At 36.5% G+C, this 72,089-nt stretch overlaps 2 protein-coding genes and 1 long non-coding RNA gene across 4 annotated transcripts; 2 read left to right on the plus strand and 1 right to left on the minus strand.

Moving 5' to 3' along the window:
* Window positions 1–30,471: 30,471 nt before the first annotated feature.
* NIK3 (NSP-interacting kinase 3) lies at window positions 30,472–35,190 on the plus strand. 2 transcript variants are annotated; one of them, XM_039028908.2, is made up of 11 exons: window positions 30,472–31,435; window positions 31,616–31,748; window positions 31,856–31,927; window positions 32,036–32,179; window positions 32,266–32,337; window positions 32,441–32,500; window positions 32,593–32,681; window positions 32,781–32,924; window positions 33,080–33,421; window positions 33,752–34,143; window positions 34,411–35,190. In XM_039028908.2, the coding sequence occupies exons 1-11, from the start codon at window positions 31,336–31,338 to the stop codon at window positions 34,726–34,728; spliced, it is 1,866 nt and encodes a 621-aa protein (XP_038884836.1). In that variant the 5' UTR covers window positions 30,472–31,335; the 3' UTR covers window positions 34,729–35,190. The 2 variants fall into 2 exon arrangements, with proteins under 2 accessions (XP_038884836.1, XP_038884837.1); XM_039028909.2 differs by having other exon boundaries at window positions 30,906–31,435; window positions 31,544–31,748.
* Window positions 35,191–36,705: 1,515 nt separating this feature from the next.
* On the plus strand, window positions 36,706–39,656 carry TBL2 (trichome birefringence-like protein (DUF828)). The gene is made up of 5 exons (XM_039028910.2): window positions 36,706–37,667; window positions 37,882–38,074; window positions 38,187–38,377; window positions 38,571–38,729; window positions 38,991–39,656. The coding sequence occupies exons 1-5, from the start codon at window positions 36,868–36,870 to the stop codon at window positions 39,331–39,333; spliced, it is 1,686 nt and encodes a 561-aa protein (XP_038884838.1). The 5' UTR covers window positions 36,706–36,867; the 3' UTR covers window positions 39,334–39,656.
* Window positions 39,657–60,147: 20,491 nt separating this feature from the next.
* LOC150036522 (uncharacterized) lies at window positions 60,148–60,935 on the minus strand. The gene is made up of 3 exons (XR_016528867.1): window positions 60,612–60,935; window positions 60,439–60,526; window positions 60,148–60,334 (listed from the first exon to the last, which is right to left on the minus strand). It is a non-coding gene; the product is annotated as an uncharacterized LOC150036522 (long non-coding RNA).
* Window positions 60,936–72,089: the final 11,154 nt, after the last annotated feature.

Below are 72,089 nucleotides of genomic sequence, written 5' to 3' on the forward strand. Positions count from 1 at the left end.
AGAGAGCGAGATTTGGACAGAAGCGTGGATTATGCATTGATTTGGCCACGATCTTATAGATTATACATAGAAAAACCCTAAAATTGAATACAAACAAAGAATGATGACGTAAGGGCAAACGTTAGCCAAGATTAGGTGTCTTATTGAGAGGAATCCTTAAACCCTAAGTAATTTTAAAGAAGCCACCTGTAGGATGATTTGTCACACTGAGAAGAGCTGAAAACTACTATAAATAGGACCCTTTGCCAATGATTTAACCCATTCTCAAACAAATCTCAGTAACAAAGAATCGTGTGAAAGAGTAAGGTGAGTGAGGAAGTTCTATAAGGCTAAAAGAGAAAAGCTTGGGTAAGGTGCTGCCCAAATTTCCTTCTAGTTTAAAAAGGGAAAGCTCTACTGATCAAATCATAAAGAATAATAAGGAATAACTAGATCACAGTAAGTAGTTTATCTCACCCTCTCTTTAAATGTTTTATGGTAGTGTATCTTTATTATGTTGCATGATTATGTTAATTGTTATATTGCATTACATGTTTGGAACACGTTTCTCTACAAGGGACCTCATGCATTATGTTTGTTCATGATTATGTTAAAATCAAGTTTTAATTAGGTGTAAGTTATGTTTCCAGTCTAATCTTACGTTTATGTTAATGGTTGATGTTAGATGCGACTCTAGCCCTACTGACTACATGACCCACTAATCATCAGATGGGTTAGTTTTCGCTTAAGTCCTCATCTTCCTATCAGGGTGGAGAAATTTATGCTTCCAGGGCTGGCAGGGCATGTATGGTTGCACCCCTCCAGGCCTAATCTTACGTTAGGGACTAGCAGGGTATGTATGGTTGCACCCCTCTAGTCTAATATTACGTTTATACTAATGGTTGATGTTGGATGCGACTCTGGCCCTACTGACTGCATGACCCGCTAATCATCAGATGGGTTAGTTTTCACTTAGGTCCTCATCTTCCTATCAAGGCGGAGAGATTTATGTTGGAAGCATAACCGACCACCACATGTTGTTATACGTTTTCGGCCCCAACCATATGTTTTCATGACATGTTGCTTGTGGTTGTGCATTTGGTCACTACCCTACGTGAGAACTACTTACTGGGTATATTATATATTCATCCTATATTTTTACAGACTTTGTAGGTAAGGACACAACGTAGATGGCAGAACTGGACGTCGCTCAAATGGCCAACCATCAAACTCACTATTATAGGCACATGCATTTTGTACCACCATGCTAATGTTTTATGGATCCTGGTGTTTTGATAAATAACTTTTTATATAGTTTTTCTATTTAATTAATAAAATTTAGATATGTTCTTTGAAATTTTCACCAGAACTCATCTCATGATAGAAAAGTCTAAGTATGCATGTCGTAGCGTCGGATCATAATGTGTAAGGATCTGGTCGTTCAGTTTGGTATCAGAGCGTTTGGGCCAAATAGGCTCTATTGCATTAGAAGAGTCGTGGTATTTGATGGTTCGGCCTGTTAAGTGATGCCCATAGCTATGCCAAAGACGCTGGTAAGTGGAATTTTCGAACAAGTAATTTAGTAAATAATTTAGTAAACATCAGTATGAGTTAAAAAAAAATGATTTGAGAATACAGGACATTCCATCCTTCAATATTTGACGAATCATCCGTGCATCCAACTATAACATTGAATTGGATAGAAATAGAACTAGTTTCCACAACATGAACATCCCAGAAGAACAGAAAGTAAATTGTGCCACCTTCATGTTAAGAGGCGATGCAAAGTTCTGATAGGAATCCACACAAAGAACAATCAAAGGTACAGTCTCATGGCAGCAATTCAATCAGGCTTTTTACAACAAGTATTTCCCTTTAACAGTGAGATATCAAAAGAAAGTGGAATTTCTTAATCTTCATCAAGAGAATATGTCAGTGGCAGAGTATGAACGGAAATTTGATCGCTTGTCTCACTTTGTTCCTCGGCTAGTGGACACAGAAGAGAAGAAGGTGGAAAGGTTTATTTGGGGATTAAGAGAAGGCATTCGAGGCATTGTTACTGCTTTTCGACACAAAGAGTATGCCCTTACCCTCGAGTCGACCTTACTCATGGAAGTAGATCTTGCTGCCAAAACCTCAAATTCTGAACAAGGATGCATGCCAAATGAAAAGAGGAAATTCACCCAACAAGGCTTCCAACGCTCACAACGGCAAGCAGAAATTTTCCAAAGCATCAGGGCGTACAATCACCACAAAAGAGTCAAACATTTACATATCCTAAGTGCGAAAATTGTGGAAAACACCATTAGGGGCAATGTCTTTGGAACTTAGGGGTGTGTTTCAACTGCGGCCAGACTGGTCACTATACAAAGGCTTGCCCAAAGCTCATCAACCAAGTATCAACGACCCAGACCACCCAGCCTACTAGTAACAAGGTTACCCAACAATAGAAAGGACGGGTGTTTGTTGTTACACGTCAAGAGGCAGAGGATCAAGATGCAATTGTTAAGAGGCGCTTGGGGAGTGGGGTAGGTCGAGTTTGATCGAACCACTATAAAAATTACGGTGTCTTCTTCTCTAACTCTTTTCTTTTTACTTTTGTAATTAATTTAAGCAATTTATTGTATGTTTTAGTTTGTTCTTATTTATTTGCTAAAATTTGATAGAATTAAATTATCACATTTTTGTCATCTTATTTGTTGCATAAATTGAATTTTTCTTATTATTTATAAAAAGTGTATTAATTAGTTTAATTAGGTTAATTTAAAAAAAAAGTTTAATTAAACCCTATTCACCCCCCTCTAGGGTTGCCATATCGATCCAACAAGGCTCCGCTTAAGTGTGAGACTCCCTCTCAATGAAACTTAGACTCCCCTTAAATGTGAGATCCCCTGAACTTCAACGTACTTAGGCTCCCCCTAAGTATAAGAATATTAGTGAATGATCACTTAGGCTCCCCTTAACTATAAAACTCCTTCTCTGCGAGTATCTTCCCACCTTGTTGTGAAGGTCTCTTCACGTTATAAACTTAGGCTCCCCCTAAGTTAGAGAATCTCTTCTCAAGAGATGTCAACTTCGACTCTCCCTAAGACCAACCAATCTTCTCACGAAGCATGCTTCAACAACGAACAATGACACAACTTCAAGATCAACAATAATTCTGAATCAAAGTTCAACCACCACAAAAACAGAACTCATTTTGAACGAATCAACAAGATCTAGAGACATTCAAGATCAACAATGGCGAAAGCTTCACAATCTAGATTGACTTATTTGTATTTTTCAGCACAAACACAAGACGGTGGCTTGAATATTTTTCAAAATGACTAACCCTAAAATTGAATAACTCATCATATATATTTGGTAGGGTTGAGAATATATTCAACGGAAGAATAAATCCATTTTGCAAGGAAAAATATAATAGACCATGAAATTTGGAAAATCCTGCTGACAGATAAAGAAAAAAATATTCTCCAGATTTTTCTGTCGGTTAAGTAACAATGTCATAGCATGTTGTATGACATGTCATTGAGGACAAAAAAGCACACCAACAATTTTGCATTACACATATCAACATCTAAGGAACCAATCTCAAGGAAGAATTAGCATGACATGGAACATGTTACATAAACATGTTGTTCAAGTTTTGCCTTTAAAAAATAAGCCAATCATACTCAAATAACAAACATCCTAACAATCTCCCCCTTTGACTCTTTTTTAAGGCAAAACAACCTATACAACAAAGCACAACAGCAGAAACCAAACAAGACCAAATCAACTACAATCAAACCAGATCATATAAGGAACTGTTATATTAGCAAGGTTAACCAAATGCATTCTCCCCCTTTTGTTTGACTTATAAAAAAGCCAAGGTTAACAACAGATTCTCCCCCTTGGTTAAGCAAGGAAGAAACCAACAATTGATCTAAATAATCAGGATGCCCGGATTCCTCCGTCCCTTCAATAAGAGTATAAATTGAGCCATTAGAGTATGTATCAACTGATAAAAACCCAGAGCCTTCAGCATTTGACCCTGACATAGATAATTCATTTGCATAATTAATAAACACCCTTAATAAATCAGTATTGTGCCGAATGAGAACACCCAAGGCTCGTGATTAAGAGATAAGAACATACAAGACGAATGCTACAACATGAGGATAAAAATGAGAAGCTCCATCCCAGGTAGTAATATCATCAGAAAGAAAGATACTCATACCTACAAGCGGTAGAATGTTGTGGATAATGTTAAACACGTGAAACTGCTGAAACAATTTAACATTTGACATATTTAACACCACGATCGATCACAGCTAGTCGTCCATTCTTGAGCCAAAGTTTATGATGGTCCAAAACAAATATGGAATCTTCACTCTCCAATAACTGATTTATAACAAACAGAAGGAAGCCAAAACAACGATTCCTTACATGAACTCTTCTGAAATTAGGACTGGTTGTGTTATCAAAATTTCTTGGGGGATTTACAATGAACTCACAAACCAGTTGAGGATTTTAGGGGTCAATATTTAATAAAGTTCTAATCAGGTTAGCTTTAACAATTAATTCAACAATCTTGAGACAATTTTAAGTTTATCCAAAAGACCATTTCTTACCAAAAATTCGCCTCTTTATCACATATTACCACAAATTACTCTTCTCAGAGATAACAGAGATATCAACTACGGACACGACAGGAACAGTAGGAGTATATTTAGAAACATCACAAGTAGACCCAGGGACAAATACAAGAAAATTCCAGGAACCACAACAGACAAATTAGGTAAACCTCTGACATGTTACAGTCAACATCTTTTTCAGATGACTCTAACTTAGTAGGATTATTTGCATTATTAATACCATTAGAAACTAAGACTGAGGCAACATTTTCAATAATATTCCAAAACATTAGTAGTGTTATAGGAAGTAACAATAGGAACATGCTCAATCTCTACATAGTCATAAACCACATTCACAAAAACAACAAGAATAATATTATCAAAAACTCTAGTGTCTTCTTCGTTAATAGTAGCTTTTTCTATAATATCATGTAGGCCATTTTTATTCAATTCTATCAACATTTTCAACAATGGTATTTTTTCTTGCATCCTGACAATTAGTACTCACAACCATTTGATCAACCGTACCACTGTCAAAAATCATTTGCTCATGCATATTTAAATCAATAGAATTGATGAAAATAATAACAGAGAAAAAACACAAAATTTACATGGAAACCCTAGACCAGGGAGAAAAACCATGGTATAGATCTTTTCTTTTATTATTATAAACTAAATACACTGAATACATGAGAACAAGGTGAATAAATAGACTTGTAGAGAACCCTAGGGTAGAGGAAATTACAAAAATACCCCTAGAGTAAAAACCCTATTTTCAACACTCCCTCTCAAGTTGGTGCATAAATGTCGATAAGACCCAACTTGCTGAGATAATAGTCAAAATTTGGTCTAAGCAGCCTCTTGGTGAGAACATCTGCCACTTGTTGATTAGACAGAATATAGGGAATACAAATGCTCCCGTTATTCAGTCTTTCTTTAATGAAGTGTCGGTCGGTCTTTACATGTTTGGTTTTGTCATGCTGAACTGGGTTGTTCACAATGTTTATTGTAGCTTTATTATCACAAAACAACTTCATTGGAAGCTTCCTATCTTGGTAAAGATCAGTCAACACCTTATTTAACCAGATTTCTTCACATATTCCCAAACTCATTGCCTTGTACTCAGCTTTAGCACTACTCCTCGCCACTACTCCCTGTTTCTTACTTCGCCAAGTGACAAGGTTACCCTAGACAAAGGTACAATATCCAGAAGTTGACTTTCTATCAATAATAGAGTCTGCCCAATCAGAATCTGTATAGGCTTCAATCGTTCTTTTCCCAGATTTTTTAAACATCAAGCCCTTTAAATATGTTCCTCATACGGAACTTGCATTCATATGTTCCTCATACGGAACTTGCATAAACTGCATTCATATCGAAGGATACGCTCAACTGCATTCATATGTTCCTCATACGGAACTTGCATAAACTGGCTCACAACGCTTACTGCATATGAAATGTCTGGTCTGATATGGGATAGGTAGATCAACTTTCCAACCAACCTCTAGTACCTTTTCTTGCTCACAGGAACCCTTTTGTTTGTAACACCATTATACTCCACAGGTGTGTCAACAGGTTTACAACCAGTCATGCCTGTCTCTTTGAGTAAATCAAGTGTATATTTTCTTTTCGATACTAAAATACCTTTTCTTGATCGAGCTACCTCCATTCCCAGGAAGTATCTCAGCTTACCAAGGTCTTTAATTTCAAACTCTTTGGCCATTCTCATTTTAAGCCTCATAATTTCACTCTCATCATCACCGGACAAAACAATATCATCAACATACACTATGAGAATAGCAACCTTCCCGGAATCATATCGTTTTGTAAATAGTGTATGATCTGAGTGCCCTTGGTTGTAACCTTGTGCTTTAACAAACGTAGTAAACCTATCGAACCAAGCCCTTGGGGATTGTTTCAGTCCATATAAGGATTTCTTTAGTCTGCAAACCTTGTGCTTGAACTGACTTTCAAATCCAGGAGGCGGGTTCATATAGACCTCTTCTTCAAGTTCACCATTAAGGAACGCATTTTTAACGTCCAATTGATACAGTGACCAATCTTTGTTAACAGCAATTGACAACAACACACGAATAGTATTGAGTTTAGCTACAGGAGAGAATGTTTCAAAATAATCAACTCCGTAAGTCTTGGTAAAACCTTTAGCAACAAGTCTGGCCTTATACAGATCAATTGTCCCATCTGATTTGTATTTTACAGTGAAAACCCATTTGCAACAACCTGTCTTGTGTCCTTCTGGTAAAGGCACCTATTCCCATGTGCCATTTTTCTCAAGCGCCCTCATTTCTTCCATAACAGCCGATTTCCATTCAGAGTTCTCCATGGCTTCATGGATATTGCTTGGAATTATTATGGTGTCCAAGCTAGTGGTAAATGCTTTAAACTCGAAAGACAAGTTATTATACGTCAAGTAGCTGTGCATAAAGTACTTTGCACATGAGCGAGTACCTTTTCTTAGTGCTATCGGAAGGTCGAGAGAGGCATCATGATTTTCCACTTCTCTCAGTTTCTCAGCATGACTAGTCACCTGTAACTCGAGATTTTTAGTAATATCTTCCACATCTTTGTCAACAACAGGACTTTTATCTTCCATTTCTTTGTCAACAACATGGCTTTTCCCTTTATTATTCTCTCTTTCAGCTGTTTCATCATCTGTCACATATTCGGTATGGCCATTTCGAACTCCTTCATCTTTTTCATCCCTGCACTTGTCAGTCTCCATACATAAACCAACTTCATTAGTTTCAAGAATACACGTACCTGAACCAGATGCCGGTTCTGATTCCTGGACTGAAGCCGACGGATTAACAGGTGACAATTCTTCCTTTCGACAATCTTTCCTATAGTAGGTTATCCAAGGAAGCTGGTTGGTAGAGAGAACAGGGCAGGCTCTTTCAGAACTAGTGGAAGGGATCAGAGTGGAATCCCCTAAGGGAATAGCATAGGTGGACCAGTTAGGCTTTTCACTTTGACTCTCCCTCTGAAGATGACTAACGGGAAAGAAAGATTGGTCTTCAACAAAGGTAATATCCATGGAGACAAAATATTTTCTAGAGGACGGATGATAGCATTTATATCCACGTTGATGAAGGGGATACCCAACAAAGACACATTTTTTAGCACGAGGGTGAAATTTTGTACGATTTGGGCCATGAGAGTGGACAAAAGCGACACAGCCGAAGACACTGAGGGGTACATCGGAAATTAGACGAGTAGTCAGAAAGGATTCTTTGAAAAGGTCTAAGGGATTATGAAAGTCAAGGACACGAGACGACATACGGTTGATGAGGTGAGCTACTGTAAGAATGGCATCTCCCCATAGGTAGGACGGAAGCGTAGCAGACAACATTAAAAACCAGGCAACTTCCACCAGATGGCGATTTTTACGCTCGGCTACTCCATTTTGTTGAGGAGTATAAGCATACGAGCTCTGATGAACAATTCCCTTAGACACAAGAAAGTCATGAACAGAGGTATCAAAGAACTCTCGTCCATTATCACTCCTTAAAATCCCAATTTTGGCATGGGATTGGGTTTCAATCATAGTATAAAATTGTTTAAAGGTAGACGACACCTCTGACTTATCGGCTATTAAGAACACCCAAGTAAAACGTGTATGGTCGTCTATGAAGGTGACGAACCAACGTTTACCAGTAGAGGTAATGGTTGGTGATGGTCCCCAGACATCACTATGAATAAGGGAGAAGGGATTAAACGGCTTATATGGTTCAGAACGAAACGAAATACGACTTTGTTTGGCACAAATGCAGACATCACAAGTTAAAGATGCTATATCAATATTGCGAAACAAGTGTGGAAATAAATATTTCATATACTGAAAGTTCGGATGGCCTAAACGATAATGCCGTAACATAAAGTCATTTTCAGAAGTAAAAAATTTTAAAGACATAAAACCAGCGGTGTAATCCTCCCTAGAAGAAGTCTCGTCAGAAAGAAAGTAGAGCCCCCTATCATGCCGGGCAGTGCCAATCGTCATCCCCGACTTCTGATCCTGAAACACAACAGAGTCTGGTGAGAAAATAGCTTTACAGTTCAGATCTCTTGTAATTTTACTGACCGATAAAAGATTATATGATATTTGTGGCACATGAAGAGTATCACGTAAAATAAAACCATCAAGAGGAAAAGTATTCCCTTTTCCTGCAACTGGTGCAAAAGACCCATCTACAATTCTGATACGTTCATTCCTCGCACTCAGACAGTAAGTAACAAATAATTCTGAAGAACTAATGAGATGATCTGTGGCCCCTGAATCCACGATCCAAGGTTTCTTGCCATTAATGTTAACAAGACCAAGAGATGAGAATGTACCTGATTGAGCAATGGCACTTACTCCGACGGATTCACATTGGTCTTACCATGGGCTAATGACTGATGCTGTGAATTTTCATTAACTGGATCACTTACAGAAGTATGTCTGGAGTTTGATCTGTCATAGAACTGTCGTTTCTTACTGTTTGGGGGCCTGCCTTGCAGCTTCCAACATTGGTCCTTCAAATGCCACGGCTTCTTACAGTGCTCACAGATAGGTATGGGCTTTTTGTCACTGTCGGAATTAGATGCCTTTGAGACAAAGGCTGATGCATCAACAGAGGCTATCACCGAACTGTTCATAGCCTGTGATCAGTCTTCTTCTAGATGAATCTCGAAACACACCTCTCAGAGAGACGGAATAGGTCATTGTCCCAATAAGCGACTTCGAACACTATCATATTTTGGGTTTAATCCGGCCAAAAACACAAACCCGATCTGCCTCTTCAAGCTTCAAATACCGTGCCCTATCCTGTGCCGCAGTTCCAGATAATCTCCCGGCACAAATCCATTTCTTGCCAAAAAACTAAAAACTTATTGAAGTAGGACGTAACAGTCATGTTTCCTTGCTTGCATTCATGGACTTGTTTATGTAAAGTGTACAACCGGGATGTGTTTTGTCATTGTGAGTACAAGTCCCTGGTTGCCTCCCAGATATCTCTTGCAGTTGCTGCATATAAAAGAGGCCGGCCAATCTGGGGCTCCATACTGTTGATAAGAGCAGACCGTAGCAAAGAGTCCTCCCATTTCCAAATTCTTTCTTGAGGATCACCTGGGATGGGTTGCAGAATTTCTCCTGTCAGATATCCGAATTTGTGCCTACCTTCTAGAGCCATTCGAATTGAATGGGACCATGAGAAGTAATTCTCCCCATTCAGTTTTTCTCCAACCAGAACTTCTGCAGAATTGCCCATTGAACCAGTTAAGTAATTTGTATTGGGCAAAATAGATGACGAGTTTACCGGATTCTCTGGACTAATAGAAAGTTGGGAAGTTGTGCCAAGCATTGTATTTGAAATCTGCTGATGCAAAGAGGCTAACCGATGTCTCACATCATCGGAGTAATGAATCGAACTACAACCGGCTGGAAACTGAGTTGCCATGGTCGCCGGTGGGACACTGGTAGCCGGCTGAGAGATCGTCGGTAGATGAGAAGGCCTCGGTCGGCTGCGCTGCTCAAGATGGTTGCCGGAAAATCTCTCATCCCTCTGGTCAAACGAACCGAGAATAGAATCGGAGAGATTCTGCTCTCCTTGCCAGACAGAATAACTCATCAGGCCTGTCGTGACTTCTTCGGTGTACACCGGTGGCGCGATCGTGTTTCTGATGGAGGTAGAAGATGAAACCCTAGGTGGCGCTGCTTCATCGATCTGAAAGAGTTCGCCGATCTAAGATTTTCGAGGGTTAGAAACCCCATAATTGGCGATCGAAAACTCAAATAGTCGAGGAGAAGCGATTGAAATTTCGTCGATCGCCTGCACGTCGGAAACGCCTCTGTCTGTCAACGTTCTTGGGTTATTCCTGATCGGCGACCGTGATCTTGTTGCAACCGGATGGTTTCCTAAAGAATTGGTTGCCTGTAATCGGATGGCGGAGATTAAGTCTGGTAGGGCAGCCTGAAAACACTCCTTAACCCTAATAGCGGTTTGCATATCAAAACTTGAAGATCCACCAGCGGAAGGTGATTGTGGATGGTTTTCTTCCATAATGGCTAGGATTTCATCCCTTTGCTCTGATACAATGATGAAAATAATAACAGAGAAAAAACACAAAATTTACGTGGAAACCCTAGACCAGGGAGAAAAACCACAGTACAGATCTTTTCTTTTATTATTATAAACTAAATACACTGAATACATGAGAACAGGGTGAATAAATAGACTTGTAGAGAACCCTAGGGCCAGAGGCAATTACAAAAATATCCCTAGAGTAAAAACCCTATTTTCAACAAGAACGATTCGTAGTAGAAACACTAGCAGAGTTCTCAATAGAAGCATTGGAATCCTCTTACATATAATCATAAACATCATCAAACTGACTAGCAGAAGCAACAGTAACATCTTTATTTACTTCATAAACACAACTGATACCACCATGAATATTATCAATATCCTTAGTGACAACAGGATCAACAATTTCCTTGGAATTAATGTCAAAGCAACAGAAGTAGTGGTTTCAATTTCCTTAACAGACAGAGACTTTACATTCTCTATATTTTTAGACATGACATTAAGAATAGGTCTCACATTACCAACACTTTCTGTTGAAACAACATATTCAACAATAGTATTAGAAGATGCAATGTCTTTACCCAAAGCTTCACCAAGAGTAGTATTATCAACAACAATGTCACACAACATATAATGCTCAACAAGAATCTCAACAGGCATAATATATTAAAGCACGATTTCAGTAGACGTAGCAACAGACTTAGAGGGCACATTAAAATGAAAAGTAATAACAGACCCAACAGTTGTTGTAGAAGTAAATGCCCAATAACATAAGACACAATTAGTTCAACACTATCCATAGTAGTTTTAGTAGACACCATATTTGGAATACCAGACAACTTAACATGATCAACAACACAGTTAACAGAGTTTACAGACTCCATCATAGTAATATCAACATTATAGGTAATTTGTCAGCATTCCCAACTCTAAATTCTTCAAAACTCACATGCAAGTCAAGAGAAGTCACATTTCTAGACTTCTTTAAAAACCTTCAAATTCTTTAGGAGAGGAAATGAGCTGATTTGAAGTATCTCTAGAAACATACCTGGTGGACTGAGTGACATGTCCGGTAAGGATTTCTATTGTTAACATACCCTTTTAACATGACGCATTTCCATCCAAATTTTCTTTAATTACTATAAGTCAATTCCGCAAAGATCCATAGTTGTCTTGGGAAATATAATTTTAACTACTTCTACAACATTCATATGGTTATTCTAAAATCCCAAAAAATAAGTAAGTTATCTGACCAACCTCATTTCAAACGCAGTCTGCATGTGTCGGACAAAAGGTTTCACCATCTTCTAGGATATCTCTCTAAAAACAGGGCCATCATCATAAATTTGAAAAATGCTTAGTTTTTCTTCTAACTTCTTGATAAACAGTGCATGCTTCAATTTGAGCATATGATGCGCTCGACTGTTGACAAAATATCTTAGATAAATATTGTAATCATTTCTTTGATGCGCTTGACTGTTGACAAAATATCTCAGACAAATACTATAATCACTTCTTTGAAACCTTTTTTTGTCTCAATACACAACCAGATAAAATATAACATGTGCTAAAAAAATATGGAATTATTTGACATTATTAGAATTTTTCTCCCTCCATATTCCATAATTTTGACACACATACCATGGTCTAAAAGCAAGACAATTGAAAAAATGACAACCAACAATAATAACTTTAACCTAAGAGAGATATGATCAAAGTTTAGTACGTTGGAACAAATCAAGAGCTATCTCCTAAAGAAAATTGTGTTTTCTCTCGATTATTCCATCTTGTTGAGAAAACAATTCATGTTGAATTTCTTTAGGTGCACATAATTCTCCAATACTTTCAAATAGAATAGGACCCATTAAATCCATATGAAGAGTTTTGAGAGCACAATCAGTGGGAAGTTAAGAAAGTTTCTTGGAAGTAACTACGATTTGTTTTCTAGCTTGACCAAGACTTTTAGGCAAGAACATAGCTTCATTGTGATTAGAGATGCTACAAACATGACCAACTACATTAGGAATCCACAAGTAGCAATTATCAGAAAAATGCATACCTGACATTATAAGAGATTTTTCATTGTCCATCAGCAAACATTTATCTTTCGAAAAACTAACATTTAGGCCTTGATAATATAATTGAGTACTACTTATAAGATTTTTTGCCAGACCTTCCACAAGCATGACATCTTGAAGAGAGGGAATACCAGGATATTGGACTTACCCCTTAACAAGAATCTTTTTTTTATCCCATCTCCAAACACGACATGAGTAGATTCACAAGACTAGATATTTGTTATTATGGACTTTTCATTTGTCATATATCTCGAGCATCCACTGTCAAAATAACAATCATCTTGAAGAAGATTGACAAAATGTAAGTACCATATTGCATCAAACACCTATTTTTACACGCCATTCCTATTTCAGTTGAGAAGATACAGGCTTTTGAACATCAACTTTTCTAACCTGTGCAAATGATGACCAAGATAAATTGTTATAAAACCTATGCAGTTTAAAACAAGAAGGTCTGATGTGACCCTTTTATCACTTGATGAAAATTCCACACCCTCTTAGCTTGTTTTACAAACGTTTGAGAGGATATCTATGCAAATGTTGAAGACACATGTGGTGACATCTGCTTCTAATTAATAGAAGGTTTAGATGACTTTGGTACATTTCTAGGAGCATGTTTCTGTTCCCTGACAAGCTTAATTTTTTGTTTCCCTTTCGATGAATAAGAACTAGCACATTTGCATTTAGATCCAGTGGAGCCAAGACCAGATAGCTCACCAAAAGCCTTTCCATTTTTTAGAATCTTCTCCAAAGCACCAGTTCCCGAATTCAACATTCTCACAGATTTGCACATAAAGTCTTTTTCAGCCATGATATGCTTTAAATCACTCTTAAGTTTAAAGTCATAAGATCAATAGACTTTAAGAAAGTTTTCTCCAAAGCCAAGACCAGAAGTGCTCCCAACATTCGTAGCTACGATCTGAGGAGTCCATCCAGTTACCACTACTTTCCAAGTTTTAAGATCAATAGACTTTAAGAAAGTTGTCATTCTAGTCTTCCAATATGAGTAGTTATAAATAAATGCATAAAAAATAGGTTATCTAACACACGACCACACTTTTCATATAGGATTTTATAGCATTTCTAGAGACATTATAAATAAATGCAAAAAACTAAAACCAGAACAAAACACAGAGTTTAGTAACCCATTTCGATGTAATACCACCTATGTTTGGAGGACAGTGTATCTGTGGAAAGATATATTCACTAATATAAAGTTAAGCAATTAAAATGATGTAGTTATATGTAAATAAACGACAATTACAATGATATTCAAATAGCCCAACTTAGAGAATGATCACTTAGGCTCTTCCTAAGTGTGAGATCCCTTTAACTTCAAGTACTTAGGCTCCCCCTTAGTATGAGAATATTAATGAATGATCACTTAGGCTCCCCCTACGTTAGATAATCTCTTCTCAAGAGATGATATCTTAGGCTCTCTCTACAACCAATCGATCATCTCATGAAGCATGCTTCAACAACAAACAATGGCACAATTCCAAGATCAACAAAGATTCCAAATCAAAGTTCAACCACCACAAAAATAGAACTCGTTTTGAATGAATCAATAAAATCTAGAGACATTCAAGATCAACAATGGCAAAAGCTTCACAATCTCATAGATTGATGTAATTGTGCTTTTCGGCACAAACACAAGACAATGGCTTGAATTTTTTTTCAAAATATCAAACCCTAAAATTAAATAAACTCATCACATATATTTGGTAGGGTTGAGAATATATTCAAGGAAAGAATAAATCCACTCTACAAAGAAAAATACAGCAGACCATGAAATCTGGAAAATCCTGTTAACAGATAAGGAAAAAATATTCTCCAGATTTTTATGTCTGTCACGTAACTGTTGGGGTTAATGCCCTAAATCTTGTGGGTCCTGTAGTTTTTAATTGTTATGTACAAACATTTTATTTATTTAATAAAATATGAGATGTTTTATTAGACATTTAGAAGCATTAACCCACAAACCAATAAACTAACATCCAAAGTTATCATTTGTAGCTTAAACATGTATGTAGAATCATACAGGTGGATCATGTTTAAGTTATAGCCTAAATGGTCTGTAGTAGATGGATAAGGCTGGGTGCATTATCCTGGTGACATTACGAACATGGCTCGTTTTGTAGATGTTACAATTATTGTAAAGTACTATAAATGATCTAATCTTAATCAATCATGTAGACACATGTGAGCGGGGGTGTTTATACAAAGGAGTTTGTATAAGAGCGAACCACAAAATGACTAGTTTCATTATATAATACAATTCATAATAGATACTTATATTTCACCAGTATGACCATAAGTGACATGACCTAAATCCTGAGTGAGTTGTGAACTCCTGCCTATAAAGAAGGTCATTTGATTTGTGTGGGTGAAAGTGGTCAGATCTCCGACTCAATAAGCCTATCATTTTGGAGATTTGTATGATTGAGGAGTTGGAAACACAGCTACACAAGATGGAATTCACTCCTTCCCTAATGTCGGGGTAAGTAAATAAATTGCTCCCTTCCAATATGAGTAGAGTAGACAAATTGCTCCCTTCCAATATGAGTAGTGGTCACTCTAGCCTTCAATATGAGTAGTTTGTTCCATACAACAATGGAAAATGTGTGGTAGATCCACCTTCTTTGATTCCTTCCATTTGAAGAAATTCAGATCGAAACACCAGAAGTAATGGTGACCCGCTCTGATACCAATTGAAAAAAATAGGTTATCTAACACACGACCAAACTTGTCAAATAGGATGTTATAGCATTTCCAGAGACATAAATAAATGCAAAAAACTAAAACCAGAAAAAAAAACACAGAGTTTGGTAACCCAGTTCGGTATAATACCACCTACGTGCAGAAAGATATATTCACTAATATAAAGTTAAACAATTACAACGATGAAGTTATATGTAAATAAACGACAATTACAGTGATACTCAAATAGCCCAACTTAGAGAATGATCACTTAAGCTCCCCCTAAATGTGAGATCCCCTCAATTTCAACGTATTTAGGATCCCCCTAAGTATAAAAATGTCAATGAATGATCACTTAAGCTCCCCCTAAGTATGAGATTCTTTCTTTACTAGTATCTTCCTACTTTCTTGTGAATGTCTCTTCACATTATAAACTTAGGCTCCCCCTAAGTTAGAGAATCTCTTTTCAAGAGATGATATCTTAGGCTCCCTCTACGACCAACCAATCTTCTCACGAAGCACGCTTCAATAACGAACAATGAAACAACTTCAATATCAACAAAGATTCTGAATCAAAGTTCAACCACCACAAAAATAGAACTTATTTTGTACGAATCAATAAGGTCTAGAGACATTCAAGATCAACAATGGCGAAAGCTTCACAATCTCATAGATTGATATAATTGTGTTTTTCGGCACAAACACAAGACTATGGCTTAAATATTTTTTCAAAACAACAAATCCTAAAATTGAACAAACTCATCATATATATTTGGTAGGGTTGAGAATATATTCAAGGAAATAATAAATCCACTCTACAAAGAAAAATACAACAGACTACAAATTCTGGAAAATCCCATTGATAGATAAGGAAATAGTATTCTCTAGATTTTTCTGTTTGTCACGTAACTATTGGAGTTGATGCCCTAAATTTTATGGATCCTGTACTTTATAATTGTAATGTACAAAAATTTATTTATTTAATAAAATATGATGTGTTTTATTCAATATTTAGTAGAATTAACCTACAAACCAATAAACTAACAGCCAAGGTTATCATCTATAGCTTAAACATGTATGTAGAGTCATACAGGTGGATAATGTTTAAGTGATAGCCTAAATGGTTTCTAGTAGATGAATAAGGTTGGGTGTCTTATCCTAGTGACACTATAAACACAGCCCACTTTGTAGATATTACAATTGTTGTAAAGTGCTATAAATGATCTGATCCTGATCATTCATGTAGAGACATGTGAGTGTGGGTGTTCTATACAAAGGAGTTTGTATAAGACCGGACCACGAAATGACTAATCTCATTATATAACACCTTTCATAATAAAGACTTACATTTCACCAGGATGACCATAGGTGACATGACCTAAATTCTGAGTGAGTTGTGAACTCCTGCCTATGAAGGCGGTCCTTTGATTTGGATGGGTGAGAATGGCTAGATCGTCGACTCAATAAGCCTGCCATTTTGAAGATTCATCTGATTGAGGAGTTGGGAACATAGCTACACAAGACGAAATTCACTTCTTCCCTGATATCTGGGTAAGTAGATAAATTACTCCTTCAAGGGCTGATTCCAAGGTTTGAACAATGTGACATCATACCTTCTCTTGGCCTAAGCAGGCTTTGGTCATAGTTGGACTATGGCTTATTGTTCATTAGAGGGATCAGTGGTACTTAAGGAGTTAGATGTAACTATAGAGGCAAAACAATAATTTTGACCTAGCTATACTTACGAGCAATTTGTGAAGGATCATTGTATTGTTGACTAGTTATATCCAGTGGACACAGAAATATATTTGTAGTGCAAATAGTGTAGCTGTCAATCTTTAGTGGAGTGACCAACAGTAAATGGATGTTGAATAATTTAATTAAAGGAGTTTAATTAATTATTCAAGTACCATTGAAGCTTCAATCTACAGGTTCATAAGGTCCTCTCTGTTGCTCAACAGGAATTATTGAGAATCAATTTTGGATTAATTTGAATCGTTCAAATTAATTGAGGGAATATAATTAATTCAACTTAACTGTATATGATATAATTAATATAATGTATTTGATACATTATAGTATAAAGTTTATTTGAAAGGAAATAAATATTTGAATATGATTCAAATGTTAATTATATAAATTGGATTCATATAATCAAATTTAGTATAAATGAGATTTATATAAATGTCATGCATTAATGAGAGAATTAAAACTCTAGGTTATATTGTATTTGATACAATATAAAACTATAGGTTATGTGTTATATGTGATATAACATATAGATATATATGTATAGTTATATATATATATATATATATATATATATATATATTTATTTATTTATTTTCAATTTAAATTTAAAGGGAGTGATATAACTTTCCTCCCCTTAATTCTCTCTTGGTTGATCATGAAAAGTGGGGATTTTTTTTGGGAGATATTCTTCTTCATAGAAGAATTGTGAGAGAGACTTACAGTTCAATATTTTTACAATCTCTCTGCAATTTTCCAATAAGTCACTCTCTTCTCGTCTCAATCTCCCCCTCTTCCAAAAATCACAGAGGCCATACCTTTTGTGATTCTCTTCTCACCAAAGAATACGAAGGAAGATTTTGTGGTGGTGGCCATCTTGGATCGTGATTGTTCGTCGAAGAGGATGGAATTCATGAATAACGGTTCTTCAAGGATAAGTTTCCTATTTTCCTAACCCTTATTTCTTTTTTTCTTCTCTTTTTGCATGCTGTAATTTTCTTTGATAATGCATAAAGGTCCTGTAAATTTTGTATTCTGTAAAAAATAATTTTGGGATTGATCTTCGCTTCCGCTGTGGACCTTAGGGTTCCTTTAGTAACAATGTCACAGCATGTTGTATGACTGTTATATCTTTAAAGGATGTATATTTTCTATGTTAACTCCCCTGAAATTATATTGATTATTTGTTCTAAATGCTAATTCTGTAGGTAAAACAGTCCTCGAGGCATTTAGGAATCATTACAAGAAAATTGGGCCAAAAAAATTAAAAAAATGACCAAGAAAATCAACAAATTGAAGAGAATCGAGTAAATACCCGAATGCCATTGAGTAAGGCTGTTGAGTAATCGAGCATCGAGTATTTAGCCGAATACTATCAAATACCATCGAGTAAATAAAGGCTATCGAGCATCTAGTATTCTATATTTCATACCATCGAGTAATGCATCGAGTAAATACCAGTGAATATCATCAAGTAATCAACTATCGAGTCATCGAGTACTATCGAGTTTCTTCTTATTCATTCTATTTATCGAGTAAAAGATATCAAGTAAAGGCCATCCAATGTAGAGCATCGAGTAAAGCTTCATCGTGCATCGATGATCAAGTATAAGACAGAAAACTCGCTTTTTAAACTCCAAAAACTTGATGCGTTCATTCTTTTTTTCGGATTTTGACACGATTCATCCTCACGCCACACGATGATTTGCTGCTGGTATAAATTTTGGTTCAATTCTTCAGCAAAATATATAGAGATTCATATATCATTTCTAGAGAGATACCCATTTTTAGAGAGAGAAACTTCGAAATAGAAGAAAAGCCCATTTTTTTAGAGATTTCGAATTTATAGAGCGATTCTTGTAATTTTTTTGTGAGATTCATTCGATTTGTATTCAGACTTTGTATCAATATGCAACTATCAATGGATTGCTTGAAAAATTTCATCATCCATGAGTAAGTAATCCTTTTTCTTGGGAAATAATGTAAATTAACATTTTCTTGAGACTTTCTTGAATTTTCTTTCATGTAATTACTTTCTTTTGAATCTTCCTGCTGAGATTTAGAATAAAATTGATTAAGATTGAATTGGCGACTCAAGGTTAATCAATTTTTTTGTGCAAAAATTACATGGTTCTATAACAAAATTGTAATTATGGTTGCAAGAATTACTAGTCTTGATAGAAAATGTGGACTTCTTTTCCTCATTTCTTTAAAGAATCTATTAATTCAGAACATTCATGCAATCAATCTTGAATTTTTAGTGTTTTGATTTCAAGATTGGAATAGTTAAGAAATTCATGAGTTTAATGCAATTTAGGGATTAATTATGAAATGTCTTTAGGAAGCAATTAAGATCTAGATTGGGGTTAATTGTGAAATTAGCTAATTAGAACATTAGGAATTTATTCTTAATGAACTATTGAATAATCTAATTGCATGATTCTTTGTTAAGTCAATGATAGAATTGCCTAGTTTACATAAAATCCCCAAGATTTCATTTCAATTGAATCTTATCTCATAATCTCTCTTATTTCTCTCATCAATAAATTTCCTATATCAATTCTTTTCTTTTTACTTAGTTAGTTTCTAGTACTTAAAACAACAACCCCCCATTTAATCTTTTGTATTTTGGAACTCAAGTAGTCTATTTTAGGTCAATTAATAGCGGTTCTCTTGGAATCGACCTCGTACTCCACTATTACTACGTTTAGTTCTAGTTGTAGTTAGAGTAATATAAATTTCATTTGTTTTGGGTAAGATAGAATTAACGACACCTATTCACTCCCAAAACAAATTGACGCCATTATCGGGGAATCGAGCAATTGGTCTTTTAGAATTTTTGAATTCCTTTGAATAAAAAGAAAAAATAAAAAAATAATAATAAAACCAAAAAAATAGTAGGTTTTAAGCTTTCCTTTTGTGTATGGCCCGCTCCTCTCGAAGTTTACTTTGTGATTTTCTTTTAGATATCGACCATGAGGAGAGAAGATTACGAAAGGAAAGGACAAGAAGAGAGCAAGAAAATGTTGAAGAGTTGGATCAAGAAAAAGAACAACCACAACCAAATATCATGGGTGAAGTAAGAGAGCAAACTTTGCGTGAGTTAGTGAAACTGGATTATAATCAACAATCTCTTTGCATCGTGTACCCGGAGACAACTGTCCCATTTGAACTCAAACCTAGGCTAGTACATCTACTTCCTACTTTCAGAGGGAAAATCAGCGAAGACCCTCACAAGCACATAAAGGAGTTCCACCTTGTTTGTGATGGAATGCATCCACATGGAGTGACACAAAAGCAGCTCAACCATAAAATCTTCCCCTTCTCCTTGAAAGATGTGGCTAAGGATTGACTATACTATCTACCGGTGGGTTCTATTACTATGTGGAGTGGGTCAAAAAAGAAATTTTTAGAGAAAATTCTCTCCGGCATCTAAAGCTCATAATATAAGAAAAGAAATTTACGGAACTAAAAAAGTGTAGGAGAGTCTTTGTATGAATATTGGGAAAGATACAAATAGTTATGTGCATGTTTTCCATACCATCAAATTTCTAAGCAATATCTAATATAATATTTCTCTTCTGGTTTACACCCGTCCGAGAGAAGCAATATAGATGCGGCCATCAGTGGAGCTCTGGCAGACAAAACACCGACCGAAGCAAGCCAACTAATTTCAACCATGGCGGAGAACTCTCAGAATTTTGGGACAAGGACTATTGATAATTTTGTAGTTAAATCTAGTGAAGTAAGTCAACTTAGAACACAAGTATCTAATCTAGTTTCTCTTTTCACTCAGGTAGCCCAATGAGGTCTTCCTCAAGTCAAACCGTGCAAGGCGTGTGGATTAGTCGGGCACATTTCCGAGGCTTGCTCACAAGCCCAAGTCAATGCCATTGGTGGGTTTCAGAGAAAATACGACCCCCGTGGGCGAACTTATAACCAAAGATGGAGAGATCATCCCAATTTCAAGTGGGGATCTCAAGGGCAATTTAAGAACCGGAACCCACCATCTTCTTCAAGCTCTTTAGGTATGTCTCTAGAGGACGTAGTGAAATCCCTTGCTGATCATTCGTAAAAATTTCAACAGAAACTACACAATTTGCAAAAGGACAACATTCAACTTCATCAAGAAACCAAACAACTTCAACAAGACAAAATCTTTTCAACAAGAGACTAGACAAGGCTTCTCAAACTTGGGCACACAAATAACAAAACTTGCAACTGTGATAAGCAAGCTTGAGAGTAAATCATCCGGAAAGCTCCCCGCTCAACCGGAGCATACAAATGTAAGCGCAATCACTTTAAGAAGTGGTAAGGAAATCCCCTCTTCCTCTCAAGATGCAAACCCAGTTGAATATCCTTCTAAGAAGCAAGAAAAGGTAATGAAAGAACAAGAGAGCAAGGTAAGTGAGCCAAAAGAGACTCCTATTTTTCTCGAGGTATGTGATTATTCTCCTCCTAAAGTAGAGTCGCATGTACCCAAGGCACCATTCCCTAGTAGACTAGGAAAACCTAAGGTAGAAGATACCGACCTAGAACAAGTTGAGATGTTCAAAAAGGTACAAATTAATATCCATTTGCTTAATGCTATTCAACAAATACTTAGGTATGCTAAATTTTTAAAGGATTTATGTACTAAGAAAAGAAAAGGAAAGGAAGAGGAGAGAATAACTGTTAGTAAAAATGTCTCTGCTTTACTGAAAAAAGATATGCCCAAAAAATATAAAGATCGGGGAATGTTTACCTTACCATGCAAAATAGGAGATAGAATTATCACTCATGCCATGCTAGACCTAGGTGCATCAATAAATGTCATGCCTTTTCATGTCTATGAAGATCTCAAATTGAATGGCCTACAAAAAATGAATGTTTGCATACAACTAGCGGATAGGACATATATTCAACCTTTAGACATTGTAGATGATGTTTTGTTGAGAGTCAGAGAATTAATCTTTCCCCTTGATTTTTACATTTAAAAAATGGATGAACCATACTCTACTTCTTCCTCTAACATTCTACTTGGTAGACCCTTCATGAAAACTGCAAAAACAATAATTGATGTAGATAAAGGGTCTTTGTCAGTAGAATTTGATGGAGAGGTAAAATCCTTCAACATTTATGATGTCATGAGATTTCCAGAGGAATATTATTCTTTTTGCTCATTAAACACATATGATGAAATTGATTACATTGTTAATGTTATGTTATGCAAAACTTCTAATTGTTTGGTAACCCATTCCATTCACTATGATTTTGATTTGATTGTTCATGATTCTTCTCATGCATCTCTTCACTTTTTGTGATCATGATAATCCAAATAAAAAAAAAAACATGTTTCTAATCTTCACTTCAATTTTCTGAAAAGAATGAATCTTCTTTAAAAGATAATAATGATAATTCCTTCAACAACAAATTTTGCCAAAATGTAAATACTTCAAAAGTAGTCTTCATCAACGTCGAGCAAACGATGCTAAAATTTGCAACAGGACAAATTTTCTTTTCTTTTTCTTTTCATTTTCATTTTTCTTTCTTTTCTCATTTTCTCATTTTTTTTCTTTCTTACTTATAGCATTTCAAATAAATAGAATAATTGATTCTTTTCTTTTTCTTTCTAGGTGATTTACTCAATAAAAGAAAAAGAAGCTCTTAAATATAATAAAAAAAAAACAAAAACAAGAAAATTCTCTCTCAAGTAAATAAATGATCAACAACAAAACCAGGGAAATTTCTCTCTATATCCCTTCTCTTTTTGTTTCTTGAATTCATTTGCTTATTTTAAACATTGAGGACAATGTTCCATCTTTAAGTTAGGGGTGGGTTAACGTTGCATGTTTTTGGTATTCTCATGTTTTTATTATTTCTTTTGAGTATTCTTTGATTAGCTTTAAAAATAGCCTCACAAAAAAAAAAAAAAAAAAAAAAGAAAAGAAAAGAAAAGAAAAAAAGATTCCATGTCTAGAACCCTTGAGCATCTAAGCTCGGGTTAATATATTGTTGATTACTTAGATTGATTACATAGATTTTGCAATTCTGCTATGATATATCTTTCATCTTGGTGGTATAATTTTGATTCTTTGAAAAAACATATCTATTGAATTCTTTATTCTTCAAAAGACCATTTTTACTTTGAATGCAATAAATTCATGTTTGCACATTCAAGAATATCATTCTCTTTGATTCTATGCATTATTTGTTTTTACTCAATCTCTTGATTCTTATCAATGAAGTTTTGATGACGCACTCTTTCAAGTAAGGATTGATAACGGATAGAAATGTACGTTATTACAACGCAAAGATGTAAAACAATGAAGGAATGCGATGGTAAAAATATACAAAATCATGTCCAAAAGTGTTAAACTGAGAATATCGCGATCGCATGCACCCATCACATAAAAGCAGCTAATTTACTTATTTTATGCAGGAAAAATGCCTTGGCGCATGTAACATTGCGATCCAAGGAATTCAGCATCCGCGCGCATTGAAAGATTACGACTGCAAAGTCATGCGATCGTATGCGCTCGCGAGAAGTTGCTCAAGAAGGTGGTTGTATAAAGACGGCACATCAAGGTGAAAGCTTAATAAATCATGATGGGACGAAAAGCTGATGACGATCAAATTCGAATTTAGTTGACAAGCTGTTAACGACACACTGTAGTAAGTACATTCAATTTTTCGGTGACCATTAATCGGCACATCAGATAGAAGATTTAATGACCTTCCATCATTGCAATCATTAGAGAGAAAAGCTTCTTCACCTTGAGCTCTATAAATACCGAAGGTCACCATCGATAAAAGAGTTCTCCATACAGAAGATAGATCATATACAAATTAGATAGCCGTTAGTCTGTAATAGTTATTCATATACTTAGAAGGCGGAGGCGAGCGAAGAGAAGAAGACACCAAGAGAACATTCCTGGACAGCTCGAAAGACCATTGGAAAGCACTAGAGAAGGAGAGAGGGACGACACCTACGAAAGCAAGGATATTCTTCTGGGCAGAGTAGAGTAACAAGACAGTGTAAAGTCCACGGGAAGCAAGACATTACTATCGGGCTTCTTATCCATACTTTCCATTATTGTTTTGTATTCTGCACTTTATTTATAAAAAATGGAATTCTCATCTCAACATTTATTCAGTCTCTTCACATTTTGCATGAGTAGCTAAATTCTCGAATGGGTTGAGAACTACCTAGCGAGCATGACCTAAGATCTTCACTTTATGCGATCATCTTGTCTTATGTATGCATCATTCACCCTTTAGAGAAACTCGAGAGAGTAGTCTAAAGAAAGAATCTAGGCTTGAGAGAGTCAGATTAGAATCTAGGCTTGAGAAAGTTAGATAGAACCATATAAGCAAGAGATAGAAACTTAGACATAAGTTCTGTTTGCTATTATGCATCGCATGCACCCTAGAAATAGGATATGATAGTATGCGGTCACCTTGTGTATGTGTGCATCATTCATCATTGCATAGACAAGAATAGCGGCTTAGACATAAATCCTATTGACATTATCGTATACACCGCATGCGTCCTAGAAATAGGAACTATGACATTAACATTGAGAGATGACATGCTATTGTGTGTGTATAGCATGATCGTATAACTTGAACGCAATCTTAGGAAGTGTTAGTTAAATCCCTTCTCAACCCGTTCATGGTATACTCATTGAAATTCTTGATTTCATCAACTCTTTACTCGAACCTGCCATATAAGATTTATACTTAAACAAAATACCAACCATCTTATTTGTTTTGCCATGGCAAAGGAATCAAAATTTTACTGTCGCATAGTAACTCAGTAGTCCCTGTATTCGACCCTGGACTTACCAGGAAACCTAGTGAGATTTATACTTAGGTTTTACTAGGAAAACTTGAATGTGCAACACATAGATCATCACCGCAAACATACATCATAATCGCATCACATTTACAACACATCAAGGATAACAAAATTTTAGACCTTCAAAGTTTTTCAAACAAAATTATGAAACTCATTTTTCAAAAGAAACTTTCTTTTCCTTTTAACTTCATAAAAAAATCGAATACTTAGTCTTTAGATTTATTTAGAACCTTTAAACTCTTAGAAATTTCATATCTACTTAATTTTCTTTGTTACCCCAATAGGACAAACTTTGGTCTATGAACAACCATCTTGTTTTAGAAACAAATTTAGACATAGAGGAATAAAAAGGATCTAGTATATAAAAAAATATTGCTAGCACAAAAAAAATAAAGCGGATTTGCCAATTAACATAACCTTCACTAATGTGTGTGTGTGCATGGGTAGAGGTGAAAAGAGCTACCTTCATCGTGTTTCTATTAAGACCCACGAGAAAAGAGTGATAGGTTCCCGGCGGTGTAAGTGTGAAAGTGCCAATTACCTTTTGTGTGTGTGAGTTAAAAAAAAAAAAAAGCACCCTTGTATTAGAATTTCCTCTATCCAATGCAAGTTAGATATATCATAGACCGATAATTGGGCCAGTGTAGGGCAAAGAGGAATTGAAAGTTGAATGTCTTCTTTCTATTAGTTTAGGCCTTTAAGTAAACTAAAACTAGGTAATCTTTTCTTTTATGATCTTGTAAGTGTTGGGGATGATGCCCTAAACTTTCGTTGGGTTTTGTAGTTTGTAAATACAGTTTTTGAACAAATGCTTGTGATGTATAATATATGATATTTTCTTCACTTTTATCTATGAATATTGGATGTTTTAATTGCTTTACCACAAACCAATAAACTAAGATCCCTGGTTGTCGTTTATAACTTAAATATATATATGGAGACATACAAGTGGATCATGTCTTAAGTGATAACCAAAATGGTCTGTAGTATATGGATATAGGAGGGAAACCTTATCCTGGTAACGCTACGGATGCGACCTGCTTTGTAAAATAGTTACAAGTGTTGTGACTTGCTACAGATGATCTGATCCTGATCATTTATGTGGAGACATACGAGCTAGGGCGTCCTATATAAAGGAGTTTGTATAAGACCGGACCACGAAGTGTTATAGTCTCGTTATATAATGTTGTTCATGACAGAGACTTCATTTCACTAGGATGACCATAGGTAACATGACCTCGATCCTGAGTGAGTTGGGAACTCCTGCATTTGAGGGTGGTCCTTTGATTTGCATGGGTGCGAGTGATCAGATCACCGACTCAAACTTACCACTTTGGGGATTTATCTGATTTGGGAGCTAGGAACTCAACTACACAAATTGGAATTCACTCCTTCCCCGAAGTAGGGGTAAGTAGATAGATTGCTCTCTTAAGGGTTGATTCCGGGGCTTGAACGATATAGCGCCACACACCTTCTCATGGCCCGAGAAGTGTCCACACATAGTAGGACTATGTTGTATTGTTCATTAATGAATCGGTGGTACTTAAGGAGTTAGACGTAACTACAAGGACAAAACGGTAAATTGGCACTACTGTACTTCCCGTTTATATTTTTATTTTTATTTTAAATATTTAATATGACAAAGTATTTTTATTTTTAAATATTCAATATGACAAATTATTTTTATTTTTAATTAATACATGTGATAGGGATCGGTGGTATAAATTTCCCGTTTATATTTTTATTTTTAAATATTTATTTATTTAAAATAAATTAAAATTTTGTATTTATATTCAAATTTTAAATATTTAATATGACAAAGTATTATTATTATTATATTTATTTAAATTAATAATTAAAAATATTTTAGATTTAATATAAAGTTTAATATAATTATATTATGAAATAAATTAATTTTTTTAAAAAAATTTAAAATAATAAAACTAGCTACTATTATATATTTATTTATTAATGTTATTATTATTAAAAATTATTAAAAAAATATTTGGGGTGGAGTCGGGGATGGGAATGGGGCGAGGATACTATCCCCGTCCCCGCCCCATCCCCAGTCGGGGATCCGTTTTTTATCCTTGGTTTGACCCCTATCCCTGTCAAACCGGGGAGAAACCCCACCCCGCGGGGATTTTTGTCAATACTAACAATGACATGTCGCAGAGAACAAGTAAACACACCAGCAACTATGTATTACATATACCAACATCTAAGGAAGCAATCTCAATGAAGAATTAACATGACACGGAATATGTTATATAAACATTTTGTTAAGGTTTTACCATAAAAAATAAATCAATCATACTCCGATAATAAAACACCATAATAGATGGAAATATCAAGGTCCCGATTTTATGTAATATCAATATCGATGAAAATTTTGGGAAACTTTATGAAAATTGATGGAAATTGTTATAATTAGTTAATGAAACTTTGATTGTGACTAAATTAGATTATAATTTACCATTTCTAATCATCATTTTTATAAAGTAAGACAACATTCAAATGTATAACCTAAAATATTTAGGTAAATGACGATGTGAGAGTAGAAATTTAAAAAAAAAATAAAAAATCAATTTCAAAATAATATCAAATATTGAAAAATAATCACAAAATTAAAGAAGATGAAATATTTGCATATTAAAATAATTGTAAATTATTTATTATAAATTAAATGGATATAAAAATGATAACTCATTGCATTAAACTAATATAACATTAAATCTGAGAAGGATATAAAATGTATAATATTAAATATATAAGAACATAATGAAAAAGAAAGAATAAAAAAGAAAACTCTAAAAGTAAATAGAACTTGAGAGAAAATGAAAGGAATATTAGAGAACTCACATCAATTCACATTTGAGGTGAAATTATGTGAAAATTCAATGAAAAAGATTTGAATGAAAATATGTGGTTTCTTAAAGATAATTTTTATTGTCGATGAAAATATCTATGATAGAAATTTCAAAAAATTGAGGAAAAATCAACAAGAATTTCGAGATTTAGATGGAAATTTAAAACTATGACTATAGGTTTATATTTATGGGCTAATAATTGTAATGGACTTATAAAATATGAAGAATGTCCAGATAGGCAAAACAAAAGAAAAAGGTAAGCAAACGAAAACAAAACAAATGAAAACGCAGTGCAGCTTACATTTAAAACATGAACCAAATATTATAATGAAGTTTTGGGTGAAAGTTGGAGTTGGAGAGCCTGAGGGACTCAATCAAGAAAGAGAAATATATATTAAACAAAAAATTAAAATGGTTGAGGTTTATTGAGAAGGAAAGGGAAGGCATGTGAGTGGAAATATCAAATAATGGAATATATTAACACAGAAATAGAATTGATAATTTGGATTTAATAGAAAAACTTAAAAAACCTGCAGATGCAGTGTTTACAAGCATTATTATTCCACGGAATTGTGGTTTTCCCAAAGTAGCTGAGCGTGATTACGAGTCTCGGGTACACAAATTCGGAATTTTTGTTTTTTTGTTTTTTTTTTTTTTTCCCTTTTCTTAAAATGAAATATAAATATATAGATGAATTTTTGAAAAAGCTGAGCATATTCAATTTTCCCAATGCGACAAAAATACCAAATGCATCGGGATTCTATTACCCACTTTATGTTGTAATACCAAATTAAATACATCAACTTTCTTTATCAAACAATTCATCACTCTCTTTTTAAATATATTATTATTATATTTTTTAACTTTCAAGTATAATATTATTCTTTGTTAACTAGTTTTCTGTTCCCTCTCCCCATTCCCACCCATATCTCTTTTTATTATATTTTTTCTTAGTTTCTACACCAATCTTTCTCTATGAACAATCCCTTTCTCAATTTTCATAAAATTCTTTAGTGTTAGAGGAGTATGGTACTTGCTACTTCAATTGGTAAGAGATTCTTATTTTCAAAATAATACTAATATGACAATCGATAAATCGAAGTAGTATTTTCCCCTTATTTTCTAACTTCAAATTTCCATTTCTTGTATACTGATATGTGAATTAATTTCTCAAAATTTCTTCCAAATCATGTTCCAGCGATGGAAAAATGATATAGCTTTGAATAATTGCATAATTGAACTCACTACCAAAAAAAAAAAAATAATAATAATAATCTAAAAACCTCATTTTCTAGTTCTACTGTAGGTAGAAGAAACCCGTGAGCACAGGCCCCACCACAAAGTAAGATAGCCAATGGTTTTCCTTTCCTTTTAATAATAAATTGAGCCGGAATTATTTCACTGTTTTAAAAAGGAATTTTTTTATATATATATATATATATATTATTTTATAGAAAAAATATTAATTTATATGGTTATTAGTTCTCACTTTAGAGTTCTTCTAAAAACCCAGAGACAGTTTCATTTTCACCATCAAAGTTCATAAGTTTTATTTTCTGTTACAAGAGTTTGGAAGTTTCATTAGAGTAAATGATATAGTTTAGGGGTGATTTGTGTCCTTCACGTAATTTTATTTCAAAGTGATTATGTAAGTAGAAGGACAAAGGTATGAGAGGAGAGATTTTTTTTTTTCTTTTAAAATTATATAACATTTCTCTCTATATATATTAGTTCTTTTAAGTAAATACATTCAAATATTTTTTTTTATCAAAATAAGCATAGGTACATAATGTGTTTGACTAAGATGTATGTAGTTGAATCGTGGTATATTAGAAAAAAATATTCAACAAAAGGATATAAAATAAGTAGGATAAAGATGGGAATTGCATTTTGGAGGGGACCCTATTGTAGAAGTATTATTCTTATAGGCAACTGAATAAGATTCTACATCTTTGATCAATGATCACCCTTTTAATCAGATGGGTATTTGATTGAAAAAGTTCCTTAAATAGTGTTGAGGAGTATGCTCCTATATCCCAGGGGGAAACAGAACTCCCACAAGTAAAGGTAAAAAGAAAAAGAAAGAAAAGAAGTAAAAGGAAATTTAGTAAATTAAAAAAGGAAAGAAAATGGAATATGAGTGGTTTGGTTTGGGCATCATATCATAGAGAGATTCTGATCACAGCATCCAACCAACCAACTAAAACGAATAACACAAAAGGCTCGCACGCACACCACAGCGCCACCGCTCCTCAATTTTATTTTATCTGTTTATTTAATTGTTAATTGTACAAACAATTAGGGAAAAAGAAAAGGAGAGAGACACACACAAAGGCACGCCTGAGCTATAAAAATAATCCCATTCCATTCCCCTCCTCTCCCTATAGGGCAAATAGGGGCAAATAGGGCAAATAGGGCATTGTCCATAGCTGTAGTGTGGACCCTGTGGCCTCTACCAATATTCCATTTTATAACTGTAACTTTGTCCAACATGTCAAAAAGTGTATATGGATTATATGCAACAAATTAATCAGAAATTGATAGTTAGTTAGAAATATAATTAGATGGAAGAGCAAGGATTGAATGTTGATGAAGGAAGGAATAAAAAAGAAAATGTTGAGAGGGACTGAACATCAACATATTTGAAGAAATTGCAAAGTGTGGAAAGAAGGAAACGAAAAGAAAGACAATGGAAGCACGTGACCTGCCAAACCAAAACACTCTGCGTCTGCACTCTTTTTCCTTTTCGCATACCCAAAGCAGCCAAAGCATCGGACACCCAATACCCATAATACCCATACCCATACCCTTACCCACAATTCTTCTTTCCCCCCCTCAATCCCCAGTATCCATCCATTCTTTCATTCCACTCCAATCTTTTCTCTCTTTTATTATTATTTTTCTTTTTTCGAAAAAGCTGCTTTCTTTCTATTAGAGAAAAAAGAAAACTGGCTTCATTTTGTAAAGTGGGTTTACATCGATCCTCGGCTGTTTCTTACGGACTCTGTTTATTTGTTTGCTTGTGTGCTGTGCCGAAGCAGCCAGCAGGGGGGGTTGCGTTGAGTGGGTTTTCTTTTTGCTACTGAACTCAAGAAACAAGATTATGGTTGTGGAATCATTGAGGAGAGGATTGCCCAACAACATACCCGCTTGGATTTTGTGGGGAGTCCCCAACACGTATACAATCACATTCTCCATTCTCAGATCTCTAGGATCTCACACTTTCATCTTCCACCTATTACCAATTTCTCTTCCACTTCTGCTTCCTCTCACCCTCGCCCTCACCTCCCATTCATTCAACCTCTAAACCAAAACCCCTCCCTCCTACGAACTCCTGACCTATCTGGACAATGGCGTCTCTGCTTTTTCTTCATACATAGCATCCGCTCGACTGACAATTTACTTTACGCAAAATAAGTTATGGAACCACCTCTTGTGTTATGCAAACCGGTTTTTGTAGTTTTGGCACTCCTCCAACTTGCTTCTGCTACGTTATCTCCTTCTGGCGTAAACTACGAAGGTTAGTCTCTCCGTGCTTTCTGTTTCCGCCTCCCTCCATTTTACTTTTCATTTTTGTATATGGCAAAATACGAAGCAGACCATTTTTGTTTTTTTTTTTTCCATTCAGCTAGTTTAATTGGACCTGTCTTGTATCTGGGAATTGAATTTTCAATTTTCACTTTTCTGGAAATTTGAACAGTCGTAGCTTTGATGGCCATAAAAAATGATTTATTAGATCCCCACAATGTTTTGGAGAACTGGGATTCTAATTCCGTGGATCCTTGTAGCTGGAGAATGGTCACCTGCTCTCCAGATGGATATGTTTCTGCTTTGTAAGTGTTCGTTTTTGCACATTCTTTTCCTAGATTTTGACCACTTGTCAAAACTTCAATTTATTATTTTGGGATTCTTTGTTCTTAAATCTTAATGTTATGAACAGGGGGCTACCTAGCCAGAGTTTGTCTGGGGTCTTATCACCGGGGATTGGAAACCTCAGTAAGTTGGAATCAGTGTAAGATTCTCCATTCTCCTTACAAACCCCTGGTTGTAGTTCTAATACACTATCGTATGTTTTCTATCTAACGAAAATAATTCTCTATGCCATCACAAACACATGTAGGTTGCTTCAGAACAATGACATTTCAGGACCAATTCCTGCAACCATTGGAAAGTTAGAGAACCTCCAGACTCTTGATCTCTCCAACAATGTATTTAGTGGCCAAATACCCAGTTCCCTTGGAGACTTGAAGAAGCTGAACTATTTGTAAGTGTTGTACGCTTTCTCTAGCTTTTCGTTGAAGGATTCGTTCTGATCTTTGTCAACTGCACATTATTTTTTGAGCAAGGCAGGCGACTGAATAACAACAGCCTAACTGGACCTTGTCCTGAATCTCTATCCAAAGTTGAAGGTCTCACGCTCGTGTATGTTCATTTACCTCTGCGTACCACTTTCCTATTTTGTGGTTAAATCCAGTTAATGCTATTTGGAAGAAATATATATTCACGTTTTTAGTTGAACTAATAGGGACCTTTCATACAACAACTTGAGTGGCTCCTTACCCAAAATATCAGCAAGAACGTTCAAGTGAGTTATTTTCTTTATCATATTTACAAATTCATATCATCTTGATTGAGTAAAAAATTTCAAAAACCTAAAGTACTGTCTCTTTTGTTCAGAATTGTTGGTAACCCTCTGATCTGTGGTCCAAACAACTGTTCTGCTATCTTTCCAGAGCCATTGTCGTTTGCCCCAGATGCTCTTCAAGGTGTGGACCTGATGTTTTCTATTTGTATTTTTAACTTTTTGATTTGTTGCCTTAACATATTGAAACATGTTTTTGATTGGTTGGGTTCTTTCTCCTCAGGAAATTTGGGGTTTGGTAAGAGCCACAGCAAGGCAATTGCTTTTGGGGCAAGTTTTAGTGCTGCTTTTATTGTTTTAGTCCTTATTGGATTACTTGTCTGGTGGAGATACAGACACAACCAGCAGATTTTCTTTGATGTAAATGGTAAGTCTCCTCTATCTACTCTTTCTCCTTGTTCATTCATGGCATTTTGCTTTGTGATGGATTATGTAATATTTTATTAAGCAGGAAATGATCTTGTTTGCTTCTCGTGTAATATGTTTGAAATTGTTCTTGGACTAATATTGTTAATGGAACAGATCAATATGACCCAGAGGTACGTTTGGGTCATTTGAGAAGGTACACGTTCAAGGAACTTCGGGCAGCAACTGATCACTTCAACTCTAAGAATATCTTGGGAAGAGGTGGGTTTGGAATTGTGTACAAGGGATGTTTAAATGATGGGACTCTGGTAGCGGTTAAAAGGCTGAAGGATTATAACACCGCTGGTGGGGAGATCCAATTTCAGACTGAAGTAGAGATGATAAGCTTAGCTGTACACCGAAATCTTCTCAAGCTTTTTGGCTTTTGTTCTACTGAGAGTGAAAGACTTCTGGTTTACCCATTCATGCCCAATGGCAGTGTTGCATCTCGTCTAAGAGGTTTGTTGCTTGCAAAGGTTGTGTACTATTCCTAGTTTGTTAATTTAGCATTAAGTGGTGGCAATCAGTTGCATCTGGCTTAACAAAACAAGATATCGAATCTTCATATGGTTTCATATAGCTTGATGAGGCTGTTTACTTGGATATTTAATACCTGCAAGTTTCATAGTATTACCATTTACCAACCGGTGTGGTTACTACTGACGACAGGTTAGCAATCCCCAGTAACAAAATGATGCTAAACTGGAGGGTTTCAAGATTTATATGTTTTTTAGAAAAGGAAATTTAGTATTGGGCACGATTCGTAATTTTCAATCCTTTGTTTATCAGATCATATCCATGGGCAGCCGGCTCTAGATTGGGCAATGAGAAAGAGAATAGCCTTGGGCACAGCTAGAGGATTGGTGTACTTGCACGAACAGTGTGACCCCAAAATCATCCATCGTGATGTGAAGGCTGCCAACATTCTCCTTGATGAAGACTTCGAGGCTGTTGTTGGAGACTTTGGGTTGGCCAAGCTTTTGGATCACAGGGATTCTCATGTAACTACAGCGGTGCGTGGCACTGTTGGCCATATTGCCCCAGAATACTTATCAACAGGCCAATCGTCAGAAAAGACTGATGTTTTTGGGTTTGGAATCTTGCTTTTGGAGTTAATTACTGGTCAGAAGGCTCTGGATTTTGGTCGAGGAGCAAACCAGAAAGGCGTGATGCTCGATTGGGTAACTATTCCTCTAGCATGCCCTTGTTTTTTTTTTTTTTTTTTTTTTCAACTTACATGGCAACTATATCCGTGTTAATTCAATAAATTAAGGAAAATAGTGTTTGTACAATTCATTCCACCATTTAAATTGATCAATCTCGGTACTAGAAACTTGCATGTTTGGCTTCTTGGCTCTTACATTATTTTTTATTACAAGGCATATATATATTTGTTGTTTATCTGGAGAATCACAATCTTGCTTATTCTCTTTTCTTTTGATATATAGGTGAAAAAGTTGCATCAGGAAGGAAAGCTGAATATGATGGTGGATAAGGATCTAAGAGGTAACTTCGACAGAGTTGAGTTGGAGGAAATGGTCCAGGTTGCGCTGTTAAGCACTCAATTCAATCCTTCTCACCGACCCAAAATGTCTGAAGTATTAAAAATGTTGGAAGGCGATGGTTTAGCTGAGAAATGGGAAGCATCACAGAACGTTGAAACGCCACGATACCGACCGTGCGAGAATCCCCCTCGACGGTACTCAGATTATATAGAAGAATCTTCTCTGATAGTAGAAGCCATGGAGCTTTCAGGCCCTAGATGACAGCCTTCACTTTGTTTCTTGTGTAATTCCTTCTTACATCATTATTAACTTGCAGTTGCAGAGAAGAGTGAGTGGGGGTTGATGGTGTTGGTTTCATGCTTGTGTAATTCTTCTGTAAAAAAGAAACGAGAGAGAGAGTAATGCTAAGCTGTTTTGTTAAGAAATTTCTTGTTCAACCCAGCTTAGAAGTTCACTTCTGGCACATGGAACGACATGTCGTTTGTTAATTAATTAGTGTTCACTCGTGCTCCTCCCATTCATTCATTCATCCAAGGCCCAGCCCATATCTATGTTCAAGTGGGTCCTCCTGCCCAATGCAGAATTTGTTGAGATGGCGGAATCAGAGTCGAATTTATAAAACGGTCAGGGCACGTGTCCTTCTCACATCCTGATGTTTTACATATATGTATTTCTTTTGTTTTTTTGTTGAATATAAAAATCTGCAGTTGTATATTAAATATATATCACCGCATGTTCTCAAAGTATGTAAAATGGTTATTTGCTTAGGGGTTAGGAAGTCCTTAATCACTTATCATCGTGTGGTTTGGGGTTCGAATCTTGAGAGAATGGCCGTTTATTATAAATTTTTTCTTTTAAGTTATTTTTTATTGTTTCACTTTTTTCAAAATATATTTATACATTACTCCAATTTCCAACTTTACAAAACATATTTCCTATCTAATTTTTTAAAAAACATATATAAAATTTTAAATTTTAGTACATTTGTAACAAGTTAAAACTTAATTTCATTCTTGATTTTTTTCATATATGTAAACATTTTTATCTACACATTTTTAAAATTCTAGCAAATTGTTTTAGGAAGATTGATTGTAGGGAAAACTTAGTTTTATTTTTAAATTTATTGATAAATATGTAGGTTTCATATTTTGTTAGTTTTATTTTTAAATTTAAAGATAAATATGTAGGTCTCATATTTTGTGCTTAAATATTTAGGTGATTAAGTCTATAAAAGTTTATAATAAGTTTATAATTATTATTATTTAATCTAGATATGATATATCAATATATTTAAAATTACATTCAAGTTAAATTAGAAGTATAGTCCTTAGTTCTAAAAATTATGATTACTAAATCTCGAAACTTATAAATTTAACTCGAATTACTCCTTTAAAAATATCTAATAGATATATAAACTTTCAATTTTGTATTTAATAAATCTCATAAAATATTAAAAATGTTTCAAAACCAATTGTTTTACTATATAAAAATTATTTTTGTTTCTAATTAAATCATTAATTTTCAAATTTGTAGTCAATAGATACCTTGTTTGTTAAAAAATGGTATGTATTAGACACGTAGATAGAAAATTTAAGACCTATTATATAATTTTTAAAAATACAAGAACTATATATAGACATAATTTTAGAAATTGGGTTAAAATTTTAATCTTATTAATAATTGTGGCCATAACCTGAAATTCTAGATCCGGTGATAGAATAAGACGAGCGCAGAAGGGACTAAATGTATATGACGACGATGTAAAACATGAGCGCAGGTCCGCATCTAGTCCGAAGCATCATTGTCGAATTTTTCACGCGATGACGCGCGGTCACTATGTGTCCCCTGACGGTCGGCGGGAAGTTTAGTTCCAGCGATCTGACCGTTAGAGGGAGCAAGCGGCTTTTTTCGCCGGCCGAAACTAGTATTGTATTTGTATATGATTCCCTCACTTTCCACTCCAACTTGGGATTCATCGTCTGTTTATGTGGCTTCCCATGGCATCTACTAACTTAAGTATAATATATTTAAATGTATTTTGTGTAGTTTGTGAATCCATTCCACTGAAATTATCGTTTTGTCTTTGATGCAGATATTTTTGGATGAGTTTAATGAATAATAAATGATAATAGGAGATGGGTATTATCTATTATTCTATTAATAAGAAAGTATGATTAGGAAACAGTTAAAAAAGAGAAAAGGGGTTAATAATATAAGAAAGGTTTGGAAGTGTGTGTTGAGAATATGTCTCCGCCGTAAATCTCCCTCTTTTGCCGTTCTCGAAAGGCCTTCAAAAATAGAAAGGCATTCCCTCTCTCATTGTGATCGACGACCTTTATAACCCATTTTCCCCTCCACCGTTTAACTCCCATTAAAGCCTCCTTTCATCCAGGGTGAGCCATGGACCCCAGGAAACTTGGATTCCCCGAGCAGATTTTATCGCCGAGGAGAAGAGTTGTTCCTGGATTTGGTCTTGGCATTTCCGTTTCTCTCATTGTTCTTAGCTTTCTTTTGCTCTACAGTTCTTCTCATGGCAAATTTTTCTTCTCTCTTGATAATCAACCCACCTCCGTTGATTCTCTCTTTTCTTCCTGGTCTTTCTCTTTTTCATCTCCTTCCTTCTCTGATTTCACTGCTAATTCTTCCAAGTTGGCCACCTATGATCCTGCCCTTCCTTCCCATTTCCCCTCACTCCATAATCATACTCGCGATGTCAATGCCACCCTTCAACTCAACCCCCCTCCGGCTAACGGGTCCGAATTTGGGAATGCAACTTTCTCTCTTGAATCCAAAAATGTTACTGCAAATGGAACAGTTTCCAGCCTCGCAAAGTTGGACGCCGAACACAACTTCCCGTGTAACTCCACTTCTCTGAACAACAATACTGCTCAATATCAGAAGGAGAACAATCATTCTTCCAATGCTGAGGACGAGAGGCCGTCAGAAGGAAATGGTGGGAGAAATTCAAGTGACAGAATTGAAATTACCAGAAACTCTCAACCGTTGGCAACATCTGATAACAGTTTTGATGAGGAATGTGATATCTTCGATGGTGAATGGGTGAGGGATGATTCGAAGCCATATTATCCTTTAGGTTCTTGCCCTTACATTGATAGGGACTTCGATTGTCATCTTAATAAGAGGCCAGACGATGGATATGTGAAATGGAAATGGCAGCCGTATATGTGTAACATCCCAAGGTATTACTTTAACCTAATCCCCTGATCCTTAAATTACTTGCATCATTAGGCAATAGGTTTCCTCCTCTTCATATTCTTATGACTACAATGGTTTATGAATGAAAAATTACTATGGCTTTTCCTAATTCATAATGCATGCAACATGTGTGATGGATGCATTTGGGTTTATAAACCTCTGTCCTAATACCCCTTTTGGACGCTGCTGCTTTTTCAGTCTGAACGCAACACATTTTCTGGAGGTTTTGAGGGGAAAGAGTCTGGTGTTTGTTGGCGATTCATTAAATAGGAACATGTGGGAGTCTCTTGTGTGTATTCTTCGTCATAATATAAGCGACAAGAAAAGAGTGTATGAGATATCTGGAAGGACTGAGTTTAAGAAGAAAGGTTTCTATGCCTTCCGCTTCGAGGCAAGATTTCCTTGGATGTTTATTCTCCAGTACTAAAAGTTTTAAAGTTTTAAACCCATGTTTCTCATTTTGTAACGTTTTCAACTAACCTTTCAGTTTGTTGTATCTGCAGGACTATAATTGTTCCGTGGATTTTGTTAGTTCTCCATTCCTAGTTAGGGAGTCTTCATTCAAGAGAAAGAATGGAACGATTGAGACCTTAAGATTGGATCAAATGGACCCAACAACCGAAATGTATCGGGATGCTGATGTTTTGGTCTTTAATACAGGCCATTGGTGGACTCATGAGAAAACATCGAGGGGGTATATTGTATTCTACTCATCATTTTGATTCAATCCGACCTCTTGGTTGGGGAGATTGTGCTGAATTTATATCGAGAATGGACATTGTCTTTACCTTGAAATTCACCTGGACTTACCTTGCATAATATCATGCCATGGTTTTGTAGCTGTTTTCGGTGGTTGAAGTTCTTTTTGTTTTTCTCTTCTATTTCAGAGAAGACTATTATCAAGAAGGTAACCATGTACACCCAAGACTCAAGGTGTTGGAAGCGTTTAAGAGGGCTCTCACCACTTGGGGTCGATGGATCGACAACACTGTTGATCGAAATCGAACTCTGGTTTTCTTCAGAGGCTATTCATATTCTCATTTCAGGTATATAAATTCTTCTTCTTTTCTTGCTTCCAATCTAAATATTGTTAGATATGTTGACTACTCAAAATGTTCAGGGAAAATATGCTAAAGTCCAAAATGAACGAACAGTATTATTGTTTTTATTATTATTTTAATGAATTCATCGTTTTCAGTGCAAAATATCACATTAAAAATGGACCTGTCTGTGTCTGTCTATCCTCGTTCCAATAAAAACTACTTTAATGAACTAGAAATCCATTTCTTTCCCATTTATGTTTGCAGTGGTGGCGAGTGGAACTCTGGAGGGCAATGCAACATTGAAATGGAACCAATTTATAACAAAACACACTTGGGGAAGTACCCTAAGAAAATGAGGGCTCTGGAATATGTGATTCGGGAGATGAAAACACCAGTGTCATACTTAAACATCACCAGGCTCACTCATTATCGGAAGGACGCACACCCTTCAATTTATAGAATGGAGTACAAGACAGAAGCAGAAAAACGTGCAGGCCTCCGAGTTCAAGATTGCAGCCATTGGTGCTTGCCCGGTGTACCCGATACTTGGAACGAGCTGCTTTATGCATCTCTTTTAAGGATGGCAAAGAGATATTGGAGCAACTAAGGACGATTTGTACTTCACCATGTTGCAGCAAAATGATCGCATAACTTTTTTCCCCCTATCTTATGTTTTTGTCATTTATTCTTTTTGTTGGGTTTTGAGGTAAAGATATATATATATATATATATATATATATATATATGAAGTCTTGTTTAATCGTTTAGGTTCTGAGCAGCAGCATGGTGCATGCTCATGTGGAGGAAACTACAGACTGCTGACTTATAGATTGCCTGAGTCGTGCAAATGTAGAGCCAACCTATGATCATATGTGTATTCTATTATTCCAATTTGTTAGAAATAGAAAAGAATAATTCTTTTTATTATTAACTTGCAGTTCTAGTGAATGCTTGGTATGCATGAATGCAAATGGGTGTCCCAAGCACTTAACAAAAGAGAGAGACAGAGAGATAAGAAAGTTGTTTTTATTGAGTTGTACTGATTATAGTTGTTATAAAGAAACATAGTAAGATTAAGAAAAAAAAGAAAAAAAGACGACCCAATAAACTAGACTCAGAAGAGTCCACGCCGTTTCGTGACTTGCCGGTTTTCTGAAGCAGAATCCAAAAGCCAAGCAGAGAGTGAGGCATGGCTGATGGGTTAAGCTCAGGGATACGAGGAGGAAGGTGAGGCATGGCAATGTATTTCCTCACCGGATCTCAAGGCCCATGCCCGTGGTTGTGGTCGTGGTCGTGGCCTTAAGCCACAGCACCATGGCCCCTCTCTCATTCAACACTTAAGCTTTCAGAAAAGCTAGGGGAGAAGCTACCTTCTCCATTCTGGGCTTTAAATACACACCCATACTATTACCCCATTATAATACTCTCACCATCAAAAGTTGCTATTCCAAGCTGGATAAGCTTCAAATTTAAGGATTTGGAAGTGGGAGGGGATTCAAATTTTGGTGGAACTTCCAATTCCAATTCACACATCACAATAATGCTTGACTCAGCTTACACTAACACCTCTCTTCAATATATAATACTTGTTTGAAGTTTTCCCTGGCCTCTTTATGTGTTTTGCCTTTGTTCAGCCATTGGTTGGTTAAAACCATCCATTATTCGTTCCTTTATATCATGGTTTTTATTATCATCAATATCATGCAATACTATATGACATGGGGATCTTATCCCATTTTTTACTCACTGCTTCCTTTTTTTGTTCCTTCTAAATTTCAACAATAAATGAGAGTGAAAATATTAACATCCGACTGCCTGTTTAAGGATATGATGTTACAATTAGTTAAAGTATGCTCAAGTTGTGTATTGTATTACTTTGTTTAATTAGCTAATTTATGGTTTCTTTGGGGATAATTAGATTTTTGTTTGAGTTCAACAATTGTGGAGTAAAGAATCGAACCATCAATTTTTAAAATGACAATCAATATCTTATCCTACTTATCTATATATGTCAAATAGAATGATAACTATACTATTTCTATTGATCTAAATTAAAATTTTAATCTTTTTAATCAAACATCCACTAATATATATATATATAGAGGGAGAGAGAGTAAAGAAGGTTAAACTTGGAATTTGGGTGGAAGAATGTTTTATTATATTGTATGAAAATTTATTTGAAGGAGGAAAGGAAAGCAATATGAAAGATGAGGTATAGTTTATTATATATGAAGATTCTTGTAGCAGTGGATCTTAAGAAAAAGACAAACACCTCCTTCTCAGAATCGCACCTGATAACAAAAACATGAGAAGTATCCAGTATCCACTATTCTATTCTTTATTCGCTTTTGCATTCCTTTGATTTATCCCTTATTCAAAATATTGAGGTGGGCTGGATTAGATTGGCCTGGGTGGAGTCCTCCTATGGCCCACCAAGGTAGACATAGCAATAATGATAACCAAATTTGTATTGGGTGTTATTTTTAGTATAAATAACTAAATTATATCGGTAACTATTTCGTTTTTTGTTTATAATTTTTTAAAATTAAGTCTATTTATTCTCCTTTTCTTACAATGATTTGCATATTAAGTACAATAGGTGAATTCTTAGTCAAATTTAAAAAAATAAAAGCGATTTTTTAAAAACAAATTGTTGCTTGGCTTTTTAAAGCACCGGTGAAAAGCAAATTAAGAAAGATATTTGAGGTGGAAGTAATGTCTATACGCTTAATTTTCAAAAATAAAACCAAAAAACTAAATGGTTTCCAAATGGGGTGATAGCATTTTCTAAAACTAATTGCAGATTTAAAATTTGGAGAACATTCGGTTGATATTTTATTTCTATTCCTAATATGCCCTTCATTTTAGATGAAAAATCAAAATATCTAGTACGATTTGTGGAAGATATCACTCACGTGCGTCTTCTTCAATCTCCCACACGATTCTCTCTTTTTTTCCCTCACGCTCCATAATTTTGTAAGAGGAACGATGTTCATCTTATATCTTCATGCGATCAATTTCTAAGTAGTTGAATATACAATTTCAATTTTCTCATTCTCTAGTCGATCAGTTTCTGCTCGCAATTTGGGATTTCTACTCGTGATTTGGAATTTTCTAATATGTTTAGATTTCATCTTAGTTTTTGGATTTGTTCTTAGTTTTTTTTTTCTCATCCTCTCATTTTTCTTTATCTAAATTTGTTTCATCATTTATTCGTGCAATTCTTCCTCCCAATTCTAGGTCGTGATTCTTCCTCAGTTTTTGGATTTGATTTCATCTCTGTTTTTATATTTGTTTTAATTTGTGTTGTTGTAAGCTTCATTGTTGTTTAATTGAAGTTTATTGATGTTATTAGTCAATTTGATGATTTCTACAAGTTTCATGTACTTTAATTTTTTCTTTGAGGCTTCATGAGTTAATTTCTGTTTTGGTTTAGATTTAGTTTTTTTTTTCAAGCAGTCTATTACTAATATACTCATATCAATAAAGTCTACTAATATAAGTCTATTACTGATATAATATTTGCAAGCAACCCTAATAAAAAAGGGTTGTCAAGACAAATAGCAAATGTCAAGGTTTATTTCACGAAAATAGCAAATTTGTTTTTAAAATTGTGAAAATAGCAAGACAAAATTAAATATAAAAAATAATAATTAGAAATTGTCAAAACTACCCCTATCTAACCCTATATTCATAACATACGTAATTTGAAAAAGTTGGTGTAACAACCCGACTTTCTAGGACTTTTATTAGACTGTTATTACATGCATGCATAAATCTAAAAACGACTCTCATAAATTTTAACTAAAACCAAAATAATTTTATAAAATAAATAACTTTCATAAAATCTAGATAACTGAAATATTTTGTCGAGGTCCCTCTAAAATATTAGTTTAAAATAAATTTCACGAAGGTTTAAAAATAAAAATTTCAAACAATGGAACTCTATGTTCAAACATTTAAGGCTGCAACATAACATAAAAATTGAGCATATGCATCAACTGGTCCATTATACAGTTATGGATTCCTTCAGTCATTCGAATAACTTCTACTGGGGTAAGGCTATACATTTATGTACAATAAATGCAACGTAGTAGTGGGATATGCATACATCAACTAATCTTGAATGACCATCTAGTGAGCGATTTAACCCATCCTAACATGCATCTGGTGGCCCGAAGGCTTACAAACATAGTAGAGAATCCGTTGGCACTCAATAACATAGTAAAAAACCCGTTGGCCTCCAGAAAATATAGTAGGAAACTTGTAGGTGTCACACCTCCTCCTGAGCCCACCTCTAGAATTAGCGAGGAGGCGTGAGGACGACAGATACCACCCTTTTGCGATACCTACTATCCATCTGAACCTTTTTACTCTCATAGCCAAGGATATAAATAATAACTGTTTGACTAAACTCATTTTTATTACAAACAGTATAACGTTTATACAACTCTCAGACTTAACTACAAAGTTTACATCAACAACTCTAAAATCAGAAATGTACCTTGGCGTGGCAGACCTTGACCTTAGCAGCACCTTGGAACTTCCACTTTTCGCTACCTAGGAAAAAAAACATGAAAGAAAAGAATGAGCTTCAAGAAGCTCAGTGAGTGGTAAGCAACTTCTAAGTCTATTTCAACTCATAATAATACAAACATATCATAAATACAAGGTTAACATTCAAACCTCAGCCTCGAATGAGTATGTTCTCAATTCTACCTACACACATGGTAGATAGTTAAACTGATACTAGTCATAAACACATACTCTACTGTGTTCCCTATGTACACATAGATTCCCGCTTATGGGCTCAGAAGCTAGGCCTGCCGGCCCTCTGATCATCCCATACAGGTTTTGCTTTGGGCTCAAGAATTAGGTCTATTGACCCCCTGACCATCCCGATCACATATTCTCATTCTCATTCTAATTACTCATTCACAACATAAGCATATACATATACTCTAAAAGATATGCTTAAGACTTTAAGGAAATATCACTCATCTTGGTTGGTAGGAACCCCTCTCTAGAAGTTCCTTGGGCTCCTTTTTGAACCCTAAATTTCAGATTCAACTTCAAGCTTAGATTACTCATAGTTCCAAACATTATTTTACGACACTTCCTTTTACAAACATGTTCTAAATTGTCTCAAAAAGCTTACCTTCAATTCTCAGCTCAGAAAAGAATGAGCTTCAAGAAGCTCAGTGAGTGGTAAGCAACTTCTAAAGTCTATTTCAACTCATAATAATACAAACATATCATAAATACAAGGTTAACATTCAAACCTCAGCCTCGAATGAGTATGTTCTCAATTCTACCTACACACATGGTAGATAGTTAAACTGATACTAGTCATAAACACATACTCTACTGTGTTCCCTATGTACACATAGATTCCCGCTTATGGGCTCAGAAGCTAGGCCTGCCGGCCCTCTGATCATCCCATACAAGGTTTTGCTTTGGGCTCAAGAATTAGGTCTATTGACCCCCTGACCATCCCGATCACATATTCTCATTCTCATTCTAATTACTCATTCACAACATAAGCATATACATATACTCTAAAAGATATGCTTAAGACTTTAAGGAAATATCACTCATCTTGGTTGGTAGGAACCCCTCTCTAGAAGTTCCTTAGTTTCCTTGGGCTCCTTTTTGAACCCTAAATTTCAGATTCAACTTCAAGCTTAGATTACTCATAGTTCCAAACATTATTTTACGACACTTCCTTTTACAAACATGTTCTAAATTGTCTCAAAAAGCTTACCTTCAATTCTCAGCTCAGAAAAGAATGAGCTTCAAGAAGCTCAGTGAGTGGTAAGCAACTTCTAAAGTCTATTTCAACTCATAATAATACAAACATATCATAAATACAAGGTTAACATTCAAACCTCAGCCTCGAATGAGTATGTTCTCAATTCTACCTACACACATGGTAGATAGTTAAACTGATACTAGTCATAAACACATACTCTACTGTGTTCCCTATGTACACATAGATTCCCGCTTATGGGCTCAGAAGCTAGGCCTGCCGGCCCTCTGATCATCCCATACGAGGTTTTGCTTTGGGCTCAAGAATTAGGTCTATTGACCCCCTGACCATCCCGATCACATATTCTCATTCTCATTCTAATTACTCATTCACAACATAAGCATATACATATACTCTAAAAGATATGCTTAAGACTTTAAGGAAATACCACTCATCTTGGTTGGTAGGAACCCCTCTCTAGAAGTTCCTTAGTTTCCTTGGGCTCCTTTTTGAACCCTAAATTTCAGATTCAACTTCAAGCTTAGATTACTCATAGTTCCAAACATTATTTTACGACACTTCCTTTTACAAACATGTTCTAAATTGTCTCAAAAAGCTTACCTTCAATTCTCAGCTCAGAACTCCTCGTGGTTTGGCCGAAATCCTCAAATCATCAAGACTGACGCAAGCTTACTCGAGAGCTCGACCTTTCTGTCTTTTCCTCACTCTCCAACCTGATTCCTTTGAGCTTCTTCTCTGGCAGCCCTGTCTTGAAAACTAGACTCTCAGAGCCTTCAAGTGGCTTTGAAATCACTCAAAATGCATGAGTAGTTTGGGAAAACTCTTCATCCCAAGTTGATACTACTTTAAGACCTCATTGTTCGACAACATCTCCTCCTCTTAGAACCATTTCATCAATGCATGGTCTTGCTATCAACGTATGCTCTTCATGATCAATGCATAGCTTCCTCCGAATATGCCCTCAAACATTCTTCCTAATATGCTTTGAAGAGGTTTGTGTTATGAACTGAAGAAAAGTCCTTGGCCCTATTTATAGGCGTTCCCACTTCACCTGGTGTTGACACTTCCTATTCCCTGCATGCCCAGGCGTCCACCACTCAAGCTGCCCATGCCTTCCTTTTCCACCACCAACTTCAAGTATTTGCCTCTTCTTTATCCAGCTCAACCTATTCGGTTTGCATGCTTTTTGGTGCATCTACATCCTACTTGCGTTGTCTTCCTGTTGCATACCTCTTTTGCATGAAATCCTATTTGTCCATCTCCTACTAACTTAAGCTTAACCCTTTCTCGATTAGCCACTATCAGCCCATAACTCTCTCATCAACGTATCACTTATGCCACACTAACCTCAAGGCATCGCAAGTCCTTGCTTGGCCGCATACCTTTCTTCTCGCATGGCTCACCCTTGGCACATGCGTTCAACTAGGACTATGACCATCACAATCTCCCAACACATGCTACTAGCCTTGTCTTATGTGCCTACATGCCCTTGGATGTCCTTGGTGCATAACTCAACCTTAGCACATAGCATATCACCATCGCATACCAACACATGGGTCAAGCTAGGTCTCAATCCAACACCTCATGGTTTGTCTTACCATCACCTAGCCTCTTGGTAACACATCTCATATGACTAATGCTAGCATGCCCTTGTTGCTTGCTAATGCCCTTAGTCTCTTGCACAAGACCAACACAATCCCCTTAGTCTCTTGCACAAGACCAACACAATCCCCTTAGTCTCTTGCACAAGACCAACACAATCTAACCTCACAAGCCTTGTATACTGCAAGCCCCATCAATGCATAGGCACAACACTATGCGCCCATCATGGCTTGACGCATCGTCTAGCTCATCGTGTAGCTCTTGTGCTCATCGCATAGCTTATCACCTAGTGATCTCTCGCTGTCGCTCATCATTTAGCGTCTGCACCCATCGCATAGCTCATCGTCTATTAATCTCTCGCTGTTGCTTAACATCTAATGATCTCCTGTCGCTCATCATTTAGCGCATAGCCCATCGGATAGCGCATGCGCCTATCGTGTAGCATAACGACCATCGCCTAGCGCAACACCCATCGTCTAGTGCTTCACCCATCATGTAACGTTATCGCCTAGCACTTGCGTCTATCCCCCAGTGCTTACGCTTATTGCCTAGTGCCGACGCCCATCGTTTAGTGCCATCATCTAATGAATCTTCTAGCTCATCATCTATACGATCGTCCATGTGCATCGTTCCAATGCTCAGCGCTCACGCTCGCACATACTAGTCAGCGTGCATACCCAGTCTCAATGCCCAACGTCTTGCGCTCATTGTCTAGCCCTCTTATCATCCCAACACATGAGCAACCTTTTTCATGCCAACGCTTCATCCAACATGCGTCCAAGCTCAACACATGGTTGTCCTTGGCTTTAATACTTAATCCCTTATAACCTCTACAAACTTAGCCTTATTAGAGTCTTAGCCGTTAATGCTTCCTAACACCAAATGCATGGTTTCTTTTTGACTTCATACATAGCCAAATTTTTACTAGTTAAGGCTCAACTCAAAGCTATTTAAAGAAAATCTATTCAAATACGTAGAATTTTCCTTCTCTTCAACATAAGTGTAACTTATACTTAGTTAATTTCCTTAATTACCTACTTAAGTAGAGAAATTGAAATCCGGGTTTCACAATTACTTCCCCTTAAGAAAATTTCGTCCTCAAAATTTACTCGGACTAACTCTGGTTTAAGGTTTCACAACAACCTCTGTCGCAAACCTTTATAACCTTGTCTATTACTATGCTTCCGTAGCGCTAATATGATATTAACTTCCTTAGTTTGTCCAACGATACTTCTCCTAGCCATCTCTAAGCTAGTCATCGAACCAAACTATCTACAAATAACTTTCTATCTCAAACTCTAATTGAAAATAATTTAATTCATTATCTCCTTCCTCGATGGATCTTCAGGTAGCATTGTGAGTTCCAGCTCAGGTTGTCTGCTAGGTCTTACCACTTCCACTATTCCTCTTAGTCTCACTTTGACTAATTCCTAGGTTTCTCTTTAAACCTATGGAATTTACTCTACCACACATCCCTCTGGTTTTCCTAAATACAAACATTACACTAAACTTTCACACTTAACCTTTTCAGGTTTTACATAAACCTTCGCTCTGATACCAAGCTAGTATCAACTTAATCTACTCAACTTTCCCAAGTTTTACGTAAACCTTGGCTTTGATACCAAGCTATCACACCCCCTTTCAAACCCGCCTCTAGAACCCGCGAGGAGGCATGAGGACGACAGATACCACCCTTTTGCGATACCTATTGTCCATCTGAACCTTTTTACTCTCATAAAACTTTAAGCCAAGGATATAAACAACAACTATTTGACTAAACTCATTTTATTACAAACAGTATAATGTTTATACAATTCTCAGGCTTAACTACAAAGTTTACATCAACAACTCACAACCCGGAAGTATGGCTATGGCATGACAGACCTTGACCTTGGCAGCATCCTGAAACTCCCCACCTTTCGCTACTTGGGAAGAAAAACATGAAAGAAAAGAATGAGTTTCAAGAAGCTCAGTGAGTGATAAGCAACTTCTACAGCCTATTTCAACTTATAATAATACAAGCATATCATAAATACGAGGTTAACATTCAAACCTCAGCCTCAAATGAGTCTGTTCTCAACTTTACCTACACATACGGTAGATAGTTAAACTGATACTAGTCATAAACGTATACTCTCCTGCGTTTCCTATATACACATAGATTCCCGCTTATGGGCTCAGAAGCTAGGCCTGCTGGCCCTCTAACCATCCCATACAAGGTTCTTCTTACAGACTCAGGAACTAGACCTCTTGGTCCCTTGACCATCCCGTGAAGTTCTGCTTCGAGCTCAAGAATTAGGTCTATTAACCCCCTGACCATCCGAATCACATATTCTCATTCTCATTCTAATTACCCATTCACAACATAAGCATATACATATACTCTAAAAGATATGTTTAAGACTTTAAGAAAATACCACTCACCTTGGTTGGTAGGAATCTTTCTCTATAGAAGTTCCTTAGTTTTCTCGAGCTCCCTTTTGAACCTTAAATTCCAGATTCAACTTAAAACTTAGATTACTCATATTGGGCCTTATTTTGAGATGCTTTCTTCTACAAACATGTTCTAAATTGTCTCAGGAAGCTTATCTTAAAATATCAGTTCAAAACTCCTCGTGGTTTGGCTGGAATCCTCAAATCATTAAGATTGACCCAAGCTTACCCAAGAGCTCGACCCTTCTGTCTTTTTCTCACTCTCCAACCTGATTCCTTTGAGCTTCTTCTCCAGAAGCCCTGCCTTGAAAACTAGACTCTTAGAGCTTTCAAGTAGCTTTGGAATCACTTAAAACACACGAGTAGTCTGAGAGAACTCCTCGCCCCAAGTTGATGCACTTCAGAACCTCACTGTCCGACAACATCTCCTTCTCTTGGAACCAATTGATCAACGCATGGTCTTGCTATCAATGCATGCTCTTCATGATCATCGCATAGCTTGCTCTGAATCTACTCTCAATCACTCATTCTAATATGCTTTGAAGAGGATTTGTGTTATGAACTGAAGAGAAGTCCTTGGCCCTATTTATAGGCGTTCCCATTTCACCTGGTGGTAACACTTCCTACTCCCTACATGCCCAGGCATCCACCACTCAAGCTGTCAATGCCTTCTTTTGCCACCACCAGCTTGAAGTGTTTGCCTCTTCTTCATCCAACTCAACCTATTCGGTTTGCATGCTGTGAACCCTGAGCCCTAATTTCTCTACTTAAGTATGTTCCCTACTGAGAGTGTGGTGAATAGGTTGATGTGGAAATTAATGTGTAATTGTAGAGAAAAAGGGTGAAAAATTAGAAGAAAATTGTGAATTTGAAAGCTTGACTCTTGGGTAAAGCTTGAAAAATTGGCTAAGTGTAACTCATATGTTGGAAGCTAGAAAATTGGCTAAGTGTTATTCCATTCGTTGGCCTTGCTCATTTAGAGGTTATTTGGACATTGAAGGAAGCCAATTTCGATTGTATCAGATCGAGATTCCAGGTTTACATCGAAGTTTTGGCCTAGCTTACAGAAAGCTATGAGTACCAAGTTATATTTCAGTACAACTTTTCATCCACAGACGGATGGTCAGTCTGAACGAACGATTCAGACACTAGAGGACATGTTGAGAGCATATGTATGGCAGTTCAAGGGCAGTTGGGATACACATCTGTCGTTGATCAAATTTGCATATAACAACAGGTACCATTCGAGTATCGGAATTGCATCGTATGGGGCACTATACAAAAGACCATGTTAGAACTCCGATATATTGGAATGAGGTCGGTGAAAGGAAATTATTAGGTCCAGAACTTATTCAGCAGACATCAGACAGTGTTAAAATTATAAGAGAAAATCTTAAGACAGCTCGAGACAAGCAAAAGAGTTATGCCAATAAGCGGAGAAGATAATTGGAATTTGAAGTTGGTGATAAAGTATTTCTTAAGTTGTCTCCATGGAAAGGAATACTCAGGTTTGGTAGGAAAGAGAAGTTAAGCCCGAGGTATATTGGACCTTACGAGATAATAGAAAGAGTTGGCCCAATGGCATATAGGTTGGATTTACCTCCAGAGTTATCTTGTATCCATGATGTGTTTCATGTGGTAATGCTAAGAAGTATGTGCTAGATCCTACCCATATGTTGCCTGAGCAACCAGTGCAGTTGAAAGAGAATTTTTCTTATGAAGAAGAACCAGTGGAGATTCTTGATAGAAAAGAACAAGTCTTAAGGAATAAGACAATACCATTGGTAAAGGTACTGTGGCGAAACCATAGCACTGAAGAAGCAACATGGGAAGGTAAATGTGACGGATTTGTAGCAAAATTTCGAGGACGAAATTTTCATAAAGGGGAGGTAAATGTGAACCCTGAGCCCTAATTTCTCTACTTGAGTATGTTCCCTATTGAGAACAATGTGGTGAGTAGGTTGATGTGGAAATTAATGTGTAATTGTAGAGAAAAGGGTGAAAAATTAGAATAAAAGTGTGAATTTGAAAGCTTGACTCTTGGGTAAAGCTTGAAAAATTGGCTAAGTGTAACCCATGCGTTGGAAGCTAGAAAATTGGCTAAGTGTTATTCCATGCATTGACCTTGCTCATTTAGAAGTTATTTGGACATTGAAGGAAGCCAAAGTGTGGCCAAGAGAAACGTGTCTTGAGATGTTAGCAAAGCATGCGGCAGCCTCAAGTTTGCGCGGGCATGGGCGCTGGATGATCGTGTAGCAAGGGAGTGGCGCTACACGATGAGGTAGACGATCGTTTAGTAAGTGAGCAATGCTACATGATGAGGTAGGCGATCGTGTAAGCAGGTGCTGGACGATCGCGTAGCAATGCGGGGAGCTAAACGATAACACTATGTGATGGGCAATAATGTTATGTGATGGGTGATAGTGTTAGACGGTGAGGCGTTGGCACTACATGATCAGCATTAGCGTTAGACGATGATGTTGGGCGATGGCGTTATGCGATGGACATGTGCACTAGACAATGGGCATCAGCGCTACACGATGAGCAAGAGCTATGCGGCAACACTATGCGATGGTGCTATGTGGCAATGCTATGCGATGGTGCTATGCGGCAATGCTATGCGATGATGCTATGCGGCAATGCTATGCGATGATGCTATGCGGTAATGAGACAAGCCATGGTGGACGCATGGTGAAATGTCTTGCATTGATAAGGCTTGCGGTACACAAAGCTAATACTATGCATTGATGATGTGCTATATGTTGGACATCCGAGGGCATATGAGCTCATAGAAAAGGCTAATAGTATGCGTTAAAAGAGTGTTGGTCATTATCCTAGTTGACCGCATAGGGCAAAGGTAAGCCATGTGAAAGAGAAGAATATGCAGCCAAAGATGAGCCTTGCGAGCATCTAGCATATGTGAACAAGTTGCATCAATTGGATGCACAAGGTAAGATTGAATGAATGCATTTTGATGTTGGATGGACGCATACACCAATTGGTGGTGTCCGGACATAGCTATGTTGCACCAATTGGATGGACGCAAATGAGGTTGGACAAACGCATTTTTGGTAGATGGATGCATTGAGGTAAGATGGGCGCATATGAGATTGGATTGATGCATTCAAGTTCGTCATCCGGACATGTGGCTTGTTGGGGAGAAATCTTAGGCCTTAAGCAAATGAGGTGGATGCACAAGAAGATATGCAAATTTAAGCATTATGTGTTGGCTAAAGAAGAGGAAGACACCTTAGATTACGACGGCATGAGGTTATGTTGATAGTGTGAGGAAAAGACACTTGGACATGTGGCCAAGTAGGAGGTGTCGGCCTTGAAGAGATTTTGGACACCTATAAATAGGGCCAAGGACTTCTCTTCAGATCATAACTCAAATTCTCTTATAAGAACATTAAGAAGAGTGTATGAAGGCTGATTGTGAGGAAACTATGTGTTGATGAAAGAACACATGCGTTGATAGCAAAACCATGCGTCAGTTATAAAGCTTCAAAAGGAGATGCAATTAGATAGTGAAGTCTGAAAATAGCATCAACTTGGGATGAAGATATCTCTTAGCATACTCGTGCATTTGGAGTGATTCCAAATCCACCTAAAATCTTCACGAGTCTAATTTTCAGGGTAGGGCTGCCAGAGAAGAACCTCCAAGGAATCGGGCTGGAAAATGAGAAAAAGTCATAAGGGTCAAGTTGTCGGGTAAGCTTGGGCCAGTCTTGAAGATTTGATGATTTCGGCCAAACCACGAGGCATTTTGAGCTAAGATTGGTAAGCTTCCTGAGACATTGTAGATCATGTTTACAGAAGGAAGTATCTCAAGATGAGGCTTAGAACTATGAGTAATCTGAGCTTTCAATTGAATCTGGATCTTAGGGTTCAAAAAGGAGCCCGAGGTAACCAAGGAATTTCTTGAGAGAAAGGTTCCTAAACGATCAAGGTGAGTGACTAAATATTTGACTAAATATTTACAATGTTTTAAAGAAACCATGTTTTAAAGAAATATTATTCTTATGCTAGCTAGTTTTACAAAGTGATTTCCAAGCAAACCATGAGTTATGTTTTAAACACATGTCATGTATGAAAGTTTATTGAAAAACTATTTATGTGTGTTTAAATACACCAAGCATGCGTTAGTATCTTTAAAGACATGTTTTCTATGCGTTATGCTTTACATGGTTTAAAGAGAAAGTCATTTTATGACTAGTTTTACTTGAAACGTGATACCGAAGGACATTTGAGAAAGTATCCGATCAACTCAATACCGAAGAACATTTGAGAAGGTATCCGAGTAGCTCGATATTGAAGGACAAGTTTAGAGAAGGTATCTAAGCAGAAGTAGCTAAGGTATGATGGTACTTAGTATGGTCGCGTGCACGTAGGTAGTTAAAGTCAAAGATTGAGCAAAAGGATTCTCTCTTGACTAGCAGTTGACGTTGGGATTTAACCACAGCAGGGTTATTCTCAACTAAGGAACAATTTTAATGTTTTCTGATAAAAACAGCTTTATATGCTTTATGCTTGGAAAATGTTTATATTGCAGTACAAGGTTACTGTAGAAATTTATATTTCAGTTGAATCTCTTTATTGAGACTTTTGCATAAGAATCAGTTTTCTTTCTTAAGTCACTCACTGGGCTAGCAAGCTCACCCCGTTTTCAAATGTTTTCCTTTCTCCCAGGTAGTGGTCAAATCCTCAGGAGGTAGCTTTGAATCTGCTCTGCCACTAAAGGACAAAGATATTGTAACCCGTCTGTTAGCTGGTTACTGTAAATATTGTACACATGTTACAGTTGTTCATATAGGGACTAGGGTTTTGGGCATCGGGACTTGTGAAACTAGTAATGTAATAACTCTAAATATGCTACGTTTTTAAAATTAATAAATTTTACCTAAGAGGCATCCGCTGTGTATGAGTTACATGTTGGTATCAGAGATTTCCGCTAGATTTATTAGGTAGTAAGTGTCAACAAAAGGGTTGATAACTACTGCAGTCATATCCTTTCCTAGGCTCAGAGAGTAGTCTGGGATGGGGTGTGACACATGCTCTTTGGTGCATCCACCTCCCACTTGCATTGTCTTCCTCATGCATACCTCCTTTGCATGAAATCCTATTTGTCCATCTCTTACTAACTTAAGCTTAACCCCTTCTCGCTTAGCCACTATCAGCTCATAGCTCTCTCATCAACGCATCACTTATGCCACACTAACCTCAAGGCATCGCAAGTCGTTGCTTGGCCGCATACCTTTATTCTCGTATGGCTCACCCTTGGCATATGCGTTCAACTAGGACTATGACCATCACAATCTTCCAACGCATGCTACTAGCATTGTCCTATGCGCCTACGTGCCTCGGATGTCCTTGGCACATAACTTAACCTTAGCACGTAGCATATCACCATCGCATACCAACACATGGATCAAGCTAAGTCTCAATCCAACACCTCATGGTTTATCTTACCATTGCATAGCCTCTTGCTAGCGCATCCCTTATTACTAACGTTAGCATGCCCTTGTTGCTTGTCAATGCTTTTAGTCTCTTGCACAAGACCAACGCAATCTAACCTTGTAAGCCTTGTGTATCGCAAGCCCCATCAACGCATAGACACTACATTATACGCCCATCACGGCTTGGTGCATCGTCTAGCTCATCGTGTAGCTCTTGCACTTATCACATAGCTTATCGCCTAGTGATCTCTCATTGTCGCTCATCGTTTAGCGCCTACGCCCATTGCATAGCTCATCATCTATTGATCTCTCGCTGTCACTTAACATCTAACGATCTCGTTGTCGTTTAGCGCATAACCTATAGCATAGTGCCTGCACCTATCGTGTAGCGCCATCGTCTATCGCCTAGCGCAACACCCATCGTGTAATGCTTCGCCCATTGTGTAGCGCTATCGCCTAGTGTTTACGCTTATCGTCTAGCTCCCACGCGCATCGTTTAGTGTCATTGTCTAACGCATCGCCTAGCTCATCGTCTATGCAATTGTCCACACGCAACACTCCATCGCCCAATGCTCACACTCGCGCATACTAGTTAGTGTGCATGCCCAGTCTCAATGCCCAATGTCTTGCGCTCATTGTCTAACCCTCTTATCACCCCAACGCATGAGCAACCTTTGTCATGCCAACACTTCATCCAACATGCGTCCAAGCTCAACGCATGGTTGTCCTTGACTTCAATACTTAATCTCTTATAACCTTTATAAACTTAGTCTCATTAGAGCCTTATGCGTTAGTGCTTCCTAACACCAAACACATGGTTTCTTTTTTACTTCATACTTAGCCAAATTTTTACTAGTTAAGGCTCAACTCAAAGCTACTTAAAGAAAATATTTTAAAATACTTAGAATTTTTCCTCTCTTCAACATAATATTTAACTTATACTTAGTTAATTTCCTTAATCACTTACTTAAGTAGGAAAATTGATATTTGGGTTTCACAGTAGGTTTTCGGTAACATAGTAGGAAACCCGTAGACTTTTGGTAAAATAGTAAGGAACGTCGTTGGCTCTCCATAATATAATACGAAACTCACCAGCTTCCGATAACATAGTCGTGTTAGGAGAATAAATCATACTACTTACATAACGTTGCCTCCAATAAATCCACAACATAAACCATAGAATATATCTCAGTGTCCCATACATATCCATATAGTCACATGCTAATATAATCATGCTCATAAAACAACTCTATATTCACATTATGCTTCTCAATGTTAATCAGAATAATCAGATATTATCATACTATCTATGATGTCTGGCTCAAGGGCGGTTCTAGTAGTAAGATTATTCCTATCGAAACTAAATTCGATGTGCAATTATCCAAGCCCACTAGTCTGTATAGGTTTTGAATCAAAGCTTAGTCAAGAACCAAAATTAAATTAAATTTTAAGGTTAAATTCCCATTTAACACCAAATAACTCCAATCTAAATATCCAAATAACTTCAAATGCTCACCCAACGAGTGATTTGGTCTGAAACCACTCTAAAGTTTCAAAGATCAATACAATCTGAACACATACCATGTTGAAAAGTTTGTCATTATTAAACTTTATTTGTGGCATTTAGTGTGACTTTTAGGTTTTGTGACTTTTAGTTTTTTGTAACCAATAGTGATTTTTGAATTATGTGAGTTATGAGCATTTGATGACATTTATAGCTTTAAACCATTGACATTCCTATGGTTATGTTTGTAAGCCTATATAAAGGCATGCTTAGTTGAATGAAAAATATATCTCTCATTTTTCATATTTGTCCTCCATATTTTTTTTTCTAACATAGTGGTATCAGAGCTAGTAGAAAATATTGAGAGAAAAATGGCCAACGGTGGGATAGGTTCACTTCAACTATCAATACTTACCAAGCTCAACTATGACAATTAGAGCATCAAGAAAAAAGCGTTACTAGGAGTACAAGACATGTGGGAGATCGTGGAGAACGGTTTTCAAGAGGTAGAAGCTAGAGCCGATCAAGCACAAAGAGATGCGTTAAAGGAGACAAGAAAGAAGGACAAGAATGCCCTTTATATCTTGTATCAATTAGTGGACGAAGATACGTTTGAGACCATCGCCAATGCGGAGATGTCAAAGGCGACATGGGACAAGCTCCAATCGACTCATAGAGGAGCCGATCGTGTGAAAAAGGTACGGTTGAAAACCTTACGTGGTGAGTTTAAATCTTTACAAATGAAGGAGACGGAGGTGATAGCGAAATATCACACAAAAGTAATGGCTTTCATCAACCAATTGAGACGGAATGGTGAAGAAATCACCGATGTTCGTGTCATGGAGAAGGTTCTACAAAGCCTAAATACAAAGTTCGAGATTATCGCCACGACGATCGAGGAGACACAAGATCTTGAGAACATGACAATTGAACAATTTATAGGCTCATTACAAGCCTATGAGGAGAAAAAGAAAAGGAGGATGAAGCAAACAGAGATCGTTGAACAACTTCTCCAACTCAAAATCAAGGAGGAGAATATTCGTGGACGTGGAAGAGGTCGTGGTGGTCGAGGCCATGGTGGAAAAGGTGAAGCCAACACCGATGTTTCTCAAAACTCGTCTGAATCCTCAAGAGGAAGAGGAGGTCGAGGTCGTGGAAGACGTGGTAGAAGGTCTGGGAGAGATAAATCTCAGGTAAAATGTTATAATTGTAACAAATATGGACATTATGTGAATGAGTGTTATTCATCTCAAATAGAGTCGATTGATTGAAAGCATCAGGACCGATCAACCGCTAGCACATTAAAAGCCCATCAAGGGCAATCCAATTATGCAGAGGAGAATGGAATCTTATTTATGGTTTCAAAGGGAGAAGAAGAGAGTTAAGATAGTATGTGGTATCTTGACAAAGGAGCGAATCACATGTGTGGAAAACGCAAGATGTTTGTGAAGTTGAACGAGATGGAGAAAGGTAATATTGCCTTTAGAGACAATTCTTTGGCTGCCACCAAAGGAATAGGTAAAATTCTCATTCGATTAAAAAATGGAGAAAATAAATATATCACAAATGTTTATTACATTCCCAATGTTAAAAATAATATATTGAGTGTAGGATAATTGTTAGAGAAAAGTTTTGAAGTTTAAATGAAAAACAATTGTTTGTATTTTAGGGATAATCATGAGAGACTTATTGCCAAAGTCTCCATGACCAAAAACTGAATGTTTTCTTTGAATATATGTAATGATGTTCCAAAATGCTTGAAGATGTGTTATGAAGATCTCTCTTAGCTATGGCATCTACGGTTCGGGCACCTCAATTTTGGAAGTCTAGAAGATTTGTCGAAGAAGAAGATGGTGCGAGGTTTACCACACATTCACAAGCCAAACCAAGTGTGTGAAGGGTGTTTGTTTGGCAAACATCATCGAAGTAGTTTTTCAAAGGAGTCTATGACAAAAGCAAAGAAGCCTTTAAAACTCATCCATGCCGATGTGTGTGGAATGATCAAACCAAAGTCTCATGGTAAAAGTAAATATTTCCTTCTCTTTATTGATTTTTTCTAGAAAAATATGGGTATACTTTTTGAAGGAAAAATCAGAAGTATTTGAAATCTTTAAGAGATTTAAGGCACGTGTGGAGAATGAAAGCAACCTTACAATCAAGGCCATGAGAACTGATCGAGATGGTGAATTCACATCAAATGAGTTCAAACAATTTTGTGATGAAAAAGGCATCCGACATCCGTTAACAGTCCCAAGGACACCGCAACAAAATGGCGTGGTGGAAAGGAAGAATCGTACAATCTTGAACATGACAAGAAGCATGCTAAAAAAAGACAAAGAAGATAGCGGGAATTTTGGGTGGAAGCCGTAGCTTGTGCGGTTTATTTGACAAATCGAGCACCAACCAAAAGTGTGCTTGACAAGATGCCTTAAGAAGCATGGAATGGAAGAAAGCTCGAGATTGGTCACTTCAAGGTGTTTGGGAGTATTGCATATGCTCATGTGTCGGAAGAAAAAAGGACCAAGCTCGATGATCGAAGCGAAAAACTCATCTTCATCGACTATGATGCAAGTTCAAAGGGTTATCGTCTTTACAATCCTTTGAATAGGAAGGTAATGATTAGTCATGATGTTGTTTTTGATAAGGAAGCCTCTTGAGATTGGAAATACAAGAGGAGGAGTATGATTTCCTTCCATATTTTGAAGAAGACGATGAAAATGAGCTGACCAGGGATGAAATGGGTGAAGGTTTGCCCATTCTAGTGCCACCTCATTCAGCCGATCGATCATCATCTGAAAGTTCATCTAGCAATTCGAAGAATGAAATTGGCCCAAGAGGAACTCGAAGTCTACGGGAACTTGATGAGGTAAATGAAAATCAAAATGACATAATTCTCTATTGTCTTTTTGGTGATTGTGAGCCTATTAGTTTCCAAGAAGCCATTGCAAGCAAGAAATAGAAGGATGCAATGGATGAAGAAATTCGAGCAATAAAGAAAAATGACACATGGGAGTTGACCAAGCTTCCAAAAGGGCACAAACCGATCGGAGTGAAGTGGGTATACAAGATAAAGAGAAAAGTTAATGGCCATGTTGAAAGGCACAAGGCGAGATTAGTAGTAAAAGGGTATAGCCAATGACATGGCATTGACTATGATGAGGTATTTGCCCCTATTGTTTGCCTTGAAACTATTCGCTTGATTATTGCTTTGACAGCCCATAATCATTGGAAGATACATCAAATGGATGTCAAATCGGCATTCTTGAACGAAATTCTTGAGGAATAGGTCTATGTGGAACAACCATTGGGTTATGAAGTCAAGGGTGAAGAAGATAAAGTGCTTTGATTGAAGAAGGCACTTTATGGTTTAAAGCAAGCACCAAGAACATGGAATTCAAAGATTGACAAATACTTTCAAGAGAAGAAGTATATAAAGTGTCCTTATGAGCATGCTCTCTACATCAAAATGCAAGGTGAAAGCATACTAATCATTTGTTTATATATTGATGATTTAGTATTTACCAGAAATAATCCTAGCATGTTTGATGAGTTCAAAAGAGAGATGACAAAGAAGTTTGAAATGACAGACATTGACCTCATGAGTTACTATCTTGGGATTGAGGTCAAACAAGGTGAAAATGAGATTTTTATATCCCAAGAGGGCTATGCTAAAGAAGTGCTCAAGAAGTTCAGTATGAATGATGTTAATCCAGTTGGAACACTGATGGAATGTGGAGTCAAAATCACCAAGCAAGATGGAGGAGAGAAGGCAAATTCTACATATTTCAAAAGCTTGGTTGGAAGTTTGAGATACTTGACATGTACAAGACCGGATATTCTTTATTCGGTTGGAATTATTAGTTGATTTATGGAGGAAACGACAACAACACATTGTAAAATGGCCAAAAAGATACTTCGTTACATCAAAGGGACCATTGGGTATGGTCTTTCCTATGTCTCTTCTAGCAATTTTGATATTGTTGGTTATTGTGATAGTGATTGGAGTAGTGATTTGGATGATTGAAAGAGCACTACGGGGTTTGTGTTTTTTTTATTGGTGAAACGGCATTCACATGGATGTCAAAAAAGCAACCCATAGTCACATTATCAACATGCGAGACAAAGTACATCATAGCAACTTCATGTGTATGTCATGCAATTTGGCTAAGAACTTAGTGAAGGAGTTGAAGTTTCAAATGGAAGGTCCAATGGAGATTTTTGTTGACAACAAACCGGCCATTGCCTTAGCCAAAAATCTGGTATTTCATGGGAGGAGCAAGCACATTGATACCCGATTTCACTACATTCGGGATTGCATTATGAAGAAAGAAGTAGAACTCAAATATATCAAGTCACAAGGCCAAGCAGCGGACATTTTCACAAAGCCCCTCAAGTTAGAGACTTTTATCAAAATGAGGAGTTTACTTGGTGTAACAAATCAAGTTTAAAGGGGTGTTGAAATGTTTGTCATTATTAAACTTTATTTGTGGCATTTAGTATGACTTTTGGGTTTTGTGACTTTTAGTTTTTTATAACCAATAGTGATTTTTGAGTTATACGAGTTATGTGAGTTATGAGCATTTGATGACATTTATAACTTTAAACCATTGACATTCTTATGGTTATGTTTGTAAGCCTCTATAAAGACATACTTAGTTGAATGGAAAATATATCTCTCATTTTTCATATTTGTTTTCCACGTTTTTTTTCTAACATACCGCAACCTAAGAATTACGAACTAAATTTACAGCATCCTCAACACCACGAATGGCCACAAAATCTCCAATACTTATCAAAATCTTATCGGAATCAATCTGGAACTTGCTGGGCAGCACCTCAACACCTTCCAAAAACCAAATCTAACATTAACATATTATGGGTATCAATGAATCTACACCAAGAATCAATTGGTACTTATGAACTTCAAGCGAAACCCACAAAACTCACCCTGTCAAACAACTTTAATCTTGTCGGACAACACCTCGAAAGCCCCTAAAACTCCAATGTAACGTCCAGACATCATTGGTCAATTAATCTGTTTAGCCCAACTAAATGGATTAATAAAGAACTAATCAAACCCCAAAAGAAATTTCACCAATAATTGGGGAAAAACATCTTACCCACAAAATCCAAGAATTCACAACGGCCAGCGACTCAAGACGACGGCGCACGGTAGGAGTGACGGTGGGTGCAGTGTGGTTCCGGTACAGTGGACTAAGATGGTGGCGTGTGGCTGTGAGTAAAATCCAAATAAATTAGAGAGAGAAACGGAGGCTAGAGAGAGATTGACGGCAATGGTGCCTTACGAGCGGTGACTGGTTGGAGGCGGCGGCGATGTTGGCGAGCAACATGGCAGTGGACGACGTGGGTTTGAGTTGGTAGAAGTGGAGTGGGTGAGAGAGTGAAACTTTAGAGAGAGGGTGGGGTTTCAAGAGTGTGTTCACACTGTTTCTAAAAACAACTTCTTCTTTTTCTCTTCGTTTTTTTCTTTTTCTTTTTTTTTTTTTTTTTTTTTTTTTTTCTTTTTTTAACTTTATTTTAATAACCATAAATATACACAGTTACACACTTAAGTCAAACCCTAAGTTTAACCCTTTCCTCCTACAAACTTTTAAATATTCTAAATTTTCAAATTTCAAAATTTCAAAATTTCAATCTTTTATCAAATGATTTCCAAAATCTTGAAATTAAATTCAAAGTTCAAAATAATTTATCCAATTTTCTTTAAATTAAATTTAAAATTTCAAATGGTTCAATCCACACATTATCTTTCATCAATTGATTTCAAATTTCTCTTAACAACTTAATTTAAATTAATTATCTTCTCAAATTTGGCTCTAATTTAAAAAAAAAACATAAAATTCAACCTATTTAAAATAATTAATTTAATTTTGCTTGAAATTTAGACATTACAAGCAGTTTTAAAATCATTCAAAAAAAATAACAAATCCAGTATATGTAAACAATTACGCTAAATAATGAATTTGACAAATGTCAAATTTATATCTCCAATAAATCATTATCGGATCTAGGATTTTATCTAGGAACACAAATACATACAAATTTAAAGGAAAAAAAAAAATCTTTTTGTTCACTAGATTTTGGGTCTAATTTCTATTTGATCCATAGGTTTCAAAATGTTACACATTTAATCCTTAATTTTAAGTTTGATTTTAATTTAGTTCCTAGGTTTCAAAATGTTACAATTTTATGTTTGACACTTGAGTTTTGTTTCAATTTTGTCTCTAGATTTCAAGAATTGCACTTTTAATCTCTATCTTTCACTAAATATACCCATTTTCCGTCTTTAGTGTTAATGTATGTTGATAAATTTAAAATAATTAATATAATTATTGTAATGATCGACTCCCTAGGACGTAGTAAGCCGTTACTATGTGCATGCATACATCTCAAAACGACACTTTTTATTGATTGATTAAAACCAAATATATTTACAAAATAAATAGCTTTGATTAAATCTAAATAACTGAAACTTTGATCAATAGTACCCTTAAAAAAATAAAGCAACACCAAAAAATTTTATCTAAAACATCCAACAGTGCAAAACCTAAATATTTCTAAATCCTAAATATTTCTAAATTCAATGACAAAACTTTGCTTAAAAACAAGAAAATATGGAGACATGAACGGAAACATCTATCTAGTCCCAATGACATGATCACAGATTTCTCTTGTCATTCATTAATGTGTCTTTACCTTTACCTCAAAAATATAACATAATAAAAAATAAGTATTCCCACTACTGGAGTGGGACTATGCATTAATATCGAATCAATGCAACCTATTGGTGGAACATACCTACAGTTAACTAAATCTTGAATAGTCATCTAGTGAGCGATTTAACTCAACTTAACATGCATCTGATGGCCCAAAGACTCACAAACATATTAGGGCACCCGTCGACACCCGATAACACAGTAAAAGATTTGTTGGTTTCTGATAACATAGTGGGAAACTCATAGGCTTCCGGTAACATAGTAGGAAACCCATCGACTTTTGGTTACATAGTAGTATTAGGAGAGTAAATCGTCACTCATACCTATTGACATATCATGCTTTCAGAAAAGTTTCACAATATAAATCATGGTACATGTCTCAATGTCTCACACATAGTCATATCAGTAACAGACTTAAATCATAGTCATATCCGTAACAAACTTAAATCATAGTCATATCAGTACATACTTTAATCATAGTCATATCAGTACATACTTTAATCATCATGTTCATAAAATAGTTTTAGTCACATCTTACTTCTTAATATCATCCAAATAAAACTATTAAATTAAACTATCTAGATTATCTGACTAAAGTGCGATTCCCGTAGTAACTTACCTCCAACCTAAATCCAAGTAACTAGCAAATCAAATTCCTCTTTAACAACTAAAATTCTTGAATTCTCCCCAAAAATTTGATCGAAAACACAGGCTGAACAGCCCGCTTTTGCCTCCAAAACTCCTATCTAAAATCCAAACGTAGTGGGTATCATCCAATTGGATAAAATTTAATGGGCATTCAAAATATTCCAAGAAATTTATCGAAAACAAGGATCTAGCCCAAAATCGTGAGAAATCGATGGTTGATCGGTGGTGAACACGATGGGACAGTGACTGAAGGACGGCGGCGGTTGGCGTTGAGTTCGACGGCGTGAACGTTGACTGGCAGACAAATAGGCTAGGGAGCGATGAAACACCAGTTGCCGATGTCGGAAGGGCTTGTGGACGAGTTCGACCTGAGCGACGTTGGAACGCACGGACGAACGCGACCGCTAGACGTCGGACGACAGATCTGCACGGTTTCACGGCTTAGGTGACGACAACACTTCAGAAACTGTGTTTCTGGTAAGCTATCAACGCTGAAGAACTCACGAAGAAGGAGAGGAATATGGTAGAAAAGAAATTTTTATTTATTTCCTTTTCTGCATGTCACACGAGGAGTTAACTTTATATATATGTGTGTATGTGTTTATATATATATGTACATGTGCACGTGCGCACACACACACTCCTCTTCTTTAAACCCCAATTTCTAATATATTTATATATATAATTTCCTTTCCTTTTTAAAGCTCAAAATCTCCACCAACAAAAATCCAAAATTTTATCAACTAACCCAAAATTTCAAATCTCCTCCAATATTTTAAATCTTCTATCCCTTAAAATTCAAAATTGAATTATCTTAACATATTAATTCAATGTTGACCTTAAAAAAATCTAAATACTCTAATTAATTCAAAATAATTAAAATGGAACTATCTGAAAATTTGGGATGTTAGAATCTTTCCCCTTACTTTCATCCTTGAATGTTTTAATCTTGGAAGAGCTTATGTCCTCATCTCATCCTCTCATTCCGAAGTTCCTTCTTCAAACTAATAATTCTGCCATAAAAATTTTACTAGTGTTATCTACTTGGGTTTCTCTTTATAGCTTAGGTTCTAATTCAACTATATGGCTCATAATCTACCACATTAGACGGATCTGCCAAAAACTTCCTCAACATAGAAACATGGAAGACATTATGAACTGTATAGAGAGACAGTGGCAATGCTAGTCGATAAGCCACAAGGCCAAATCACTCTAAGACCTCGAAAGATCCAACAAACTGTGGACTTCACTTCCCTTTCCTTCCAAGCCTCAAGACACAATTCATGAATGATACTTTCAAGAATACTTTATCTGAAGGAAATCAAGGATAAGGATTTTCCATGAATAGCGAAAGAGAACGTTCCAAATTCCACGAAACCAATGAACACAACGAAGAACTTCCACGAAACTAATCGAGTCCAACTCAATTCACGAAGTGAGTGAGGAAACCACCACAATAGTTATCTTGGTATTCTCGGTGTGAGAATCCTGGAGTTGTGGGCTCTGTATAATCTTGGCTTAAGGAAGAGACTGGAGGATAACAATCGTGTAGATGATCGAGCAAGTGGGAGATAGGAAGTTGTCTATCGTATAGACAATGTGCTCGATCGTGTAGTAAATGATAGCCAATCGTATAGACATAGCCACTCGATTGTTTAGCTACAATCAACTGATGAACTATCGTATAGTCAAAGCTCCATGATCATTTAGTCTCTGCATAAATATCATTTAGTAAAACACTTTCACTTGATAGCTTAATTCGTGAGTTCTTTTCGAATCAAGTCACTCTCTAATTATAGGAAAACAATCTTCCTTTTTATCTCACGGTTACCATAAAACCACCAATAACCTCTCACTCGATCGGTTATTAGATAAAAAGAAATTAATTCTTATAATTAATATATTATAAATAAATATGATAACCAACTTACCATATTATATTTATAACCTATAGTTTTAATATGTCATCTCATGAAACATACAAACCATAGTTCTTTTTCTATTTTATGGTACTTAATGTATCTCATACATCACACCAATTATATCATATATAATTGAATTTCCGCTTGTTAATTTGAACACTTCAAACTAACCCTAAGAACTGATTCTCAACTTGAATCCATTGAGCTACCAAGGGGACCTTATGGACCTGTAGCTCGAAGCTCCAACGATATGTGAATAACTGACTAAACTCTTTAGTCACAAGATCTACCATCTGTTAACTGTCGTACACTCCATTAAAGACCGACAGCTGCAGTCATCTCACATAGATATATTTCTGTGTACATCTAACTCCTTAAGTACCACTGATTACTCTAATGAACAATAAGTCATAATCCTACTATGACTGGGTCTTCTCTTCCAAAAAAAGGATGTGGCCACTATGTTCAAGACTCGGAATCAGTCCTTAAAAAAGGGAGCAATCTATCTACTTATCCCTACTTCGGAGAAGGAGTGAATTTCATCTTGTATAACTGAGTTCCCAGCTTCCCAATTGGATAAATCCCTAAAAAGGTAGGCTTGTTCAGTTGGCAATCTGGCCACTCTTATCCATACTAATAAAAGGACCTCCCTCAAAGGCAGGAGTTCCCAAAACACTCAGGATTAAGGTCATGTTACCTATGTTCGTTTAAGTGAGATGTAAGTCTCAATTATCAACGATGATATATAAAGAGACGAATAATCTCGTGGTTCGGTCTTATACAAACTCTTGATATAGGACACCCCCGCTCGCATGTCTCCACATGAATGGTCAGAATCAGACCATCTATAGTAGTTCAAAATACTTGTAAATTGATAACGAGTAGAAATACACGTTATTACAGCACAAATAAGTAAAAAAAATGAGAGAATACGACGGTAAAAATAAACAATATCATGTCCAAAAGCGCTAAACTGAAGAAATTGCAATCGCATGCGCCCATCGCATAAAAGTAGTTAATTTACTTATTTTGTGCAAGAAAAATGCATTGGCGTAAGAGAAATTGCGGTCTAAAGGAATTAAGCATCTGCGTGCATGAAAGATTGCGATCGCAAAGTCATGCGATCATATGTGATCGTGAGAAGTTGATAAAAAAGGTGGCCGCATAAAGATTGCACATCAAGTTGACAGCATAATAAATCATGATGGGACGGAAAACTGATGACGGTCGAATCCGAATTTAATTGAAAAGTCGTTAAAGCCACACTATAGCAAGTACACTCAACTTTCGATGACCATTAATCGGTGCATCAGAGCAGGAGATTTAATGATCGCCCATCATTGCAATCATCAAAGAGAAAGGCTGCTTCACCTTGAGCTCTATAAATACCGAAGGCCAGCATTGGAACAAGATGGACATATATAGAGAATAAGTTAAGGATCCGTTAGTCTGCTTGCGTACATACTTAGATTTAGAGGACGGAGACAAGCTAGGAGACGAAGAAGCCGAGAGATCATTCCCGGACAGATTGAGAGACTACCGGAAAGCACTACAAGGAGAGAGGGCTAACATTTGCGAGAGTAAGAGTATTCATCTGGACAGAGTTGGAGTGAAAAAGACAGTGTAAATGGCCACGGGAAGCAAGATATTGCTTACCAAGCTTCTTATCTTTAAATTCTATTGCTATTTTATACTCAGCACTTTACTTAGAAAATGGAAATCTCATTTCAATCTATGTTCAATCTCTCCACACTTTGCATGAGTAGCTAAATTCCCAAAGGGGTTGAGAAGTACTTAGCTGGCATGACCTAAGATTTACATTTTATGCGATCATCTTGTCTTATGTATGTGCCATTCACCCTTTAGAGATACTTGAGAGAGTAGTCTAAAGATAGAATCTAGACTTGAGAGAGTCAGATTAGAATCTAGGCTTGAGAGAGTCAGATTAGAATTGCATAAGCAAGAAATAGAAACTTAGATATAAATTCTATCGTTATTTACACATCGCATGCATCATAGAAATAGGATATGATAGTATGCGGTCACCTTGTTTTATATGTGCATCATTCATCATCACATAGACAAGAATAGAGGCTTAGACATAAGTTCTATTGACTTTTTCCTATACATCGCATGCGTCCTAGAAATAGGAGTTATGGCATTTGCATTGAGAGATGACATGCTGTTATTTGTGTGTAGCATGATCGCATAACTTGTGCATAATCTTAGGAAGTATTAGTTAAACCCCTTCTCAACCCATTCATCGCATACTCATTGTAACTCTCGATTTCATCAACTCTTTGTTCGAACTCCGTCGCATAGGAAATTTTCTTAATCAAAACACCATCCACTTATTTGTTTTCACCACCGCAAGAGAATCAAAGTCGTTGTCACATATTTACTCAGTAGTCCCTGTGTTCGACCCTAGACTTACCAGGAAACCTAGTGAGGCTTATACTTGGGTCTTATTAGGAAAACTTGTATGTGCAACGCATAACACATCACCGCAAACTCATACCATAATTGCATTACAATTCACAATGCATCATAAACCTCTACAAAGTCGGTCATATCGTAGTGTCACGAGGATAAGGTATCCCTTTTATCCTTATACTACAGACCTTTTAGGTTTTTACTTAAGGCATGATCCACTTGTATATCTCATATACATGCTTAAGTTTACATACAATAACCACAGATCCTTGTTTATTGGATATGAGTAAATACAAAATAAAATAACTCTTATTTTTAACAATGTGTACAATGTTTACAAACTACGAGACTCTGAGAGAATTAGGACACCAATCCTAAAAATCTCCCACTTGTTCTAATGCCTCGAGAGACTAATGTACAATACATGAAAAAATAATTATAATATACAATAAACTAGGGCATACTCTATACCCCAATATCATCTCCCACTTGCCCTAGATAAGATGCCGCATGTTCCGTAGACCCTGACTCTTCAGATGTCCCTCGAACACTTTAGCCGTGAGGGCCTTTGTAAACGGATCAGTAACGTTGTGCTCCGACAGGATCTTCATGACTATCACATCACTGCGATGCACAATCTCCCTGATCAAATATATAATTTCATTCGATATGCTTGCTTCTACGATGACTCTGAGGTTCCTTAGAATTTTCCATAGCCCCGCTGTTATCACAATAGAGTGTGATCAGTAAAGACATATTTGGAATAACTTCCAAATCTTTAAGGAATTTCCTCAGCCAAACAGCCTTCTTAGCAGCTTCACAAGCAGCTACGTATTTGGCTTCCATGGTGGAGTCCGCGTTGCATCCTTGCTTGATGCTTTGCCAAACTACAGCCCCTTCATTTAGAGCGAACACTGACCCTAATGTCGATTTCCGATAATCTCTATCAGTCTGAAAGTTAGAGTCTGTAGACATTGATCCATGTACGATGCCTGAGACAAGGCAATTCTCTTATTCTTACGATCTCGAATGATCTGGATCCCTAGAACATACTGTGCCTCTACCAAATCTTTCATTTGGAATTGGGCGACTAGCCACTTTTTAATGTCAATCAGAAAACCTACATCATTCCCAATGAGTAGGATATCATCCACATATAGTACTAGGAAAGCTATTAAGCTCTCATCAACATTCTGATCAAAGCCAAACGATTTGATCACACTGTCAAATCTAATGTTCCACGATCTAGATGCTTGTTTCAGCCCATAAATGGATTTATTAAGCTTACAAACTCTTTGCTCTTGATCTGGAATAATGAACCTTTCTGGTTGAGCCATGTAGATAGTCTCTTTAAGATTACCATTAAGAAAAGCAATCTTGACGTCCATTTGCCGTATCTCATAATCATAAAATGTGGCTATGGACAGGAGTATCCGGATAGACTTCAACATGACAACAGGTGAGAAAGTTTCCTCATAGTCCACTTCCTCGACCTGGGTATAACCCTTCACCACAAGTCTAGCCTTAAAGGTTTGCACCTTTCCATCTACAACTCGTTTTCGCTTGTAGATCCATTTACATCCTATAGGTTTTATCACATCATGCTGATCCATAAGTTCCCAGACATTATTGAAGTACATAGACTCCATTTCTTGGTTCATGGCTTTAATCCACTAATTTTTGTCAACATCCCCCATTGCTTGCTTATAAGACAATGGATCATCGACCCCATCATTAGAAATGATGTTCTGGAATTTAGTTAAGCCCATGTAGCATTCCAGTTGGTTCATAACCCTCCCATTACGTCGAGGCAGTCTCAACTCTTGAGATGGTTGACTAGATGAATTGACATCAATAACTCTTGTTGATCTATCGGTCTGCTCAACAATTCTTGTTGAACCCTCAATAGTCTCACTAGAAATCTCATGTAAAACAAGCTTGCTTCGTGATTTATTGTGAAACCTGGATTTCAATTTTCCTTACTTAAGCAAGTGATAAAAGGAATTAACTAAGTGAAAATTAAATCCTAAGTTAAGGGGAAGGAAATTTCTAAGTGTTAAGTAGATTTTTCTTGAATAATTTAAGTTGAGCTTTAATTGGTAAAATTGTAATGAAATTTGTATAATAAATAGGTTGTTGAAAACAGTTAGTGTGATTGGTGAAAGAAGGAATGGAGATTTGAAAGGAGAAAATAATATTGGAAAAGTTGGGGAAAAATATTAAGTGGGAATAAATATAGAAATTAAGTACGTGGAATTAATGTGGAATAATATGAAGATTGAGTTTGGAAAATTCGGGGAAATTTCGGCTAAGTATAGAGAAATTATGTGAAATTTATGGCTGAAGAAAGGATTGAAGAACTAAGAAAAATATGGGAAATTATTTTGGGAAAAATCTGGAAAAAAACGTGTAGAAGTTGCACGAAGACAAACAATTCGCAGTAGCTAAGAGCGAGATCGTTGAGAGTGAGATCTTTGAGATCAAGACTAGCGAGATTGGAAAGAAAATGGGAGAGAGCGAGATGGGAGAGAGCAAGACCAGTGAGAAAGTGGGAGAGAGCGAGAGTAGAGAGAGCGGGATTTTGAGCTAGAAAGTTGGAAAGAGCGAGAGTGGAGAGAGCGAGAAAATGGGAGAGAGCGAGAGTGGAGAAAGCAAGATTTTGAGTGAGAAAGTTGGAGAGAGTGAGATTTTGAGTGAGAAAGTTGGAGAGAGCGACACTACCAAGATTGAAGAGAAACTAGGAGAGAAGGTTGGAGAGAAACTTGGAGAGAGCGAGATTTTAAGCGAGAAAGTGGGAGAGAGCGACATTGCCGAGAGTGGAGAGAACGACACTACCAAGAGCGGAAAGAATGAGAGCGCCTATGCGTTAGCCTTGCTTTGTCCAATTCGAACGTCACGCCCACGTCTCGCCTATGCATTAACCGGCCGAGCAAGCTTCTGGGCGATGTATTTAGACGCGTTGGGGTGGATTATGCATTTAAAAACCCTAATTTGAATACAAACAAAGCTTGAAGATGTAAGGGCAAACGTCAATTAAAATTTAGGTGTCTGATTAAGAGAAATTCTTAAACCCTAAGAAATTGTGTTGGATGCGTTTGGGAAGAACACATTGAACCAAGGTGAAGTCAGCTTACGTTGATAAAGGGAGGATTAAACATTTGGCCATGCAGCCAAGTAGGTGCTGTCAATCCCACGAGCAATTTGAATGCCTATAAATAGGGAGTTGGGATTTCATTTTCAAATCACACAAAAATCATAAATTTCGTAGAGAAAGTAGAGGGCAGTGAGGGTTCAGAGGAATGTGTCAACTTTGGACGAGAAGATCTTCCAATCTACTCGTGCGTTTAGAGTGATTCAAAAGCCATCTAAAATATTTGGAAGTCTAGTTTTCAGAATAGGGCTGCGGAGGAAAAAGCTTAAAGGAACTAGGCTGGAGGTTGAGAAGAATGCAAAAGGGTCAGACTATCAAATCAGTCTGGGCTAGTCTTGAATATTTTGAGATTCTGGCCAAACCACGGAAAATGCTGAGCTGAAAGTTTAGGGTAAGATTCCTAAGACATTTTAGAATAATTTTGTAGAAGGAAGTATTTCCAAATAAGGTTCGGAACTATGAGTAATATAAGTTGTAATTTGAATCTGGATTCTAGGGGTGAAAAAGGGACCTGAGGAGCTACTAGAGTGAAAAATTCCGATTAAATCGAGGTGAGTGGCTAAAATGTTTTCGAACTAAATTTTTTTTAAGTTGTTTTGGATTACAACATTTACAAAAAGCATATTTATGAAAATAATTCTCATGCCTACTAATTTTACAAAGTGGTTTCCAAGCAAGTTTGAATTGTGGTTTGAACGCATGCATACTGTTGAAATATTATTTACATATGTAAATGTATTGATTTTATCCTGCATGCGTTACCCTCTTTAAAGCCATGTTGTATATGTGTTATACTATACATGCTTTAAAGAGAAAAGTTGTTTATAAATAGTTTTGGTAAAATGCGATGCCGAAGTACAAGGAGAAGACATCCACCCAACTAGATATTGAAGTACAAGGAAAATGTATCTATTGGTACTGAAGTACGTTGGAGAAGGTACCAAGCCAACGGGATACTGAAGTACGTTGGAAAAGGTATCCTAGTAGCTCGATACTGAAGTACAAGGAGAAGGTATCTGAGTAGTAGTACCTAATGTGGCTACAAGTGAATAAAGTCAGAGATTGAACAAAAGAGTTCTCTCTGGACTAGTAGCTGGTGTTGAGATTATTTTACCCGTTATAAAGTACTTGATTTGAGAAATGCTTTTACTGTTTTATGTTTAAAACAACTTTATATAATTTACACTGCAAAAGTTTATATTTCAGATAAAACTATTTTCTGAAATTATGCATGAGAATTTACTATGTTTTCTCGGTCACTCACTGGGCGTAAGCTCACCCCGTTTTCAAATGTTTTGTTCCCCTCCCCCTCCTCCCCCCCCCCCCTCCACCCCCCCCCCCCCCCCCCACAGGTAGCGGTCAAATCCTCTGAAGATAGCTCTGCCCCTAAAGGACCAAAAGACTTGTACCTATTTGCTAGGTGGTTACTGTTAATATTGTACACATGTTACTATTGTTCATGTAGGGACTAGGGTTTGTGGGTTTTGGTACTTGTAAATCTAGTGTTGTAATGACTCTAAACATATTAGGTTTCTAAATTAATAAATTGTGGGCCTAAAGACGTTCTGTTGCATATGAATTATAATTGGTATCAGAGTTATTCCGCAAGAGTTATTAGGTAGTAAGTGTCAGCCCAAGGGTTGGTAACTGCTGTAGTCACGCCTTTCTCTATTCTAAGAAGGTTGTCTGGGGCGGGGTGTGACATTT

The sequence above is a fragment of the Benincasa hispida genome, chromosome 4 (assembly GCF_027475165.1).
Source record: "Benincasa hispida cultivar pf3 chromosome 4, pf3_genome.v1.1, whole genome shotgun sequence".
Taxonomy (NCBI): Eukaryota; Viridiplantae; Streptophyta; class Magnoliopsida; order Cucurbitales; family Cucurbitaceae; genus Benincasa; species Benincasa hispida.

What these genes read in the sequence shown, in the direction of transcription:
- NIK3 (XM_039028908.2), top strand. Translation starts at nt 31,336, where the DNA reads ATGGAACCACCTCTTGTGTTATGCAAACCGGTTTTTGTAGTTTTGGCA. An exon ending in GTTGAAGGTCTCACGCTCGT is followed by an intron (nt 32,338 to 32,440) that starts GTATGTTCATTT and finishes TTGAACTAATAG; the next exon opens with GGACCTTTCATACAACAACT. An exon ending in ATATCAGCAAGAACGTTCAA is followed by an intron (nt 32,501 to 32,592) that starts GTGAGTTATTTT and finishes TCTTTTGTTCAG; the next exon opens with AATTGTTGGTAACCCTCTGA.
- TBL2 (XM_039028910.2), top strand. Translation starts at nt 36,868, where the DNA reads ATGGACCCCAGGAAACTTGGATTCCCCGAGCAGATTTTATCGCCGAGG. An exon ending in TATATGTGTAACATCCCAAG is followed by an intron (nt 37,668 to 37,881) that starts GTATTACTTTAA and finishes CTGCTTTTTCAG; the next exon opens with TCTGAACGCAACACATTTTC. An exon ending in TATTCATATTCTCATTTCAG is followed by an intron (nt 38,730 to 38,990) that starts GTATATAAATTC and finishes TTATGTTTGCAG; the next exon opens with TGGTGGCGAGTGGAACTCTG.